Raw genomic sequence first — 72,089 nt, forward strand, 5'->3', positions numbered from 1 at the left:
ACTGGCTCATTACTGTCCTCTAGAGGAGGAGAGAGGAAGAACCGGCTCATTACTGTCCTCTAGTGGAGGAGAGAGGACGAACCGGCTCATTACTGACCCTGAGTGGAGGAGAGAGGAATTACGGGATCATTACTGTCCTATAGTGGAGGAGAGAGGAAGAAACGGCTTATTACAGTCCTCTCGTAAAGGAGAGAAAGAATCGGCTTATTACTGACCTCTTGTGGAGGAGAGACGAAGAATATGCTCATTACTGTCCTCTTGTGGAGGAGAGAGGAAGAACCGACTCAATACTGACCTCTAGGGAATGAAAGAGGAAGAAGCGGCTCAATACTCACCTCTAGTGGAGGAGAGAGGAAGAACCGGCTCATTACTGTCCTTTAGAGGAGAGAGGAAGCATCGGCTCATTGCTGAACTCTAGTGGAAGAGAGAGGAAGAACCGGCTCATTACTGTCCTCTAGTGGAGGAGAGAAGAAGAATCGGCTCATTACTGACCTCTAGTGGAGGAGAGAGGAAGAAGCGGCTTATTACTGTCCTCCAGTGGGGCGAGAGGTAGCACCGGCTCATTAATGACCTCTAGTGGAGGAGAGAGGAAGAACCGGCTCATTACTGTCATCTAGTGGGGCGAGAGGAAGAACCGGCTCACTACTGTCCTCTAGTGGAGGAAAGAGGAAGAACCGGCTCACTACTCACCTCTAGTGGAGGAGAGAGGAAGCGGCTCAATACTGACCTTTAGTGGAGGAGAGAGGAAGAACCGGCTCATTACTGTCCTCTAGTGGAGGAGAGAGGAAGAACCGGCTCATTACTGACCGCTAGTAAAGGAGAGAGGAAAAATCGGCTCATTGCTGACCTCTAGTGGAGGAGAAAGGAAGATCCGGCTCATTATTGTCCTCTAGTGGAGGAGAGAGGAAGAATCGGCTCATTACTGACCTCTAGTGGAGGAGAGAGGAAATACCGGCTCATTACTGTCCTGTAGTGGAAGAGAGAGGAAGAATCGGCTCATTACTGACCGCTAGTGGAGTAGAGAGGAAGAACTGGCTCATTACTGTCCTCTAGAGGAGGAGAGAGGAAGAACCGGCTCATTACTGTCCTCTAGTGGAGGAGAGAGGAAGAACCGGCTCATTACTGACCTCTAGTGGAGGAGAGAGGAAGTACCGGATCATTACTGTCCTATAGTGGAGGAGAGAGGAAGAAACGGCTTCTTACAGTCCTCTAGTAAAGAAGAGAAAGAATAGGCTTATTACTGTTCTCTAGTGGAGGAGAGAGAAAAAAACGGCTCACTTCTGTCCTCTAGTGGAATAGAGAGGAAGTACCAGCTATTTACTCTCCTCTAGTAAAGGAGAGAAAGCATCAGCTTATTACTGTCCTCTAGTAGAGGAGAGAGGAAAAACCGTTTCACTACTGTCCTCTAGTGGAAGAGAGAGGAATTACCGGCTTATTACTGTCCTCTAGTAAAGGGGAGAAAGAATCGGCTTATTACTGTCCCCTAGTGGAGGAGATGGGAAAAAACAGCTCACTACAGTCCTCTACTGGAAGAGAGAGGAAGTACCGGCTTATTACTGTCCTCTAGTAAAGGGGAGAAAGAGCAGGCTTATTACTGTCCTCTAGAGGAGGATAGAGGAAGAACCGGCACAATACTGACCTCTAGTGGAAGAGAGAGGAAGTACCAGCTTATTACTGACCTCTTGTGGAGGAGAGACGAAGAATATGCTCATTACTGTCCTCTTGTGGAGGAGAGAGGAAGAACCGACTCAATACTGACCTCTAGGGAATGGAAGAGGAAGAAGAAGCTCAATACTCACCTCTAGTGGAGGAGAGAGGAAGAACCGGCTCATTACTGTCCTTTAGTGGAGGAGAGAGGAAGCATCGACTCATTGCTGACCTCTAGTGGAAGAGAGAGGAAGAATCAGCTCATTACTGTCCTCTAGTGGAGGAGAGAAGAAGAATCGGCTCATTACTGACCTCTAGTGGAGGAGAGAGGAAGTATCGGCACACTACTGTCCTCTAGTGGAGGAGAGAGGAAGAAGCGGCTTATTACTGTCCTCCAGTGGGGTGAGAGGTAGCACCGGCTCATTAATGACCTCTAGTGGAGGAGAGAGGAAGAAGGGGCACATTACTGTCATCTAGTGGGGTGAGAGGTAGCACCGGCTCATTAATGACCTCTAGTGGAGGAGAGAGGAAGAAACGGCTCATTACTGTCATCTAGTGGGGCGAGAGGAAGAACCGGCTCACTACTGTCCTCTAGTGGAGGAGAGAGGAAGAACCGGCTCACTACTCACCTCTAGTGGAGGAGAGAGGAAGAAGCGGCTCAATACTGACCTTTAGTGGAGGAGAGAGGAAGAACCGGCTCATTACTGTCCTCTAGTGGAGGAGAGAGGAAGAACCGGCTCATTACTGACCACTAGTAAAGGAGAGAGGAAAAACCGGCTCATTGCTGACCTCTAGTGGAGGAGAAAGGAAGATCCGGCTCATTTTTGTCCTCTAGTGGAGGAGAGAGGAAGAACCGGCTCATTACTGACCTCTAGTGGAGGAGAGAGGAAATACCGGCTCATTACTGTCCTGTAGTGGAAGAGAGAGGAAGAATCGGCTCATTACTGACCCCTAGTGGAGGAGAGAGGAAGAACTGGCTCATTACTGTCCTCTAGAGGAGGAGAGAGGAAGAACCGGCTCATTACTGTCCTCTAGTGGAGGATAGAGGAAGAACCGGCTCATTACTGACCTCTAGTGGAGGAGAGAGGAAGTACCGGATCATTACTGTCCTCTAGTAAAGGAGAGAAAGAATCGGCTTATTACTGTTCTCTAGTGGAGGAGAGAGAAAAAAACGGCTCACTTCTGTCCTCTAGTGGAATAGAGAGGAAGTACCAGCTATTTACTCTCCTCTAGTAAAGGGGAGAAAAACCGGCTTATTACTGTCCCCTAGTGGAGGAGATAGGAAAAAACAGCTCACTACAGTCCTCTTCTGGAAGAGAGAGGAAGTACCGGCTTATTACTGTCCTCTAGTAAAGGGGAGAAAGAGCAGGCTTATTACTGTCCTCTAGTGGAGGATAGAGGAAGAACCGGCACAATACTGACCTCTAGTGGAAGAGAGAGGAAGTACCGGCTTAATACTGACCTCTTGTGGAGGAGAGACGAAGAATATGCTCATTACTGTCCTCTTGTGGAGGAGAGAGGAAGAACCGACTCAATACTGACCTCTAGGGAATGGAAGAGGAAGAAGAAGCTCAATACTCACCTCTAGTGGAGGAGAGAGGAAGAACAGGCTCATTACTGTCCTTTAGTGGAGGAGAGAGGAAGCATCGGCTCATTGCTGACCTCTAGTGGAAGAGAGAGGAAGAACCGGCTCATTACTGTCCTCTAGTGGAGGAGAGAAGAAGAATCGGCTCATTACTGACCTCTAGTGGAGGAGAGAGGAAGTACCGGCACACTACTGTCCTCTAGTGGAGGAGAGAGGAAGAAACGGCTTATTACTGTCCTCCAGTGGGGCGAGAGGAAGCACCGGCTCATTAATGACCTCTAGTGGAGGAGAGAGGAAGAATCGGCTCATTACTGTCATTTAGTGGAAGAGAGAGGAAGAATCGGCTCATTACTGACCCCTAGTGGAGGAGAGAGGAAGAACTGGCTCATTACTGTCCACTAGAGGAGGAGAGAGGAAGAACCGGCTCATTACTGTCCTCTAGTGGAGGAGAGAGGAAGAACCGGCTCATTACTGACCTCTAGTGGAGGAGAGAGGAACTACCGGATCATTACTGTCCTATAGTGGAGGAGAGAGGAAGAAACGGCTTATTACAGTCCTCTAGTAAAGGAGAGAAAGAATCGGCTTATTACTGTCATCTAGTGGGGCGAGAGGAAGAACCGGCTCATTACTGTCCTCTAGTGGAGGAGAGAGGAAGAACCGGCTCATTACTGACCTCTAGTGGAGGAGAGAGGAACTACCGGATCATTACTGTCCTATAGTGGAGGAGAGAGAAAGTAACGGCTTATTACAGTCCTCTAGTAAAGGAGAGAAAGAATCGGCTTATTACTGTCATCTAGTGGGGCGAGAGGAAGAACCGGCTCAATACTGACCTCTTGTGGAGGAGAGACGAAGAATATGCTCATTACTGTCCTCTTGTGGAGGAGAGAGGAAGAACCGACTCAATACTGACCTCTAGGGAATGGAAGAGGAAGAAGCGGCTCAATACTCACCTCTAGTGGAGGAGAGAGGAAGAACCGGCTCATTACTGTCCTTTAGAGGAGGAGAGAGGAAGCATCGGCTCATTGCTGACCTCTAGTGGAAGAGAGAGGAAGAACCGGCTCATTACTGTCCTCTAGTGGAGGAGAGAAGAAGAATCGGCTCATTACTGACCTCTAGTGGAGGAGAGAGGAAGTACCGGCACACTACTGTCCTCTAGTGGAGGAGAGAGGAAGAAGCAGCTTATTACTGTCCTCCAGTGGGGCGAGAGGTAGCACCGGCTCATTAATGACCTCTAGTGGAGGAGAGAGGAAGAACCGGCTCATTACTGTCATCTAGTGGGGCGAGAGGAAGATCCGGCTCACTACTGTCCTCTAGTGGAGGAGAGAGGAAGAACCGGCTCAATACTCACCTCTAGTGGAGGAGAGAGGAAGAACCGGCTCATTACTGACCTCTAGTGGAGGAGAGAGGAAAAATCGGCTCATTATTGTCCTCAAGTGGAGGAGAGACGAAGAACCAGCTCATTATTGTCCTCTAGTTGAGGAGAGAGGAAGAACTGGCTCATTACTGACCTCTAGTGGAGGAGAGAGGAAGAACCAGCTCATTACTATCCTCTAGTGGAGGAGAGAGGAAGAACCGGCTCATTGCTGACCTCTAGTGGAAGAGAGTGGAAGAACCGGCTCATTACTGTCCTCTAGTGGAGGAGAGAGGAAGAATCGGCTCATTACTGACCTCTAGTGGAGGAGAGAGGAAGTACCGGCTCACTACTGTCCTCTAGTGGAGGAGAGAGGAAGAACCGTCTAATTAATGATCTCTAGTGGAGGAGAGAGGAAGAACTGGCTCATTACTGACCACTAGTGGAGGAGAGAGGAAGAACCGGCTCATGACTGCCATCTAGTGGGGCGAGAGGAAGAACCGGCTTATTACTGTCCTCTAATGGAGGAGAGAGGAAGAACCGGCTCATTACTGTCATCTAGTGGAGGAGAGAGGAAGAACCGGCTCATTACTGTCATCTAGTGGAGGAGAGAGGAAGATCCGGCTCACTACTGTCCTCTAGTTGAGGAGAGAGGAAGAACTGGCTCATTACTGTCCTCTAGTGGAGGAGAGAGGATGAACCGGCTCATTATTGTCCTCTAGTGGAGGAGAGAGGAAGTACCGGCTCATTACTGACCTCTTGTGGAGGAGAGACAAAGAATATGCTCATTACTGTCCTCTTGTGGAGGAGAGAGGAAGAACCGACCCAATACTGACCTCTAGGGAAGGGAAGAGGAAGAAGCGGCTCAATACTGACCTCTAGTGGAGGAGAGAGGAAGAACCGGCTCAATACTGTCCTCTAGTGGAGAAGAGAGGAAGAACCGACTCAATACTGACCTCTAGGGAAGGGAAGAGGAAGAATCGGCTCATTACGGACCTCTAGTGGAGGAGAGAGGAAGAACCGGCTCATTACTGTCCTCTAGTGGAGGAGAGAGGAAGAACTGGCTCACTACTGACCTCTAGTGGAAGAGAGAGGAAGTACCGTCTTATTACTGATCTCTTGTGGAGGAGAGACGAAGAATATGCTCATTACTGTCCTCTTCTGGAGGAGAGAGGAAGAACCGACTCAATACTGACCTCTAGGGAAGGGAAGAGGAAGAACCGGCTCAATACTCACCTCTAGTGGAGGAGAGAGGAAGAACCGGCTCATTACTGTTCTCTAGTGGAGGAAAGAGGAAGAACCGGCTCATTGCTGACCTGTAGTGGAAGAGAGAGGAAGAACCGGCACATTACTGTCCTCTAGTGGAGGAGAGAGGAAGAATCGGCTCATTACTGACCTCTAGTGGAGGAGAGAGGAAGTAGCGGCTCACTACTGTCCTCTAGTGGAGGAGAGAGGGAGAAGCGTCTCATTAATGATCTCTAGTGGAGGAGAGAGGAAGAACTGGCTCATTACTGACCTCTAGTGGAGGAGAGAGGAAGAAGCGGCTTATTACTGTCCTCCAGTGGGGCGAGAGGAAGCACCGGCTCATTAATGACCTCTAGTGGAGGAGAGAGGAAGAACCGGCTCATTACTGTCATCTAGTGGGGCGAGAAGATTAACCGGCTTATTACTGTCCTCTAGTGGAGGAGAGAGGAAGAACTGGCTCATTACTGTCCTTTAGTGGAGGAGAGAGGAAGAACTGGCTCATTACTGTCCTCTAGTGGAGGAGAGAGGAAGAACCGGCTCATTACTGACCTCTAGTGGAGGAGAGAGGAAATACCGGCTCATTACTGTCCTGTAGTGGATGAGAGAGGAAGAATCGGCTCATTACTGTCCTCTAGAGGAGGAGAGAGGAAGAACCGGCTCATTACTGTCCTCTAGTGGAGGAGAGAGGAAGAACCGGCTCATTACTGACCTGTAGTGGAGGAGAGAGGAAGTACCGGATCATTACTGTCCTATAGTGGAGGAGCGAGGAAGAAACGGCTTCTTACAGTCCTCTAGTAAAGGAGAGAAAGAATCGGCTTATTACTGTTCTCTAGTGGAGGAGAGAGAAAAAAACGGCTCACTTCTGTCCTCTAGTGGAATAGAGAGGAAGTACCAGCTATTTACTCTCCTCTAGTAAAGGAGAGAAAGCACCGGCTTATTACTGTCCTCTAGTAGAGGAGAGAGGAAAAACCGTCTCACTACTGTCCTCTAGTGGAAGAGAGAGGAATTACCGGCTTATTACTGTCCTCTAGTAAAGGGGAGAAAGAACCGGCTTATTACTGTCCCCTAGTGGAGGAGATAGGAAAAAACAGCTCACTACAGTCCTCTACTGGAAGAGAGAGGAAGTACCGGCTTATTACTGTCCTCTAGTAAAGGGGAGAAAGAGCAGGCTTATTACTGTCCTCTAGAGGAGGATAGAGGAAGAACCGGCACAATACTGACCTCTAGTGGAAGAGAGAGGAAGTACCGGCTTATTACTGACCTCTTGTGGAGGAGAGACGAAGAATATGCTCATTACTGTCCTCTTGTGGAGGAGAGAGGAAGAACCGACTCAATACTGACCTCTAGGGAATGGAAGAGGAAGAAGAAGCTCAATACTCACCTCTAGTGGAGGAGAGAGGAAGAACCGGCTCATTACTGTCCTTTAGTGGAGGAGAGAGGAAGCATCAGCTCATTGCTGACCTCTAGTGGAAGAGAGAGGAAGAACCGGCTCATTACTGTCCTCTAGTGGAGGAGAAAAGAAGAATCGGCTCATTACTGACCTCTAGTGGAGGAGAGAGGAAGTATCGGCACACTACTGTCCTCTAGTGGAGGAGAGAGGAAGAAGCGGCTTATTACTGTCCCCCAGTGGGGCGAGAGGTAGCACCGGCTCATTAATGACCTCTAGTGGAGGAGAGAGGAAGAAACGGCTCATTACTGTCATCTAGTGGGGCGAGAGGAAGAACCGGCTCACTACTGTCCTCTAGTGGAGGAGAGAGGAAGAACCGGCTCACTACTCACCTCTAGTGGAGGAGAGAGGAAGAAGTGGCTCAATACTGACCTTTAGTGGAGGAGAGAGGAAGAACCGGCTCATTACTGTCCTCTAGTGGAGGAGAGAGGAAGAACCGGCTCATTACTGACCGCTAGTAAAGGAGAGAGGAAAAACCGGCTCATTGCTGACCTCTAGTGGAGGAGAAAGGAAGATCCGGCTCATTATTGTCCTCTAGTGGAGGAGAGAGGAAGAACCGGCTCATTACTGACCTCTAGTGGAGGAGAGAGGAAATACCGGCTCATTACTGTCCTGTAGTGGAAGAGAGAGGAAGAATCGGCTCATTACTGACGCCTAGTGGAGGAGAGAGGAAGAACCGACTCAATACTGACCTCTAGGGAATGGAAGAGGAAGAAGAAGCTCAATACTCACCTCTAGTGGAGGAGAGAGGAAGAACCGGCTCATTACTGTCCTTTAGTGGAGGAGAGAGGAAGCATCGGCTCATTGCTGACCTCTAGTGGAAGAGAGAGGAAGAACCGGCTCATTACTGTCCTCTAGTGGAGGAGAGAAGAAGAATCGGCTCATTACTGACCTCTAGTGGAGGAGAGAGGAAGTACCGGCACACTACTGTCCTCTAGTGAAGGAGAGAGGAAGAAGCGGCTTATTACTGTCCTCCAGTGGGGCGAGAGGAAGCACCAGCTCATTAATGACCTCTAGTGGAGGAGAGAGGAAGAATCGGCTCATTACTGTCATCTAGTGGAAGAGAGAGGAAGAATCGGCTCATTACTGACCCCTAGTGGAGGAGAGAGGAAGAACTGGCTCAATACTGTCCTCTAGAGGAGGAGAGAGGAAGAACCGGCTCATTACTGTCCTCTAGTGGAGGAGAGAGGAAGAACCGGCTCATTACTGACCTCTAGTTGAGGAGAGAGGAATTACCGGATCATTACTGTCCTATAGTGGAGGAGAGAGGAAGAAACGGCTTATTACAGTCCTCTAGTAAAGGAGAGAAAGAATCGGCTTATTACTGACCTCTTGTGGAGGAGAGACGAAGAATATGCTCATTACTGTCCTCTTGTGGAGGAGAGAGGAAGAACCGACTCAATACTGACCTCTAGGGAATGGAAGAGGAAGAAGCGGCTCAATACTCACCTCTAGTGGAGGAGAGAGGAAGAATCGGCTCATTACTGTCCTTTAGAGGAGGAGAGAGGAAGCATTGGCTCATTGCTGACCTCTAGTGGAAGAGAGAGGAAGAACCGGCTCATTACTGTCATCTAGTGGGGCGAGAGGAAGAACCGGCTCACTACTGTCCTCTAGTGGAGGAGAGAGGAAGAACCAGCTCATTACTGACCTCTAGTGTAGGAGAGAGGAAGCATCGGCTCATTGCTGACCTCTAGTGGAAGAGAGAGGAAGAACCGGCTCATTACTGTCATCTAGTGGGGCGAGAGGAAGAACCGGCTCACTACTGTCCTCTAGTGGAGGAGAGAGGAAGAACCGGCTCACTACTCACCTCTAGTGGAGGAGAGAGGAAGAACCGGCTCATTACTGACCTCTAGTGGAGGAGAGAGGAAGAATCGGCTCATTATTGTCCTCAGGTGGAGGAGAGACGAAGAACCAGCTCATTATTGTCCTCTAGTTGAGGAGAGAGGAAGAACCGGCTCATTACTGACCTCTAGTGGAGGAGAGAGGAAGAACCAGCTCATTACTATCCTCTAGTGGAGGAGAGAGGAAGAACCGGCTCATTGCTGACCTCTAGTGGAAGAGAGTGGAAGAACCGGCTCATTACTGTCCTCTAGTGGAGGAGAGAGGAAGAATCGGCTCATTACTGACCTCTAGTGGAGGAGAGAGGAAGTACCGGCTCACTACTGTCCTCTAGTGGAGGAGAGAGGAAGAACCGTCTAATTAATGATCTCTAGTGGAGGAGAGAGGAAGAACTGGCTCATTACTGACCACTAGTGGAGGAGAGAGGAAGAAGCGGCTTATTACTGTCCTCCAGTGGGGCGAGAGGAAGCACCGGCTCATTAATGACCTCTAGTGGAGGAGAAAGGAAGAACCGGCTCATGACTGCCATCTAGTGGGGCGAGAGGAAGAACCGGCTTATTACTGTCCTCTAATGGAGGAGAGAGGAAGAACCGGCTCATTACTGTCATCTAGTGGAGGAGAGAGGAAGAACCGGTTCATTACTGTCATCTAGTGGAGGAGAGAGGAAGATCCGGCTCATTACTGTCCTCTAGTGGAGGAGAGAGGAAGAACCGGCTCACTACTCACCTCTAGTGGAGTAGAGAGGAAGAACCGGCTCATTACTGACCTCTAGTGGAGGAGAGAGGAAGAATCGGCTCATTATTGTCCTCAAGTGGAGGAGAGACGAAGAACCAGCTCATTATTGTCCTCTAGTTGAGGAGAGAGGAAGAACCGGCTCATTACTGACCTCTAGTGGAGGAGAGAGGAAGAACCAGCTCATTACTATCCTCTAGTGGAGGAGAGAGGAAGAACCGGCTCATTGCTGACCTCTAGTGGAAGAGAGTGGAAGAACCGGCTCATTACTGTCCTCTAGTGGAGGAGAGAGGAAGAATCGGCTCATTACTGACCTCTAGTGGAGGAGAGAGGAAGTACCGGCTCACTACTGTCCTCTAGTGGAGGAGAGAGGAAGAACCGTCTAATTAATGATCTCTAGTGGAGGAGAGAGGAAGAACTGGCTCATTACTGACCACTAGTGGAGGAGAGAGGAAGAAGCGGCTTATTACTGTCCTCCAGTGGGGCGAGAGGAAGCACCGGCTCATTAATGACCTCTAGTGGAGGAGAGAGGAAGAACCGGCTCATGACTGCCATCTAGTGGGGCGAGAGGAAGAACCGGCTTATTACTGTCCTCTAATGGAGGAGAGAGGAAGAACCGGCTCATTACTGTCATCTAGTGGAGGAGAGAGGAAGAACCGGTTCATTACTGTCATCTAGTGGAGGAGAGAGGAAGATCCGGCTCATTACTGTCCTCTAGTGGAGGAGAGAGGAAGAACTGGCTCATTACTGACCTCTAGTGGAAGAGAGAGGAAGTACCGGCTTATTACTGATCTCTTGTGGAGGAGAGACGAAGAATATGCTCATTACTGTCCTCTTCTGGAGGAGAGAGGAAGAACCGACTCAATACTGACCTCTAGGGAAGGGAAGAGGAAGAAGTGGCTCAATACTCACCTCTAGTGGAGGAGAGAGGAAGAACCGGCTCATTACTGTCCTCTAGTGGAGGAAAGAGGAAGAACCGGCTCATTGCTGACCTGTAGTGGAAGAGAGAGGAAGAACTGGCTCATTACTGTCCTCTAGTGGAGGAGAGAGGAAGAATCGGCTCATTACTGACCTCTAGTGGAGGAGAGAGGAAGTACCGGCTTACTACAGTCCTCTAGAGGAGGAGAGAGGAAGAAGCGGCTCATTACTGACCTCTAGTCGAGGAGAGAGGAAGAACCGGCTCATTACTGTCCTCTAGTGGAGGATAGAGGAAGAACCGGCTCACTACTGTCCTTAAGTGGGGCAAGTGGAAGAACAGGCTTATTACTATTCTCTAGTGGAGGAGAGAGGAAGAATCGGCAGTAGCGGCCACTAGTGGTCAAACTGTAGAAGTCAATAGAATTCCAGAAAAAAGGGAGCTCCCCCTACTGGTGACTGCAGACAGAATCTTATCATGTATCTGCATACAGGGAGCTCCCCCTAGTGGTGGCTGCAGACAGGATCTTAACATGTATCTCTGTATACAGGGAGCTCCCCCTAGTGGTGGCTGCGGACAGGATCTTATCATGCATCTCTGTATGCAGGGAGCTTCCCCTTGTGGTGGTTGCAGAGAGGATCTTAACATGTATCTCTGTATACAGGGAGCTCCCCCTAGTGGTGACTGCAGACAGAATCTTATCATGTATCTCTGTATACAGAGAGCTCCCTCTAGTGGTGACTGCAGACAGGATCTTATCATGTATCTCTGTACACAGGGAGCTCCCCCTAGTGGTGACTGCAGACAGGTTCTTATCTTGTATCTCTGTATACAGGGAGATCCCCCTAGTGGTGGCTGCGGACAGGATCTTATCATGCATCTCTGTATGCAGGGAGCTTCCCCTTGTGGTGGCTGCAGAGAGGATCTTAACATGTATCTCTGTATACAGGGAGCTCCCCCTAGTGGTGGATGCAGACAGGATCTTATCATGTATCTCTGTATACAGGGAGCTCCCCCTAGTGGTGACTGCAGACAGGATCTTATCATGTATATCTGTATACAGGGAGCTCCCCCTAGTGGTGGCTGCAGACAGGATCTTATCATGTATCTCTGTACAAGAAGCTCCATCTAGTGGTGTCTGCAGACAGGATATTATCTTGTATCTCTGTATACAGGGAGCTCCTCCTAGTGGTGACTGCAGACAGGATTTTATCTTGTATCTCTGTATACAGGGAGCTCCTCCTAGTGGTGGCTGCAGACAGGATCTTATCATGTATCTCTGTATACAGGGATCTCCCCCTAGTGGTGACTGCAGACAGGATCTTATCTTGTATCTCTGTATACAGGGAGCTCCTCCTAGTGGTGACTGCAGACAGGATCTTATCTTGTATCTCTGTATACAGGTAGCTCCTCCTAGTGGTGGCTGCAGACAGGATCTTATCATGTATCACTGTATACAGGGAGCTCCCCCTAGTGGTGACTGAAAACAGGATCTTATCTTGTATCTCTGTATACAGGGAGCTCCTCCTAGTGGTGGCTGCAGACAGGATCTTATCATGTATCTCTGTACACAGGGAGCTCCCCCTAGTGGTGACTGCAGACAGAATCTTTTCATGTATCTCTATATACAGGGAGCACCCCGTAGTGGTGACTGCAGACAGGATCTTATGTATCTCTATATACAGGTAGCTCCCCCTAGTGGTGACTGCAGACAGAATCTTATCATGTATCTCTGTATACAGGGAGCTCCCCCTAGAGGCGACTGCAGACAGAATCTTATCATGTATCTCTGTTTACAGGGAGCTCCCCCTAGTGGTGGCTGCATACAGAATCTTATCATGTATCTCTGTATATTGAGAGCTCCTCCTAGTGGTGACTGTAGACAGAATATTATCATGTATCTCTGTATAGAGGGAGATCCCCCTAGTGGTGGCTGCAGACAGGATCTTATCATGTATCTCTGTATATAGTGCGCTCCCCCTAGTGGTGGCTGCAGACAGAATCATATCATGTATCTCTGTATACAGGGAGTTCCCCCTTGTGGTGACTGCAGACAGGATCTTGTCATGTATCTTTGTATACAGAGAGCTCCCCCTAGTGGTGACTGCAGACAGGATCTTATCATGTATCTCTGTATACAGGGAGCTCCCCCTAGTGGTGACTGCAGACAGGATCTTATCTTGTATCTCTGTATACAGGGAGTTCCCCCTAGTGGTGAATGCAGACAGGATCTTATCATGTATCTCTGTATACAGGGAGCTCCCCCTAGTGGTGACTGCAGACAGGATCTTATCATGTATCTCTGTATATAGGGAGCTCCCCCTAGTGGTGGCTGCGGACAGGATCTTATCATGTATCTCTGTACAGGAAGCTCCACCTAGTGGTGACTGCAGACAGGATCTTATCTTGTATCTCTGTATAAAGGGTGCTCCTCCTAGTGGTGGCTGCAGACAGGATCTTATCATGTATCTCTGTATATAGTGCGCTCCCCCTAGTGGTGGTTGCAGACAGAATCTTATCATGTATCTCTGTATACAGGGAGCTCCCCCTAGTGGTGACTGCAGACAAGATCTTATCATATATCTCTCTATACAGGGAGCTCCCCTTAGTGGTGGCTGCGGACAGGATCTTATCATGTATCTCTGTATACAGGGAGCTCCCCCTAGTGGTGGCTGCGGACAAGATCTTATCATGTATCTCTGTATACAGGGAGCTCCCCCTAGTGGTGGCTGCAGACAGGATCCTATCATGTATCTCTGTAAACAGTGAGCTCCCCCTAGTGGTGGCTGCAGACAGAATATTATCATGTATCTCTCTATACAGGGAGCTTCCCCTAGTGGTGGCTGCAGACAGAATCTTATCATGTATCTCTGTATACAGGGAGCTCCCCCTAGTGGTGGCTGCAGACAGAATCTTATCATGTATCTCTGTATACAGGGAGCTCCCCCTAGTGGTGGCTGCAGACAGAATCTTATCATGTATCTCTCTATAGAGGGAGCTCCTCCTAGTGGTGGCTGCAGACAGGATCTTATGTATCTCTGTATACAGGGAGCTCCTCCTAGTGGTGGCTGCAGACAGGATCTTATCATGTATCTCTGTACAGGGAGCTCCACCTAGTGGTGACTGCAGACAGGATCTTATCATGTATCTCTGTATACAGGGAGCTCCCCCTAGTGGTGGCTGCAGACAGGATCTTATCATGTATCTCTGTACAGGAAGCTCCACCTAGTGGTGACTGCAGACAGGATCTTATCATGTATCTTTGTATACAGGGAGCTCCCCCTAGTGGTGGCTGAAGACAGAATCTTATCATGTATCTCTGTATACAGGGAGCTCCCCCTAGTGGTGACTGCAGACAAGATCTTATCATGTATCTCTGTATACAGGGAGCTCCCCCTAGTGGTGACTGCAGACAGGATCTTATCATGTATCTCTGTATACAGGGAGCTCCTCCTAGTGGTGGCAGCAGACAGAATCTTATCATGTATCTCTGTATACAGTGAGCTCCCCCTAGTGAGACAGACAGAATCTTATCATGTATCTCTGTATACAGGGAGCTCCTCTTAGTGGTGGCTGCGGACAGGATCTTATCATGTATCTCTGTATACAGGGAGCTCCCCCTAGTGGTGGCTGCGGACAAGATCTGATCATGTATCTCTGTATACAGGGAGCTCCCCCTAGTGGTGGCTGCAGACAGGATCCTATCATGTATCTCTGTATACAGTGAGCTCCCCCTAGTGAGACAGACAGAATCTTATCATGTATCTCTGTATACAGGGAGCTCCCCCTAGTGGTGGCTGCAGACAGGATCTTATGTATCTCTGTATACAGGGAGCTCCCCCTAGTGGTGGCTACAGACAGAATCTTATCATGCATCTCTGTATACATGGTGCGCCCCCTAGTGGTGGCTGCAGACAGGATCTTATCCTGCATCTCTGTATACAGGGAGCTCCCCCTAGTGGTGGCTGCAAACAGGATCTTATCATGTATCTCTGTATACAGGGAGCTCCCCCTAGTGGTGACTGCAGACTGAATATTATTCTGTATCACTGTATACAGGGAGCTCCTCCTAGTGGAGGCTGCAGACAGGATCTTATCATGTATCTCTGTATACAGGGAGCTCCCCCTAGTGGTGGCTGCACACAGGATCTTATCATGTATCTCTGTATACAGGGAGCTACCCCTAGTGGTGGCTGCAGACAGGATCTTATGTATCTCTGTAAATATTGAGCTCCCCCTAGTGGTGGCTGCAGACATTATCTCATCATGTATCTCTGTATACAGGGAGCTCCCCATAGTGGTGGTTGCAGACAGAATCTTATCGTGTATCTCTGTATACAGAGAGCTCCCCCTAGTGGTGACTGCAGACAGGATCTTATCATGTATCTCTGTATACAGGGAGCTTCCCCTAGTGGTGGCTGCAGACAGAATCTTATCATGTATCTCTATATACAGGGAGCTCCCCCTAGTGATGACTGCAGACAGGATCTTATGTGTATCTGTATACAGGGAGCTCCCCCTAGTGGTGGCTGCAGACAGGATCTTATGTATCTCTGTATACAGGGAGCTCCCCCTAGTGGTGGCTGCAGACAGGATCTTATGTATCTCTGTATACAGGGAGCTCCCCCTAGTGGTGGCTGCAGACAGGATCTTATTTATCTCTGTATACAGGGAGCTCCCCCTAGTGGTGGCTGCAGACAGGATCTTATGTATCTCTGTATACAGGGAGCTCGCCCTAGTGGTGGGTGCAGACAGAATCTTATCATGTATCTCTGTATACAGGGAGCTCCCCACGAGTGATGACTGCAGACAGGATCTTATGTGTATCTGCATACAGGGAGCTCCCTCTAGTGGCGGCTGCAGACAGGATCTTATCATGTATCTCTGTATACAGGGAGCTCCCTCTAGTGGCGGCTGCAGACAGGATCTTATCATGTATCTCTGTATACAGGGAGCTCCCCTTAGTGGTGGCTACAGACAGAATCTTATCATGTATCTCTGTATACAGGGAGCTCCCCCTAGTGGTGGCTGCAGACAGGATCTTATGTATGTCTGTATATAGGGAGCTCACTCTAATGGTGGCTGCGGACAGGATCTTATGTATGTCTGTATACAGGGAGCTCCCCCTAGTGGTGGCTGCAGACAGGATCTTATCATGTATCTCTGTATACAGGGAGTTCCCCCTAGTGGTGGCTGCAGACAGGATCTTATCATGTATCTCTGTATACAGCGAGCTCCCCTAGTGGTGGCTGCGGACAGGATCTTATGTATCTCTGTATACTGGGAGCTCCCCCTAGTGGTGGCTGCGGACAGGATCTTATGTATCTCTGTATACAGGGAGCTCCCCCTAGTGGTGGCTGCAGACAGGATCTTATCATGTATCTCTGTATACAGGGAGCTCCCCCTAGTGGTGGCTGCAGACAGGATCTTATCATGTATCTCTGTATACAGGGAGCTCGCCCTAGTGGTGGCTACAGACAGGATCTTATCATGTATCTCTGTATACAGGGAGCTCGCCCTAGTGGTGGCTGCAGACAGAATCTTATCATGTATCTCTGTATACAGGGAGCTCCCCCTAGTGGTGGCTGCGGACAGGATCTTATCATGTATCTCTGTATACAGGGAGCTCCCCCTAGTGGTGACTGCAGACAGGATCTTATCATGTATCTCTGTATACAGGGAGCTCCCCCTAGTGGTGGCTGCAGACAGGATCTTATCATGTATCTCTGTATACAGGGAGCTCGCCCTAGTGGTGGCTGCAGACAGGATCTTATCATGTATCTCTGTATACAGGGAGCTCGCCCTAGTGGTGGCTGCAGACAGGATCTTATGTATCTCTGTATACAGGGAGCTCCCCCTAGTGGTGGCTGCAGACAGGATCTTATCATGTATCTCTGTATACAGGGAGCTCCCCCTAGTGATGACTGCAGACAGGATCTTATGTGTATCTGTATACAGGGAGCTCCCCCTAGTGGTGGCTGCAGACAGGATCTTATGTATCTCTGTATACAGGGAGCTCCCCCTAGTGGTGGCTGCAGACAGGATCTTATGTATCTCTGTATACAGGGAGCTCCCCCTAGTGGTGGGTGCAGACAGGATCTTATCATGTATCTCTGTATACAGGGAGCTCCCCCTAGTGGTGGGTGCAGACAGGATCTTATGTATCTCTGTATACAGGGAGCTCCCCCTAGTGGTGGCTGCAGACAGAATCTTATCATGTATCTCTGTATACAGGGAGCCCCCCCCCTAGTGGTGGGTGCAGACAGGATCTTATCATGTATCTCTGTATACAGGGGGCTCCTCCTAGTGGAGGCTGCAGACAGGATCTTATCATGTATCTCTGTATATAGGGAGCTCACTCTAATGTTGGCTGCAGACAGGATCTTATGTATCTCTGTATACAGGGAGCTACCCCTAGTGGAGGCTGCAGACAGGATCTTATGTATCTCTGTATACAGGGAGCTCCCCCTAATGGTGGCTGCAGACAGGATCTCATCATGAATCTCTGTATACAGGAAGCTCCCCCTAGTGGTGGCTGCAGACAGGATCTTATGTATCTGTGTATACAGGGACTTCCCCCTAGTGGTGGCTGCAGACAGGATGTTATTTATCTCTGTACACAGGGAACTCCCCCTAGTGGTGGGTGCAGACAGGATCTTATGTATCTCTGTATACAGGGAGCTCCCCCTAGTGGTGGCTGCAGACAAAATCTTATCATGTATCTCTGTATACAGGGAGCCCCCCCCCTAGTGGTGGGTGCAGACAGGATCTTATCATGTATCTCTGTATACAGGGGGCTCCTCCTAGTGGAGGCTGCAGACAGGATCTTATCATGTATCTCTGTATATAGGGAGCTCACTCTAATGTTGGCTGCAGACAGGATCTTATGTATCTCTGTATACAGGGAGCTACCCCTAGTGGAGGCTGCAGACAGGATCTTATGTATCTCTGTATACAGGGAGCTCCCCCTAATGGTGGCTGCAGACAGGATCTCATCATGTATCTCTGTATACAGGGAGTTCCCCCTAGTGGTGGCTGCAGACAGGATCTTATCATGTATCTCTGTATACAGCGAGCTCCCCTAGTGGTGGCTGCGGACAGGATCTTATGTATCTCTGTACACTGGGAGCTCCCCCTAGTGGTGGCTGCGGACAGGATCTTATGTATCTCTGTATATAGTGCGCTCCCCCTAGTGGTGGTTGCAGACAGAATCTTATCATGTATCTCTGTATACAGGGAGCTCCCCCTAGTGGTGACTGCAGACAAGATCTTATCATATATCTCTGTATACAGGGAGCTCCCCTTAGTGGTGGCTGCGGACAGGATCTTATCATGTATCTCTGTATACAGGGAGCTCCCCCTAGTGGTGGCTGCGGACAAGATCTTATCATGTATCTCTGTATACAGGGAGCTCCCCCTAGTGGTGGCTGCAGACAGGATCCTATCATGTATCTCTGTAAACAGTGAGCTCCCCCTAGTGGTGGCTGCAGACAGAATATTATCATGTATCTCTCTATACAGGGAGCTTCCCCTAGTGGTGGCTGCAGACAGAATCTTATCATGTATCTCTGTATACAGGGAGCTCCCCCTAGTGGTGGGTGCAGACAGAATCTTATGTATCTCTGTATACAGGGAGCTCCTCCTAGTGGTGGCTGCAGACAGGATCTTATCATGTATCTCTGTACAGGGAGCTCCACCTAGTGGTGACTGCAGACAGGATCTTATCATGTATCTCTGTATACAGGGAGCTCCCCCTAGTGGTGGCTGCAGACAGGATCTTATCATGTATCTCTGTACAGGAAGCTCCACCTAGTGGTGACTGCAGACAGGATCTTATCATGTATCTTTGTATACAGGGAGCTCCCCCTAGTGGTGGCTGAAGACAGAATCTTATCATGTATCTCTGTATACATGGAGCTCCCCCTAGTGGTGACTGCAGACAAGATCTTATCATGTATCTCTGTATACAGGGAGCTCCCCCTAGTGGTGACTGCAGACAGGATCTTATCATGTATCTCTGTATACAGGGAGCTCCTCCTAGTGGTGGCAGCAGACAGAATCTTATCATGTATCTCTGTATACAGTGAGCTCCCCCTAGTGAGACAGACAGAATCTTATCATGTATCTCTGTATACAGGGAGCTCCTCTTAGTGGTGGCTGCGGACAGGATCTTATCATGTATCTCTGTATACAGGGAGCTCCCCCTAGTGGTGGCTGCGGACAAGATCTGATCATGTATCTCTGTATACAGGGAGCTCCCCCTAGTGGTGGCTGCAGACAGGATCCTATCATGTATCTCTGTATACAGTGAGCTCCCCCTAGTGAGACAGACAGAATCTTATCATGTATCTCTGTATACAGGGAGCTCCCCCTAGTGGTGGCTGCAGACAGGATCTTATGTATCTCTGTATACAGGGAGCTCCCCCTAGTGGTGGCTACAGACAGAATCTTATCATGCATCTCTGTATACATGGTGCGCCCCCTAGTGGTGGCTGCAGACAGGATCTTATCCTGCATCTCTGTATACAGGGAGCTCCCCCTAGTGGTGGCTGCAAACAGGATCTTATCATGTATCTCTGTATACAGGGAGCTCCCCCTAGTGGTGACTGCAGACTGAATATTATTCTGTATCACTGTATACAGGGAGCTCCTCCTAGTGGAGGCTGCAGACAGGATCTTATCATGTATCTCTGTATACAGGGAGCTCCCCCTAGTGGTGGCTGCACACAGGATCTTATCATGTATCTCTGTATACAGGGAGCTACCCCTAGTGGTGGCTGCAGACAGGATCTTATGTATCTCTGTAAATATTGAGCTCCCCCTAGTGGTGGCTGCAGACATTATCTCATCATGTATCTCTGTATACAGGGAGCTCCCCATAGTGGTGGTTGCAGACAGAATCTTATCGTGTATCTCTGTATACAGAGAGCTCCCCCTAGTGGTGACTGCAGACAGGATCTTATCATGTATCTCTGTATACAGGGAGCTTCCCCTAGTGGTGGCTGCAGACAGAATCTTATCATGTATCTCTATATACAGGGAGCTCCCCCTAGTGATGACTGCAGACAGGATCTTATGTGTATCTGTATACAGGGAGCTCCCCCTAGTGGTGGCTGCAGACAGGATCTTATGTATCTCTGTATACAGGGAGCTCCCCCTAGTGGTGGCTGCAGACAGGATCTTATGTATCTCTGTATACAGGGAGCTCCCCCTAGTGGTGGCTGCAGACAGGATCTTATTTATCTCTGTATACAGGGAGCTCCCCCTAGTGGTGGCTGCAGACAGGATCTTATGTATCTCTGTATACAGGGAGCTCGCCCTAGTGGTGGGTGCAGACAGAATCTTATCATGTATCTCTGTATACAGGGAGCTCCCCCCTAGTGATGACTGCAGACAGGATCTTATGTGTATCTGCATACAGGGAGCTCCCTCTAGTGGCGGCTGCAGACAGGATCTTATCATGTATCTCTGTATACAGGGAGCTCCCTCTAGTGGCGGCTGCAGACAGGATCTTATCATGTATCTCTGTATACAGGGAGCTCCCCTTAGTGGTGGCTACAGACAGAATCTTATCATGTATCTCTGTATACAGGGAGCTCCCCCTAGTGGTGGCTGCAGACAGGATCTTATGTATGTCTGTATATAGGGAGCTCACTCTAATGGTGGCTGCGGACAGGATCTTATGTATGTCTGTATACAGGGAGCTCCCCCTAGTGGTGGCTGCAGACAGGATCTTATCATGTATCTCTGTATACAGGGAGTTCCCCCTAGTGGTGGCTGCAGACAGGATCTTATCATGTATCTCTGTATACAGCGAGCTCCCCTAGTGGTGGCTGCGGACAGGATCTTATGTATCTCTGCATACTGGGAGCTCCCCCTAGTGGTGGCTGCGGACAGGATCTTATGTATCTCTGTATACAGGGAGCTCCCCCTAGTGGTGGCTGCAGACAGGATCTTATCATGTATCTCTGTATACAGGGAGCTCCCCCTAGTGGTGGCTGCAGACAGGATCTTATCATGTATCTCTGTATACAGGGAGCTCGCCCTAGTGGTGGCTACAGACAGGATCTTATCATGTATCTCTGTATACAGGGAGCTCGCCCTAGTGGTGGCTGCAGACAGAATCTTATCATGTATCTCTGTATACAGGGAGCTCCCCCTAGTGGTGGCTGCGGACAGGATCTTATCATGTATCTCTGTATACAGGGAGCTCCCCCTAGTGGTGACTGCAGACAGGATCTTATCATGTATCTCTGTATACAGGGAGCTCCCCCTAGTGGTGGCTGCAGACAGGATCTTATCATGTATCTCTGTATACAGGGAGCTCGCCCTAGTGGTGGCTGCAGACAGGATCTTATCATGTATCTCTGTATACAGGGAGCTCGCCCTAGTGGTGGCTGCAGACAGGATCTTATGTATCTCTGTATACAGGGAGCTCCCCCTAGTGGTGGCTGCAGACAGGATCTTATCATGTATCTCTGTATACAGGGAGCTCCCCCTAGTGATGACTGCAGACAGGATCTTATGTGTATCTGTATACAGGGAGCTCCCCCTAGTGGTGGCTGCAGACAGGATCTTATGTATCTCTGTATACAGGGAGCTCCCCCTAGTGGTGGCTGCAGACAGGATCTTATGTATCTCTGTATACAGGGAGCTCCCCCTAGTGGTGGGTGCAGACAGGATCTTATCATGTATCTCTGTATACAGGGAGCTCCCCCTAGTGGTGGGTGCAGACAGGATCTTATGTATCTCTGTATACAGGGAGCTCCCCCTAGTGGTGGCTGCAGACAGAATCTTATCATGTATCTCTGTATACAGGGAGCCCCCCCCCCTAGTGGTGGGTGCAGACAGGATCTTATCATGTATCTCTGTATACAGGGGGCTCCTCCTAGTGGAGGCTGCAGACAGGATCTTATCATGTATCTCTGTATATAGGGAGCTCACTCTAATGTTGGCTGCAGACAGGATCTTATGTATCTCTGTATACAGGGAGCTACCCCTAGTGGAGGCTGCAGACAGGATCTTATGTATCTCTGTATACAGGGAGCTCCCCCTAATGGTGGCTGCAGACAGGATCTCATCATGTATCTCTGTATACAGGAAGCTCCCCCTAGTGGTGGCTGCAGACAGGATCTTATGTATCTGTGTATACAGGGAGTTCCCCCTAGTGGTGGCTGCAGACAGGATGTTATTTATCTCTGTACACAGGGAACTCCCCCTAGTGGTGGGTGCAGACAGGATCTTATGTATCTCTGTATACAGGGAGCTCCCCCTAGTGGTGGCTGCAGACAGAATCTTATCATGTATCTCTGTATACAGGGAGCCCCCCCCCTAGTGGTGGGTGCAGACAGGATCTTATCATGTATCTCTGTATACAGGGGGCTCCTCCTAGTGGAGGCTGCAGACAGGATCTTATCATGTATCTCTGTATATAGGGAGCTCACTCTAATGTTGGCTGCAGACAGGATCTTATGTATCTCTGTATACAGGGAGCTACCCCTAGTGGAGGCTGCAGACAGGATCTTATGTATCTCTGTATACAGGGAGCTCCCCCTAATGGTGGCTGCAGACAGGATCTCATCATGTATCTCTGTATACAGGGAGTTCCCCCTAGTGGTGGCTGCAGACAGGATCTTATCATGTATCTCTGTATACAGCGAGCTCCCCTAGTGGTGGCTGCGGACAGGATCTTATGTATCTCTGTATACTGGGAGCTCCCCCTAGTGGTGGCTGCGGACAGGATCTTATGTATCTCTGTATACAGGGAGCTCCCCCTAGTGGTGGCTGCAGACAGGATCTTATCATGTATCTCTGTATACAGGGAGCTCCCCCTAGTGGTGGCTGCAGACAGGATCTTATCATGTATCTCTGTATACAGGGAGCTCGCCCTAGTGGTGGCTACAGACAGGATCTTATCATGTATCTCTGTATACAGGGAGCTCGCCCTAGTGGTGGCTGCAGACAGAATCTTATCATGTATCTCTGTATACAGGGAGCTCCCCCTAGTGGTGGCTGCGGACAGGATCTTATCATGTATCTCTGTATACAGGGAGCTCCCCCTAGTGGTGACTGCAGACAGGATCTTATCATGTATCTCTGTATACAGGGAGCTCCCCCTAGTGGTGGCTGCAGACAGGATCTTATCATGTATCTCTGTATACAGGGAGCTCGCCCTAGTGGTGGCTGCAGACAGGATCTTATCATGTATCTCTGTATACAGGGAGCTCGCCCTAGTGGTGGCTGCAGACAGGATCTTATGTATCTCTGTATACAGGGAGCTCCCCCTAGTGGTGGCTGCAGACAGGATCTTATCATGTATCTCTGTATACAGGGAGCTCCCCCTAGTGATGACTGCAGACAGGATCTTATGTGTATCTGTATACAGGGAGCTCCCCCTAGTGGTGGCTGCAGACAGGATCTTATGTATCTCTGTATACAGGGAGCTCCCCCTAGTGGTGGCTGCAGACAGGATCTTATGTATCTCTGTATACAGGGAGCTCCCCCTAGTGGTGGGTGCAGACAGGATCTTATCATGTATCTCTGTATACAGGGAGCTCCCCCTAGTGGTGGGTGCAGACAGGATCTTATGTATCTCTGTATACAGGGAGCTCCCCCTAGTGGTGGCTGCAGACAGAATCTTATCATGTATCTCTGTATACAGGGAGCCCCCCCCCTAGTGGTGGGTGCAGACAGGATCTTATCATGTATCTCTGTATACAGGGGGCTCCTCCTAGTGGAGGCTGCAGACAGGATCTTATCATGTATCTCTGTATATAGGGAGCTCACTCTAATGTTGGCTGCAGACAGGATCTTATGTATCTCTGTATACAGGGAGCTACCCCTAGTGGAGGCTGCAGACAGGATCTTATGTATCTCTGTATACAGGGAGCTCCCCCTAATGGTGGCTGCAGACAGGATCTCATCATGTATCTCTGTATACAGGAAGCTCCCCCTAGTGGTGGCTGCAGACAGGATCTTATGTATCTGTGTATACAGGGAGTTCCCCCTAGTGGTGGCTGCAGACAGGATGTTATTTATCTCTGTACACAGGGAACTCCCCCTAGTGGTGGCTGCAGACAGGATCTTATGTATCTCTGTATACAGGGAGCTCCCCCTAATGGTGGCTGCGGACAGGATGTTATATATCTCTGTATATAGGAAGCTCCCCCTAGTGGTGGCTGCAGAATCCTATGTACATGTATGTATATGTAGCGCCCTGTAGTGGTGGCTGCAGGCAGCACTCGGTGCTCCTGTGTAGAGTGCCACCTGTTCAGCACTAAATCGTGTGCGTCCAGTATAAATGTTTCAGCGGCTTCGGAGACCACGACAGAGGGTGCACAGCCCCAGAGAGCAGATAAAACGGACCATAGTCGCCGCACAAAAAATTACTGGCCTGAGAGCACCCTCCGATGGTTGCACTTACTCACCTAGTCATCCCTGTAGCGGCCCCTGCCCCGGTAAACACCCCACGGGGGGAACTTGCGCTCACAATCCACCACACAGAAGGTTTCAAATAATTCTCTTTATACAAGAAAGTCTACAATTAAAAACCAGCCCCCCGGGTGTCCCCATGTAGGCACCACCCCTGAAAAAAAGGGGTGGAGGGGCGTAGAGTCTGTGGCATCACTCTTCCCCCGCGATCCGTGTCCTAGAGGTAGAGAGGAGGGAGCTCTGCACGGCCCATCCTCATTACTGGGGTGTACAGTCTCTGTCTGCAGCCGGAGGGAGTAAGGCAGAGGGGGAGGCGATGAGGGGGCACAGGACCATCAGCAGAGGGGGTCACGGGGGCTCGTCGTCACCACAGCCGGTGCTGGTGAAGATTGCGACTTAGAACCGAGCGGACGTCAGCTGTGAACCTGGCGGGAAAAAAAAGAGGCGTCAGGCTGACCTCCCCCCACCACACGTTACAGGTCACAGCCCCCACCGCACGTCACAGCCCACCCCCATGTGCCACGCGTCACGCCCCCCCCCCCCACCACGCCACGCCCCCCCCTCCCCCACGCGTCACGGCCCCCCCCCTCCACCACACCAGGAGTCACAGTCCGGGCTGCGCCGCACTCACCTTAAGGCGTCCAGCATGGGAAGCAGATTCAGAAGAGCCGTGTCACTGGGATCACTGAACCACGACTTGATTGGAATCGCATTATCTACAACAGATGGAAGAATAATGGCTCAGTGGTCGGCAGCACATGAGGGGAGGCGACAGGACGCCAGCTCAGCGGTCAGCACCGGCACACGAGGGGAGGCGACAGGACGCAAGCTCAGTGGTCGGCAGCGCACGAGGGGAGGCGACAGGACGCAAGCTCAGCGGTCGGCACCGGCACATGAGGGGAGGCGACAGGACGCCAGCTCAGCGGTCGGCACCGGCACACGAGGGGAGGCGACAGGACGCCAGCTCAGCGGTCGGCACCGGCACACGAGGGGAGGCGACAGGACGCCAGCTCAGCGGTCGGCAGCGCACGAGGGGAGGCGACAGGACGCCAGCTCAGCGGTCAGCAGCGCACGAGGGGAGGCGACAGGACGCCAGCTCAGCATAGGCGCACGAGGGGAGGAGACAGGACAACAGCTCAGCATCGCCGCATGAGGGGAGGAGACAGGACAACAGCTCAGCATTGGCGCATGAGGGGAGGCGACAGGACAACAGCTCAGAGGTTGGCAGCGCACGAGGGGAGGCGACAGGACGCCAGCTCAGCATCGGCGCACGAGGGGAGGAGACAGGACAACAGCTCAGCATCGCCGCATGAGGGGAGGAGACAGGACAACAGCTCAGCATTGGCGCATGAGGGGAGGCGACAGGACAACAGCTCAGAGGTTGGCAGCGCACGAGGGGAGGCGACAGGACGCCAGCTCAGAGGTCGGCACCGGCGCAAGAGGGGAGGCGACAGGACAACAGCTCAGCATCGGCGCACGAGGGGAGGCGACAGGACAACAGCTCAGCATCGGCGCACAAGGGGAGGAGACAGGACAACAGCTCAGCGGTCGGCACCGGCGCACGAAGGGAGGCGACCGGACGCCAGCTCAGAGGTCGGCACCGGCGCAAGAGGGGAGGCGACAGGACAACAGCTCAGCGGTCAGTAGCGCACGAGGGGAGGTGACAGGACAACAGCTCAGCGGTCGGTAGCGCACGAGGGGAGGTGACAGGACAACAGCTCAGCACCGGCACACGAGGGGAGGCGACAGGACGCCAGCTCAGCGGTCGGCACCGGCACACGAGGGGAAGCGACAGGACGCAAGCTCAGCGGTCGGCAGCGCACGAGGGGAGGCGACAGGACGCAAGCTCAGCGGTCGGCAGCGCACGAGGGGAGGCGACAGGACGCCAGCTCAGCATCGGCGCACAAGGGGAGGAGACAGGACAACAGCTCAGCATCGCCGCATGAGGGGAGGAGACAGGACAACAGCTCAGCATTGGCGCATGAGGGGAGGCGACAGGACGCCAGCTCAGCATCGGCGCACGAGGGGAGGAGACAGGACAACAGCTCAGCATCGCCGCATGAGGGGAGGAGACAGGACAACAGCTCAGCATTGGCGCATGAGGGGAGGCGACAGGACAACAGCTCAGAGGTTGGCAGCGCACGGCACGAGGGGAGGCGACAGGACGCCAGCTCAGAGGTCGGCACCGGCGCAAGAGGGGAGGCGACAGGACAACAGCTCTGCATCGGCGCACGAGGGGAGGCGACAGGACAACAGCTCAGCATCGGCGCACAAGGGGAGGAGACAGGACAACAGCTCAGCGGTCGGTAGCGCACGAGGGGAGGTGACAGGACAACAGCTCAGCATCGGCGCATGAGGGGAGGCGACAGGACAACAGCTCAGCGGTCAGCAGCGCATGAGGGGAGGTGACAGGACAACAGCTCAGCATCGGCGCATGAGGGGAGGCGACAGGACAACAGCTCAACGGTCGGCACCGGCGCACGAGGGGAGGCGACCGGACGCCAGCTCAGCAGTCAGCAGCGTATCACAGGATGCAGACACTTGGGAACACATACTGATCTAGGTACCTGGATGACTGCGGTACGCTCCCGGAGAGTTGTCCAAAATAACAACACTGGAAAGATCACTGTGCACCACAGAGAGGTCTTTAATATAACTGCCCAGCTCCAGCGTGCAATGCTGAGGAGAGAGAGACACATTACTGATCGGCGAGAGAGGCCGAGGCGCGCGGCGCGAGAGAGGCCGAGGCGCGCGGCGCGAGAGAGGCCGAGGCGCGCGGCGCGAGAGAGGCCGAGGCGCGCGGCGCGAGAGAGGCCGAGGCGCGCGGCGCGAGAGAGGCCGAGGCGCGCGGCGCGAGAGAGGCCGAGGCGCGCGGCGCGAGAGAGGCCGAGGCGCGCGGCGCGAGAGAGGCCGAGGCGCGCGGCGCGAGAGAGGCCGAGGCGCGCGGCGCGAGAGAGGCCGAGGCGCGCGGCGCGAGAGAGGCCGGGACGCGCGGCGCGAGAGAGGCCGGGACGCGCGGCGCGAGAGAGGCCGGGACGCGCGCGCGGCGCGAGAGAGGCCGGGACGCGCGCGCGGCGCGAGAGAGGCCGGGACGCGCGCGCGGCGCGAGAGAGGCCGGGACGCGCGCGCGGCGCGAGAGAGGCCGGGACGCGCGCGCGGCGCGAGAGAGGCCGGGACGCGCGCGCGGCGCGAGAGAGGCCGGGACGCGCGCGCGGCGCGAGAGAGGCCGGGACGCGCGCGCGGCGCGAGAGAGGCCGGGACGCGCGCGCGGCGCGAGAGAGGCCGGGACGCGCGCGCGGCGCGAGAGAGGCCGGGACGCGCGCGCGGCGCGAGAGAGGCCGGGACGCGCGCGCGGCGCGAGAGAGGCCGGGACGCGCGCGCGGCGCGAGAGAGGCCGGGACGCGCGCGCGGCGCGAGAGAGGCCGGGACGCGCGCGCGGCGCGAGAGAGGCCGGGACGCGCGGCGCGAGAGAGGCCGGGACGCGCGCGCGGCGCGAGAGAGGCCGGGACGCGCGCGCGGCGCGAGAGAGGCCGGGACGCGCGCGCGGCGCGAGAGAGGCCGGGACGCGCGCGCGGCGCGAGAGAGGCCGGGACGCGCGCGCGGCGCGAGAGAGGCCGGGACGCGCGCGCGGCGCGAGAGAGGCCGGGACGCGCGCGCGGCGCGAGAGAGGCCGGGACGCGCGCGCGGCGCGAGAGAGGCCGGGACGCGCGCGCGGCGCGAGAGAGGCCGGGACGCGCGCGCGGCGCGAGAGAGGCCGAGACGCGCGCGCGGCGCGAGAGAGGCCGAGTTGGTCAGCTTGTGGCTCACCTGTCTGTAGAAGCGCCTCCTCAGGACGCCCCGGTTATTATCCAGTTTATCGGCCACTGCTGACCCGTAGATCTCCATACTGGCTGTGAACACCACAAGCTCGTACCACTGACTCACCTGCAGAGAAGTCACCATTACTACTGGCAGAGGGGCAGAAACCACCACAATGGGGTCTTCAGACTCTACTCACCACTTCCAGGAAGAAGTCCACGTGTGGCCGCTTATGTACAAAGAACCTCACTGGATGTTTATCTATAACGACCTGTGAAGAGAAGGAAACCGGTGAGGACTGAACGGACGGGTGAGGACCGAACGGACCGGCGAGGGCCGAGCTTCCACACGGGGGGCAGCATAACACTCACCTTTAGAATAAAATCAGGGGGAGTCCCTGGACGGACAGTCGGTCGCAATACCCCATCATGATGAGAGTGTATTAAGGTCTCGTCTAAGTCCAAAACCAGGACCTTCTTCTTCACCTGGTCTGAAACACAAAGGAGAGCAACTCAAACAAAGGCACTTCAGCACCCAGTATGTACTAAATGTGTAGTACATGCTGGGGTTTGTAGTGCAGCGAAGTCCCCACCAGGCCGTCCTCAGCAGAGCGCAGCTCGGATGGTGCAGATAAGGATCAATACTTACTGAGGCGGTTCCTGGAGGAAGGAGAAAGCGGGAGGACGTCATATCGGACTGTCTGATACTGGATGACCTGCGGGGGAGAAGAAGGAAGCGCGTGAGACAAAAAGTATCAGGACGGAGAACAGAGGAAAAAAGCCCCGAGAAACGACCGGCGCCCGGGAAAGAATCCGGACAATGTATTCATTATAGTGTAAGGAAAATAAGGTATAGAGGCGTAATCGTATAACATCACTGCTCACCGATCCGTACATACAAGGGGAGGACACTATATACAGTATATACCGTATAGAGGAGTAATCGTATAACATCACTGCTCACCGATCCGTACATACAAGGGGAGGACACTATATACTGTATATAGCGTAGAGAGGAGTAATCGTATAACATCACTACTCACCGCTCCGTACATACAAGGGGAGGACGCTATACACCGTATATAACATATAGAGGAGTAATCGTATAACATCACTGCTCACAGCTCAATACATACAAGGGAAGAACGCTATACACCGTATATAACGTAGAGAGGAGTCATCGTATAACGTCAGTACTCACCGCTCCGTACATACAAGGGGAGGACACTATATACTATATATAACGTATAGAGGAGTAATCGTATAACGTCAGTGCTCACCGCTCCATACATACAAGGGGAGGACGCTATATACCGTATATAACGTATAGAGGAGTAATCGTATAAAGTCACTGCTCACCGCTCCGTACATACAAGGGGAGGACACTATATACCGTATAGAGGAGTAATCGTATAACATCACTGCTCACAGCTCCGTACATACAAGGGGAGGACGCTATATACCGTATATAACGTATAGAGGAGTAATCGTATAAAGTCACTGCTCACCGCTCCGTACATACAAGGGGAGGACGCTATATACCGTAAATAATGTAGAGGAGCAATCGTATAACATCACTGCTCACCGCTCCGAACATACAAGGGGAGGACACTATATACCGTATATAAAGTACAGAGGAGTAATCGTATAAAGTCAGTGCTCACTGCTCAGTACATACAAGGGGAGGACACTATATACAGTATATACCGTATAGAGGAGTAATCGTATAACATCACTGCTCACCGCTCCGTACATACAAGGGGAGGACACTATATACCATATATAACGAATAGAGGAGTAATCGTATAACGTCACTACTCACCGCTCCGTACATACAAGGGGAGGACGCTATATACCGTATATAACGTACAGAGGAGTAATCGTATAACGTCAGTACTCACCGCTCCGTACATACAAGGGGAGGACACTATAAACCGTATAGAGGAGTAATCGTATAACGTCGCTGCTCACAGCTCCGTACATACAAGGGGAGGACGCTATATACCGTATATAACGTATAGAGGACTAATCGCACAACGTCATTACTCACCACTCCGTACATACAATGGGAGAACCCTATATACCGTATAGAGGAGTAATCATATAACGTCAGTACTCACCGCTCCGTACAGAAAAGGGGAGGACACTATATACCGTATATAACGTATAGAGGACTAATCGCACAACGTCATTACTCACCACTCCGTACATACAATGGGAGGACCCTATATACCGTATAGAGGAGTAATCGTATAAAGTCAGTGCTCAACGCTCCGTACATACAAGGGGAGGACGCTATATACTGTATATAACGTATAGAGGAGTAATGGTATAACGTCAGTGCTCACCCCTTTGTACATACAAGGGGAGGATGCTATATACAGTATAGAGGAGTAATCGTATAACGTCACTGCTCACCGCTCTGTACATACAAGGGGAGGACACTATATACCGTAAATAACGTATAGAGGAGTAATCGTATAACGTTAGTGCTCACCCATCCGTAAATACAAGGAGAGGACACTATATACCGTTTATAACGTATAGAAGAGTAATCGTATAACATCACTACTCACAGCTCCGTACATACAAGGGGAGGACACTATATACTGTCTATAGCGTATAGAGGAGTAATCGTACAAAGTCAGTGCTCAACGCTCCGTACATACAAGGGGAGGACACTATACACCGTATATAACGTACAGAGGAGTAATCGTATAACGTCACTGCTCACCGCTCCGTACATACAAGGGGAGGACACTATATACTGTATATAACGTATAGAGGAGTAATCGTATAACGTTAGTGCTCACCCATCCGTAAATACAAGGAGAGGACACTATATACCGTTTATAACGTATAGAAGAGTAATCGTATAACGTCACTACTCACAGCTCCATACATACAAGGGGAGTACACTATAAACCATAAATAACGTAAAGAGGAGTAATCGTTTAACGTCAGAGCTCAACGCTCCATACATACAAGGGGAGGACGCTATACACCGTATATAATGTACAGAGGAGTAATCGTATAAAGTCAGTACTCAAGGCTCCGTACATACAAGGGGAGGACACTATATACCGTATATAACGTACAGAGGAGTAATCGTATAACGTCAATACTCACCGCTCCGTAAATACAAGGGGAGGACATTATATACCGCATATAGAGGAGTAATCGTATAACGTCACTGCTCACCGCTCCGTACATACAAGGGGAGGACGCTATATACCGTAGAGAGGAGTATTCTTATGATGGCAGTACTCACCGCTCTGTACATACAAGGGGAGGACACTATATACCGTATAGAGGAGTAATTGTATAACATCAGTACTCACCGCTCCGTACATACAAGGGGAGGACACTATATACTGTATATAACATATAGAGGAGTAATCGTATAAGTTCAGTGCTCACCGCTCCGCACATACAAGGGGAGGACACTATATAACGTATATAGCGTATAGAGGAGTAATCGTATAAAGTCAGTGCTCACAGCTCCGCACATACAATGGGAGGACACTATAAACCGTATATAACGTTTAGAGGAGTAATCGTATAACGTCACTACTCACAGCTCCGTACATACAAGGGGAGGACACTATATACTGTATATAGCGTATAGAGGAGTAATAGTATAACGTCACTGCTCACAGCTCAATACATACAAGGGGAGGACACTATATACTGTATATAGCGCATAGAGGAGTAATCGTATAACGTCACTACTCACCGCTCCGTACATACAAGGGGAGGACACTATATACCGAATATAACGTACAGAGTAGTAATCGTATAACATCAGTACTCACCGCTCCGTACATACAAAGGGAGGACACTATATACTGTATATAACGTATAGAGGAGTAATCGTATAACGTCACTGCTCACCGCTCCGTACATACAAGGGGAGGAAACTATATAACGTATAGAGGACTATTCTTATGATGGCAGTACTCACCGCTCTGTACATAAAAGGGGAGGAAACTATATACCGTAAAGAGGAGTAATTGTATAACATCAGTACTCACCGCTCGGAACATACAAGGGGAGGACACTATATACTGTATATAACATATAGAGGAGTAATCGTATAACGTCAGTGCTCAACGCTCCGCACATACAAGGGGAGGACACTATATACTGTATATAGCGTATAGAGGAGTAATCGTATAGCGTCAGTGCTCACCGCTCCGCACATACAAGGGGAGGACACTATATACTGTATATAGCGTATAGAGGAGTAATAGTATAAAGTCACTGCTCACAGCTCAATACATACAAGGGGAGGACACTATATACTGTATATAGCGCATAGAGGAGTAATCGTATAACGTCACTACTCACAGCTCCGTACATACAAGGGGAGGACACTATATACTGTATATAGCGTATAGAGGAGTAATAGTATAACGTCACTGCTCACAGCTCAATACATACAAGGGGAGGACACTATATACTGTATATAGCGCATAGAGGAGTAATCGTATAACGTCACTACTCACCGCTCCGTACATACAAGGGGAGGACACTATATACCGTATATAACGTACAGAGTAGTAATCGTATAACATCACTACTCACCGCTCCGTACATACAAGGGGAGGACACTATATACCGTATATAACGTACAGAGGAGTAATCGTATAACGTCAGTGCTCACAGCTCCGTACATACAAGGGGAGGACACTATATACTGTATATAACATATAGAGGAGTAATCGAACAACATCACTGCTCACCACTCCGTACATACAAGGGGAGCACGCTATATACTGTATATAACGTATAGAGGAGTAATCGAATAACATCACTGCTCACAGCTCCGTACATACAAGGGAACGACACTATACACCGTATATAACGTACAGAGGAGTAATCGTATAACGTCAGTGCTCACAGCTCCGTACATACAAGGGGAGGACACTATATACTGTATATAACATATAGAGGAGTAATCGAACAACATCACTGCTCACCACTCCGTACATACAAGGGGAGCACGCTATATACTGTATATAACGTATAGAGGAGTAATCGAATAACATCACTGCTCACCGCTCCGTACATACAAGGGGAGGAAACTATATACCGTATAGGGGAGTATTCTTATGATGGTAGTACTCACCGCTCTGTACATACAAGGGGAGGACACTATATACAGTAAAGAGGAGTAATTGTATAACATCAGTACTCACCGCTCTGTACGTACAAGGGGAGGACACTATATACTGTATATAACATATAGAGGAGTAATCGTATAACGTCAGTGCTCACCGCTCCGCACATACAAGGGGAGGACACTATAAACCGTATATCACGTATAGAGGAGTAATAATATAACATCACTGCTCACCGCTCCGCACATACAAGGGGAGGACACTATAAGCCGTATATAACGTATAGAGGAGTAATCGTATAACGTCACTACTCACAGCTCCGTACACACAAGGGGAGGACACTATAAACCGTATATAACGTATAGAGGAGTAATCGTATAACGTCACTACTCACAGCTCCGTACATACAAGGGGAGGACACTATATACTGTATATAGCGTATAGAGGAGTAATCGTATAACGTCACTGCTCACAGCTCAATACATACAAGGGGAGGACACTATATACTGCATATAGCGCATAGAGGAGTAATCGTATAACGTCACTACTCACCGCTCCGTACATACAAGGGGAGGACACTATATACCGTATATAACGTACAGAGTAGTAATCGTATAACGTCAGTGCTCACAGCTCCGTACATACAAGGGGAGGACACTATATACTGTATATAACATATAGAGGAGTAATCGAATAACATCACTGCTCACCACTCCGTACATACAAGGGGAGGACGCTATACACCGTATATAACGTACAGAGGAGTAATCGTATAACGTCACTGCTACGTACATACAAGGGGAGGACACTATATACTGTATATAACGTTTAGAGGAGTAATCGAATAACATCACTGCTCACCACTCCGTAAATACAAGGAGAGGACACTATATACCGTATATAACGTCACTACTCACCGCTCCATACATACAAGGGGAGGACACTATATATTGTATATAACGTATAGAGGAGTAATCGTATAACGTCACTGCTCACCGCTCCGTACATATAAGGGGAGGACACCATATACTGTATATAAAGTATAGAGGAGTAATCGTATAACGTCACTGCTCACCGCTCCGTACATACAAGGGGAGGACACTATATACCGTATATAACGTACAGAGGAGTAATCGTATAACGTCAGTGCTCACAGCTCCGTACATACAAGGGGAGAACGCTATATACTGTATATAACGTATAGAGGAGTAATCGCATAACGCAAGTGCTCACAGCTCCGTACATACAAGGGGAGGACACTATTTACCGTATATAGGAGTAATCGTATAACGTCACTACTCACAGCTCCGTACATACAAGGGGAGGACGCTATATACTATATATAACGTATAGAGGAGTAATCGCATAATGTCACTACTCACCGATTCGTACATACAAGGGGAGGACACTATATACTGTCTATAGCGTATAAAGGAGTAATCATATAACGTCAGTGCTCACCGCTTCGTACATACAAGGAGAGGACACTATATACCGTATATAACGTACAGAGTAGTAATCGTATAACATCACTGCTCACCGCTCCGTACATACAAGGGGAGGACACCATATACTGTATATAAAGTATAGAGGAGTAATCGTATAACGTCACTGCTCACAGCTCCGTACATACAAGGGGAGGACACTATATACCGTATATAACGTACAGAGGAGTAATCGTATAACGTCAGTGCTCACAGCTCCGTACATACAAGGGGAGGACACTATATACCGTATATAGCGTATAGAGGAGTAATCGTATAAAGTCAGTGCTCACAGCTCCGTACATACAAGGGGAGGACACTATAAACCGTATATCACGTATAGAGGAGTAATCGTATAACGTCAGTGCTCACCGCTCCACACATACAATGGGAGGACACTATAAACCGTATATATCGTTTAGAGGAGTAATCGTATAACGTCACTACTCACAGCTCCGTACATACAAGGGGAGGATACTATATACTGTATATAGCGTATAGAGGAGTAATAGTATAACGTCACTGCTCACAGCTCAATACATACAAGGGGAGGACACTATATACCGTATATAGGAGTAATCGTATAACGTCACTACTCACAGCTCCGTACATACAAGGGGAGGACGCTATATACTATATATAACGTATAGAGGAGTAATCGCATAATGTCACTACTCACCGATTCGTACATACAAGGGGAGGACACTATATACTGTCTATAGCGTATAGAGGAGTAATAGGATAACGTCACTGCTCACAGCTCAATACATACAAGGGGAGGACACTATATACTGTATATAGCGCATAGAGGAGTAATCGTATAACGTCACTACTCACCGCTCCGTACATACAAGGGGAGGACACTATATACCGTATATAACGTACAGAGTAGTAATCGTATAACATCAGTACTCACCGCTCCGTACATACAAAGGGAGGACACTATATACTGCATATAACGTATAGAGGATTAATCGTATAACGTCACTGCTCACCGCTCCGTACATACAAGGGGAGGAAACGATATACCGTATAGGGGAGTATTCTTATGATGGCAGTACTCACCGCTCTGTACATACAAGGGGAGGACACTATATACTGTATATAACATATAGAGGAGTAATCGTATAACGTCAGTGCTCACCGCTCCGCACATACAAGGGGAGGACACTATATACCGTATATAGCGTATAGAGGAGTAATCGTATAAAGTCAGTGCTCACAGCTCCGTACATACAAGGGGAGGACACTATAAACCGTATATCACGTATAGAGGAGTAATCGTGTAACGTCACTACTCACAGCTCCGTACATACAAGGGGAGGACACTATATACTGTATATAGCGTATAGAAGAGTAATCGTATAACGTCAGTGCTCACAGCTCCGTACATACAAGGGGAGGACACTATATACTGTATATAGCGTATAGAGGAGTAATCGTATAACGTCACTACTCACAGCTCCGTACATACAAGGGGAGGACACTATAAACCGTATATAACGTATAGAGGAGTAATCGTATAACGTCACTACTCACAGCTCCGTACATACAAGGGGAGGACACTATATACTGTATATAGCGTATAGAGGAGTAATCGTATAACGTCACTGCTCACAGCTCAATACATACAAGTGGAGGACACTATATACTGTATATAGCGCATAGAGGAGTAATCGTATAACGTCACTACTCACCGCTCCGTACATACAAGGGGAGGACACTATATACCGTATATAACGTACAGAGTAGTAATCGTATAACGTCAGTGCTCACAGCTCCGTACATACAAGGGGAGGACACTATATACTGTATATAACATATAGAGGAGTAATCGAATAACATCACTGCTCACCACTCCGTACATACAAGGGGAGGACGCTATATTCTGTATATAAAGTATAGAGGAGTAATCGCATAACGTCAGTGCTCACAGCTCCGTACATACAAGGGGAGGACGCTATAAACCATATATAACGTATAGAGGAGTAATCGTATAACGTCAGTGCTCACCGCTCCATACATACAAGGGGAGGACGCTATACACCGTATATAACGTACAGAGGAGTAATCGTATAACGTCACTGCTCACCGCTCCGTACATACAAGGGGAGGACACTATATACCGTATATAACGTACAGAGGAGTAATCGTATAACGTCAGTGCTCACAGCTCCGTACATACAAGGGGAGGACACTATATACCGTATATAACGTATAGAGGAGTAATCGAATAACATCACTACTCACCGCTCCGTACATACAAGGGGAGGACACTATATACCGTATATAACGTATAGAGGAGTAATCGAATAACATCACTACTCACCACTCCGTACATACAATGGGAGGACGCTATATACTGTATATAACGTATAGCGGAGTAATCGCATAACGTCAGTGCTCACAGCTCCGTACATACAAGGGGAGGACACTATATACCGTATATAACGTACAGACGAATAATCGCATAACATCACTGCTCACAACTCCGTACATACAAGGGGATGACACTATATACTGTATATAACGTATAGAGGAGTAACCGTATAACGTCACTACTCACCGCTCCGTACATACAAGGGGAGGACGCTATATACCGTATATAGCGTATAGAGAAGTAATCGTATAACGTCAGTGCTCACCGCTCCGTACATGCAAGGGGAGGACAATATATACAATATATAGCATATAGAGGAGTAATCGTATGACGTCAATACTCAAAGCTCCGTACATACAAGGGGAGGACACTATATACCGTATATACAGTATAGAGGAGTAATCGTATAACGTCACTACTCACCACTCCGTACATACAAGGGGAGGACACTATATACCGTATATAACGTATAGAGGAGTAATCGTATAACGTCACTGCTCACCGCTCCGTACATACAAGGGGAGGATGCTATATACAGTATAGAGGAGTAATCGTATAACGTCACTACTCACAGTTCCGTACATACAAGGGGAGGACACTATATACTATATATAACGTATAGAGGAGTAATCGCATAATGTCACTACTCACCGATTCGTACATACAAGGGGAGCACACTATATACTGTCTATAGCGTCTAGAGGAGCAATCGTATAACGCCACTACTCACAGCTCCGTACATACAAGGGGAGGACACTATATACTATACATAACGTATAGAGGAGTAATCGTATAAAGTCACTACTCACCGATCCGTACATACAAGGGGAGGACGCTATATACCGTATATAACGTATAGAGGAGTAATCGTATAACATCAGTGCTCACCGCTATGTACATACAAGGGGAGGACGCTATAAACAGTATATAAAGTATAGAGGAGTAATCGTATAACGTCAGTGCTCACCCCTTTGTACATACAAGGGGAGGACACTATATACCGTATATAGCGTATAGGGGAGTAATCGTATAACGTCACTACTCACAGCTCCGTACATACAAGGGGAGGACACTATATACTGTATATAGCGTACAGAGGAGTAATCGTATAACGTCACTACTCACAGCTCCGTACATACAAGGGGAGGTTGTCAAAATTAGGCCTATTTACGTTGGAAAAGAGAAGGCTTAGGGGAGACCTCATAAACATGTATAAATACATCAGGGGGCAGTAGAGAGATCTCTCCCATGACCTGTTTATTCCAAGGATGGTGACAAAGACGAGGGGGCACACTATGCGTCTGGAGGAAAGGAGGTTCCTGCACCAGCATAGAAGGGGATTCTTTGGGGTCAGAGCCGTGAGACTCTGGAACTCTCTGGGAGAGGAAGTGGTGATGTCCAACTCACTAATGAGTTCAAGAGAGGCCTGGACGCCTTTCTGGAGAACAATAAAATTACATCTTATGCTTAGTTAATTAATCCAGGGATTTAATCTTGACTGCCAGATTGGTGTCGGGAAGTGAATTTTTCCTCAATGATGTAAATTGGCCTATACCGCATGAGGTTTTTTTTGCCTTCCCCTGGATCAACGCTGCGGAATAGCTGCAGTGCATAATTAATAGGCTGAACTGGATGGACGCTTGTCTTTTTTCGGCCTTATAAACTATGTAACTATATACTATATATAATGTACAGACGAGTAATCTTATAACGTCACTGCTCACCGCTCCGCACATACAAGGGGAGGACACTATATACCGTATAGAGGAGTAATCGTATAACGTGACTACTCACCGCTCTGTACATACAAGGGAAGGACACTACATAATGTATATAACATAGAGGAGTAATCGCATAACGTCAGTGCTCACCGCTCAGTACATACAACGGGAGGACGCTATATACCGTATAGAGGAGTAATCGTATAACATCAGTGCTAACCGCTCTGTACATACAAGGGGAGGACGCTATATACCGTATATAGCGTATAGAGGAGTAATCGTATAACATCACTGCTCACCGCTCCGTACATACAAGGGGAGGACACTATATACTGTATATAACGTATAGAGGAGTAATCGTACAACGTCACTACTCACCGCTCAGTACATACAAGGGGAGGACGCTATATACTATATATAACGTATAGAGGAGTCATCGTATAACGTCACTGCTCACCGCTCCGTACATACAAGGGGAGGACTCTATATACCGTACAGAGGAGTAATCGCATAACGTCAGTGCTCACCGCTCCGTACATACAAGGGGAGGACGCTAAATACCGTATAGAGGAGTAATCGTATAACGTCAGTGCTCACCGCTCCGCACATACAAGGGGAGGACACTATATACTGTATATAGCGTATAGAGGAGTAATAGTATAACGTCACTGCTCACAGCTCAATACATACAAGGGGAGGACACTATATACTGTATATAGCATATAGAGGAGTAATCGTATAACGTCACTACTCACCGCTCCGTACATACAAGGGGGAGGACAGCATATACTGTATATAAAGTATAGAGGAGTAATCGTATAACGTCACTGCTCATCGCTCCGTACATACAAGGGGAGGACACTATATACTGTTTATAACGTATAGAGGAGTAATCGAATAACATCACTGTTCACCGCTCCGTACATACAAGGGGAGGACACTATATACTGTTTATAACGTATAGAGGAGTAATTGAATAACATCACTGTTCACCGCTCCGTACATACAAGGGGAGGACACTATATACTGTATATAACGTACAGAGGAGTAATCGCATAACGTCACTGCTAAGCGTTCCGTACATACAAGGGGAGGACACTATATACTGTATATAACGTATAGAGGAGTAATGGTATAACGTCAGTGCTCACCATTCCGTACATACAAGGGGAGGACACTATATACCGTATATAACGTATAGAGGAGTAATCGTATAACGTCACTACTCACCGCTCTGTACATACAAGGGGAGGACACTATATACCGTATATAACGTATAGAGGAGTAACCGTATAACGTCAGTACTCACCGCTCCATACATACAAGGGGAGGACGCTATATACCGTATATAGCGTATAGAGGAGTAATCGTATAACGTCACTGCTCACCGCTCCGTACATACAAGGGGAGGATGCTATATACAGTATAGAGGAGTAATCGTATAACATCAGTGCTAACCGCTCTGTACATACAAGGGGAGGACACTATATACTGTATATAACGTACAGAGGAGTAATCGTATAACGTCACTACTCACAGCTCCGTACATACAAGGGGAGGACGCTATATACTATATATAACGTATAGAGGAGTCATCGTATAACGTCAGTGTTCACCGCTCCGCACATACAAGGGGAGGACACTGTATACGGTATATAACGTATAGAGGAGTAATCGCATAACGTCAGTGCTCACCGCTCCATACATACAAGGGGAGGACACTGTATACGGTATATAACGTATAGAGGAGTAATCGCATAACGTCAGTGCTCACAGCTCCGTACATACAAGGGGAGGACACTATATACCGTATATAATGTATAGAGGAGTCATCGTATAACGTCAGTGCTCACCGCTCCGTACATACAAGGGGAGGACACTATATACCGTATATAATGTATAGAGGAGTAATCGTATAAAGTCAGTGCTCACCGCTCCATACATACAAGGGGAGGACACTATATACCGTATATAACGTATAGAGGAGTAATCGTATAAAGTCAGTGCTCACAGCTCCATACATACAAGGGGAGGACACTATATACCGTATATAACGTATAGAGGAGTAATCGTATAAAGTCAGTGCTCACCGCTCCATACATACAAGGGGAGGACGCTATACACCGTATATAACGTATAGAGGAGTAATCGTATAACGTTAGTACTCACCGCCTCTTACATACAAGGGAAGGACACTATATACTGTATATAGCGTATAGAGGAGTAATTGTATAACGTCAGTGCTCACCGCTCCGTACATACAAGGGGAGGACACTATATACATTATATAGCATATAGAGGAGTAATCGTATGACGTCAGTACTCAAAGCTCCGTACGTACAAGGGGAGGACACTACACACCGTATAGAGGAGTAATAGTATAACTTCAGTGCTAACCGCTCCGTACATACAAGGGGAGGACACTATATACCGTATAGAGGAGTAATCGTATAACGTCACTGCTCACCGCTCCGTACATACAAGGGGAGGACATTATATACCGTATATAACGTATAGAGGAGTAATCGTATAACGTCAGTGCTCACCGCTCCGCACATACAAGGGGAGGACACTATATACCGTATATAACGTATAGAGGAGTAATCGCATAACGTCAGTGCTCACCGCTCCATACATACAAGGGGAGGACACTGTATACGGTATATAACTTATAGAGGAGTAATCGCATAAAGTCAGTGCTCACCGCTCCATACATACAAGGGGAGGACACTGTATACGGTATATAACGTATAGAGGAGTAATCGTATAACGTCACTGCTCACCGCTCCGTACATACAAGAGGAGGATGCTATATACAGTATAGAGGAGTAATCGTATAACATCAGTGCTAACCGCTCTGTACATACAAGGGGAGGACACTATATACAGTAGAGGAGTAATCGTATAACGTCACTACTCACATCTCCGTACATACAAGGGGAGGACACTATATACCGTATATAGAGGAGTAATCGTAAAGCGTCACTACTCACCGATCCGTACATACAAGGGGAGGACGCTATATACCGTATATAACGTATAGAGGAGTCATCGTATAACGTCAGTGCTTACCGCTCCGTACATACAAGGGGAGGACACTATAAACCGTATATAACGTATAGAGGAGTAATCGTATAACGTCAGTGCTCACCGCCTCTTACATACAAGGGAAGGACACTATATACTGTATATAGCGTATAAGGGAGTAATCGTATAACGTCACTACTCACAGCTCCGTACATACAAGGGGAGGACGCTATATACCGTATATAGAGGAGTAATCGTATAACGTCACTGCTCACAGCTCCGTACATACAAAGGGAGGACGCTATATACTATATATAACGTATAGAGGAGTAATCGCATAATGTCACTACTCACCGATTCGTACATACAAGGGGAGGACACTATATACTGTCTATAGCGTATAGAGGAGTAATCGTATAAAGTCACTACTCACAGCTCCGTACATACAAGGGGAGGACGCTATATACTATATATAACGTATAGAGGAGTAATCGTATAAAGTCACTACTCACAGATCCGTACATACAAGGGGAGGACGCTATATACCGTATATAAAGTATAGAGGAGTAATCGTATAACGTCAGTGCTCACCCCTTTGTACATACAAGGGGAGGACACTATATACCGTATATAACGTATAGAGGAGTAATCGTATAACGTCAGTGCTCACCCCTTTGTACATACAAGGGGAGGACACTGTATACGGTATATAACGCATAGAGGAGTAATCGCATAACGTCAGTGCTCAGAGCTCCGTACATACAAGGGGAGGACACTATATACCGTATATAACGTACAGACGAATAATTGCATAAAGTCAGTGCTCACAGCTCCGTACATACAAGGGGAGGACGCTATACACCGTATATAACGTATAGAGGAGTAATAGTATAACATTAGTACTCACCGCCTCTTACATACAAGGGAAGGACAATATATACTGTATATAGCGTACAGAGGAGTAATCGTATAACGTCACTGCTCACAGCTCCGTACATACAAGGGGAGGTTGTCAAAATTAGGCCTATGTACGTTGGAAAAGAGAAGGCTTAGGGGAGACCTCATAAACATGTATAAATACATCAGGGGGCAGTACAGAGATCTCTCCCATGACCTGTTTATACCAAGGATGGTGACAAAGACGAGGGGGCACACTATGCGTCTGGAGGAAAGGAGGTTCCTGCACCAGCATAGAAGGGGATTCTTTACGGTCAGAGCTGTGAGACTCTGGAACTCTCTGGGAGAGGAAGTGGTGATGTCCAACTCACTTAATGAGTTCAAGAGAGGCCTGGACGCCTTTCTTGAGAACAATAAAATTACATCTTATGCTTAGTTAATTAATCCAGGGATTTAATCTGACTGCCAGATTGGTGTCGGGAAGTGAATTTTTCCTCAATGATGTAAATTGGCCCATACCGCATGAGGTTTTTGTTGCCTTCCCCTGGATCAACGCTGCGGAATAGCTGCAGTGCACAAGAAATAGGATGAACTGGATGGACGCTTGTCTTTTTTCGGCCTTATAAACTATGTAACTATATACTATATATAATGTACAGACGAGTAATCGCATAACGTCAGTGCTCACCGCTCCGCACATACAAGGGGAGGACGCTATATACCGTATATAACGTACAGAGGAGTAATCGTATAACGTCAGTGCTCACAGCTCCGTACATACAAGGGGAGGACACTATATACTGTATATACCGTATAGAGGAGTAATCGTATAACGTCACTGCTCACAGCTCCGTACATACAAGGGGAGGACACTATATACTGTATATACCGTATAGAGGAGTAATCGTATAACATCACTACTCACCGCTCCGTACATACAAGGGGAGGACCCTATATATACCGTATATAACGTATAGAGGAGTAATCGCATAATGTCACTACTCACCGATTCGTACATACAAGGGGAGGACACTATATACTGTCTATAGCGTATAGAGGAGTAATCGTATAAAGTCACTACTCACCGATCCGTACATACAAGGGGAGGACGCTATATACCGTATATAACGTATAGAGGAGTAATCGTATAACGTCAGTGCTCACCCCTTTGTACATACAAGGGGAGGACACTATATACCGTATATAACGTATAGAGGAGTAATCGTATAACGTCAGTGCTCACCCCTTTGTACATACAAGGGGAGGACACTGTATACGGTATATAACGTATAGAGGAGTAATCGCATAACGTCAGTGCTCACAGCTCCGTACATACAAGGGGAGGACACTATATACCGTATAGAGGAGTAATCGTATAACATCAGTGCTAACCGCTCCGTACATACAAGGGGAGGACATTATATATCGTATATAGCGTACAGGGGAGAAATCGTATAAAGTCACTGCTCACCGCTCCGTACATACAAGGGGAGGACGCTATATACCGTATAGAGGAGTAATCGTACGTCAATGCTCACCGCTCCGTACATACAAGGGGAGGATGCTATATACAGTATAGAGGAGTAATCGTATAACATCAGTGCTAACCGCTCTGTACATACAAGGGGAGGACACTATATACTGTATATAACGTACAGAGGAGTAATCGTATAACGTCACTACTCACAGCTCCGTACATACAAGGGGAGGACGCTATATACTATATATAACGTATAGAGGAGTAATCGCATAATGTCACTACTCACCGATTCGTACATACAAGGGGAGGACACTATATACTGTCTATAGCGTATAGAGGAGTAATCGCATAACGTCAGTGCTCACAGCTCCGTACATACAAGGGGAGGACACTATATACCGTATATAATGTATAGAGGAGTCATCGTATAACGTCACTGCTCACCGCTCCGTACATACAAGGGGAGGACACTATATACCGTATATAATGTATAGAGGAGTAATCGTATAAAGTCAGTGCTCACCGCTCCATACATACAAGGGGAGGACGCTATACACCGTATATAACGTATAGAGGAGTAATCGTATAACGTTAGTACTCACCGCCTCTTACATACAAGGGAAGGACACTATATACTGTATATAGCGTAAAGGGGAGTAATCGTATAATGTCACTACTCACAGCTCCGTACATACAAGGGGAGGACGCTATATACCGTATATAGAGGAGTAATCGTAAAACGTCACTGCTCACAGCTCCATACATACAAGGGGAGGACGCTATATACCGTATATAACGTATAGAGGAGTAATCGCATAATGTCACTACTCACCGATTCGTACATACAAGGGGAGGACACTATATACTGTCTATAGCGTATAGAGGAGTAATCGTATAAAGTCACTACTCACCGATCCGTACATACAAGGGGAGGACGCTATATGCCGTATATAACGTATAGAGGAGTAATCGTATAACGTCAGTGCTCACCCCTTTGTACATACAAGGGGAGGACACTATATACCGTATATAACGTATAGAGGAGTAATCGTATAACGTCAGTGCTCACCCCTTTGTACATACAAGGGGAGGACACTGTATACGGTATATAACGTATAGAGGAGTAATCGCATAACGTCAGTGCTCACAGCTCCGTACATACAAGGGGAGGACACTATATATCGTATATAACGTACAGACGAATAATTGCATAAAGTCACTGCTCACAGCTCCGTACATACAAGGGGAGGACGCTATACACCGTATATAACGTATAGAGGAGTAATCGTATAACGTTAGTACTCACCGCCTCTTACATACAAGGGAAGGACACTATATACTGTATATAGCGTATAGAGGAGTAATTGTATAACGTCAGTGCTCACCGCTCCGCACATACAAGGGGAGGACACTATACACCGTATAGAGGAGTAATAGTATAACTTCAGTGCTAACCGCTCCGTACATACAAGGGGAGGACACTATATACCGTATAGAGGAGTAATCGTGTAACGTCACTGCTCACCGCTCCGTACATACAAGGGGAGGACACTGTATACTGTATATAGCGAACAGAGGAGTAATCGTATAATGTCACTGCTCACAGCTCCGTACATACAAGGGGAGGTTGTCAAAATTAGGCCTATGTACGTTGGAAAAGAGAAGGCTTAGGGGAGACCTCATAAACATGTATAAATACATCAGGGGGCAGTACAGAGATCTCTCCCATGACCTGTTTATACCAAGGATGGTGACAAAGACGAGGGGGCACACTATGCGTCTGGAGGAAAGGAGGTTCCTGCACCAGCATAGAAGGGGATTCTTTACGGTCAGAGCTGTGAGACTCTGGAACTCTCTGGGAGAGGAAGTGGTGATGTCCAACTCACTTAATGAGTTCAAGAGAGGCCTGGACGCCTTTCTGGAGAACAATAAAATTACATCTTATGCTTAGTTAATTAATCCAGGGATTTAATCTGACTGCCAGATTGGTGTCGGGAAGTGAATTTTTCCTCAATGATGTAAATTGGCCTATACCGCATGAGGTTTTTGTTGCCTTCCCCTGGATCAACGCTGCGGAATAGCTGCAGTGCACAAGAAATAGGATGAACTGGATGGACGCTTGTCTTTTTTTGGCCTTATAAACTATGTAACTATATACTATATATAATGTACAGACGAGTAATGGTATAACGTCACTACTCACCGCTCCGTACATACAAGGGGAGGACACTATATAATGTATTTAACATAGAGGAGTAATCGCATAACGTCAGTGCTCACCGCTCCGTACATACTAGGGGAGGACGCTATATACCGTATAGAGGAGTAATCGTATAACATCACTACTCACCGCTCCGTACATACAAGGGGAGGACGCTATATACCGTATATAACGTACAGAGGAGTAATCGTATAACGTCAGTGCTCACAGCTCCGTACATACAAGGGGAGGACACTATATACTGTATATACCGTATAGAGGAGTAATCGTATAACGTCACTGCTCACCGCTCCGTACATACAAGGGGAGGACGCTATATACCGTATAGAGGAGTAATCGTATATCATCAATGCTAACCGCTCTGTACATACAAGGGGAGGACGCTATATACCGTATATAACGTATAGGGGAGAAATCGTATAACATCACTGCTCACCGCTCCGTACATACAAGGGGAGGACATTATACGATTTCTCCCCTATACGCTATATACGGTATATAATGTCCTCCCCTTGTATGTACGGAGCGGTGAGCAGTGATGTTATACGATTACTCCTCTATACGTTATATACGGTATATAGTGTCCTCCCCTTGTATGTACGGAGCGGTGAGTAGTGACGTTATACGATTACTCCTCTATACGTTATATACGGTATATAGTGTCCTCCCCTTGTATGTACGGAGCGGTGAGCAGTGACTTTATACGATTTCTCCCCTATACGCTATATAAAGTCACTGCTCACCGCTCCGTACATACAAGGGGAGGACACTATATACCGTATATAACGTATAGAGGAGTAATCGTATAACGTCACTACTCACCGCTCCGTACATACAAGGGGAGGACGCTATATACTGTATATAAAGTATAGAGGAGTAATCGAATAACATCACTGCTCACCGCTATGTACATACAAGGGGAGGACACTATATACAGTATATAAAGTACAGAGGAGTCATCGTATAACGTCACTACTCACCGCTCCGTACATACAAGGGGAGGACGCTATATACTGTATATAACGTATAGAGGAGTAATCGTATAACGTCACTACTCACAGCTCGGTACATACAAGGGGAGGACGCTATATACTGTCTATAGCGTATAGAGGAGTAATCGTATAACGTCACTACTCACAGCTCGGTACATACAAGGGGAGGACGCTATATACTGTATATAACGTATAGAGGAGTAATCGTACAACATCACTGCTCACCACTCCGTACATACAAGGGGAGGACGCTATATACAGTATATAACGTATAGAGGAGTAATCGTATAACGTCACTGCTCACCGCTCCGTACATACAAAGGGAGGACGCTATATACTGTCTATAGCGTATAGAGGAGTAATCGTATAACGTCACTACTCACAGCTCGGTACATACAAGGGGAGGACGCTATATACTGTCTATAGCGTATAGAGGAGTAATCGTATAACGTCACTACTCACAGCTCCGTACATACAAGGGGAGGACACTATATACTATATATAACGTATAGAGGAGTAATCGTATAAAGTCACTACTCACCGATCCGTACATACAAGGGGAGGACGCTATATACAGTATATAACGTACAGAGGAGTAATCGTATAACGTCAGTGCTCACCGCTCCGCACATACAAGGAGAGGACACTATATACAGTATATAACGTATAGAGGAGTAATCGTATAACGTCACTACTCACCGCTCTGTACATACAAGGGGAGGACACTATATACCGTATAGAGGAGTAATCGTATAACGTCACTACTCACCGCTCTGTACATACAAGGGGAGGACACTATATACTGTCTATAGCGTATAGAGGAGTAATCGTATAACGTCACTACTCACAGCTCCGTACATACAAGGGGAGGACGCTATATACTGTCTATAGCGTATAGAGGAGTAATCGTACAACATCACTGCTCACCGCTCCGTACATACAAAGGGAGGACGCTATATACTGTCTATAGCGTATAGAGGAGTAATCGTATAACGTCACTACTCACAGCTCGGTACATACAAGGGGAGGACACTATATACTGTCTATAGCGTATAGAGGAGTAATCGTATAACATCACTGCTCACCGATCCGTACATACAAGGGGAGGACACTATATACTGTCTATAGCGTATAGAGGAGTAATCGTATAACGTCACTAGTCACAGCTCCGTACATACAAGGGGAGGACACTATATATAACGTATAGAGGAGTAATCGTATAACGTCAGTGCTCACCGCTCCGCACATACAAGGAGAGGACACTATATACTGTATATAGCGTATAGAGGAGTAATCGTATAACGTCACTACTCACCGCTCTGTACATACAAGGGGAGGACACTATATACCGTATATAACGTATAGAGGAGTAATCGTATAAAGTCACTGCTCACCGCTATGTACCGTATATTCCGGCGTATAAGACGACTTTTGAAGACTGAAAAATCTTCTGTCTAGTCTGGGGTCGTCTTATACGCCGGTAATGTTTTTGAACTTTCAGAAATTGACATGCGGGGATACTCTGGGGGTGTTAATAAGCTGCCGTGGCCGTATCCCTGCCATGTGGGAGTTAATATAAGGTGGAGGGAGTTAAAATACGGCGGCGGTAGGTCCAGACAGTCAGCGCTTCTGTGCTGAAACTGACACATCGCTGCGCTGTGTCTTCTCAGGCCTGGGACACAGCGCAGCGTATTCCCAGCAGCGGAGACAGACAGAACCTAGCGAACTTTTCTGACACATCGCAGTGTCTTCCCAGCTCCGGACACAGCGCAGGGCTTCTGTGCCGACAGCTTTCACTTGTCACAGAAGCGCTGCGCTGTGTCCGGAGCTGGGAAGTTCGCATCGCTTCTGTGACAAGTAGTGTTGAGCATTCCGATACTGTAATATCGGGTATCGAATACCGGAATCGGAAGTTCCCATAATGCCTGCGCTCTGCAGTGTCTCTGAAGGATGACAAGCTGGATGGCAGCGCTCAGCTGAGATCCAGCCTGTCATCAGAATGCCATCCCAGCGTGGGAGAATTCTCCTGATTGTTTAAAAGCCGCCGGCTTTTAAACAATCACACAGCCCCATACTGCTTCCCCGCAGCCTCCCACCCCGATCCTCCGCCTCCCATCCCGATCGTAAGTTAGGACCGGGCGGGGAGTGCAGCACAAAGGAGCGGGGAGCGAAGGACCCGGGGGGGGGAACCCGGCAGTGAAAAGACTTCACCGCCGGCTTTCCCGTTCTGTGCTGCGCTTTCCCGCCGGTTATTTCAAATGAACCGCTGAGGTATCAGGTGATGCTGATCAGCTGTTCATTTGAAGTCGCCGCGGTGCCCTCAGAGGGTTCATGTGAGTTCATGCTTGACTGCATTGCATGAACTCACATGAACTTTCCCACGGTCTCACAGGTCAGCCTCACCTCCCAGACCCGTCATGATTAGTGTCTGCGAGAGTGTGCGCGCGGTGTCTGCGAGAGTGTGCGCGCGGTGTCTGCGCGCGGTGTCTGCGCGCGGTGTCTGCGCGCGGTGTCTGCGCGCGGTGTCTGCGAGAGTGTGCGCGCGGTGTCTGCGAGAGTGTGCGCGCGGTGTCTGCGAGAGTGTGCGCGCGGTGTCTGCGAGAGTGTGCGCGCGGTGTCTGCGAGAGTGTGCGCGCGGTGTCTGCGAGAGTGTGCGCGCGGTGTCTGCGAGAGTGTGCGCGCGGTGTCTGCGAGAGTGTGCGCGCGGTGTCTGCGAGAGTGTGCGCGCGGTGTCTGCGAGAGTGTGCGCGCGGTGTCTGCGAGAGTGTGCGCGCGGTGTCTGCGCGGCACCCCAGGGGTCTGGTCTCCACAGTAATAGCAATATTACATCTGAGAGCAGGTGGGAGGTCCTTTGGTCAGGGATCCTGTGCATGCCACACCTCCTGCCCAGTCCTGGGAGGGGAAGAACTTCCCCTATATAAAACTCGGGCTGAGGCAGGGTTAGTGAGTAGAGAAGAGTTGAGAAGAAGAGAAGCAGCATAGGAAAGAAAGACCAGGAGCTCTGTGGGAGCAGGCTAAAAGGAATCAGGGGCTGGCAGCTGAAGAGCTCGCCCTGATTGAAGAGTTACTACCGGACCCGGAGTCCGAGGCTGTGGGGATTAACCCAGACCCAGCAGCAGAAACCGCCCGGCAGGGGATTTCAGGTCCTCTGGCCAAGAAACCCGAAGGCACGGTCACACACGTGGGACCAGCACCGCCGTCGTGGAGCGGAAGCCACTAGAAGGCCCCGAGTCACCGGCCATACGGGTGAGCACCACACGGTACACTCAGGGACGTGGGCTACTTTTATCCGCCTCTAGCAAGGTAGCCAGAAGAGTACGATTAGTTGGGGAGGCCTACAACTCCGCCTGGCCAAGGGGGATCCCATCTGCTCAAGGACTGACCAGGCCCCGACCGCTAGCCAGTACTCCGGGAGGGTCTATCTTTGTCACCAGTAAAGACCCTGAACTACACCGCATCGTCTCTGAGTGGTTCCTGCTACCCCCATCATCCACGTCGGCTGCCCTGAGGCCATACCCCTCCCGTTGGGGGTTATACCATCTACGCTGCACTATCCTACCACCGGCCTCAGCGGTCTGCCCTGCAGCGGCAGCTCCATAGCTGCATTCAACGGGTGGCGTAGTCGTCCTACATCTACTGCTAATACTCAGCCACACAGTTTGACTCCCTGGGCACGGACCGGGTCACCGCCACGAGACTACTACCCCTATCAGATCCGGCTCCGGGTAGGCTCCCGCGTGCGCAACGCTACTCAGCACAGGCCCAGGGGCGCGTCATGTGCGTGCAGGCAGACATAGGCCGATGTGACACTACTACTCCCATCGGCCTATGTCTGTCCCCCGTCCACTCGTGCCAGCAGGATCAGCTCGATGGGAGCAGTAGTTCCCATCAGCCTGATCCTGCTATATAAATTGCCCTACTGTGTCCCCAATAAATTTTAAATACATGTCATTGGTGGCCAGTGGTTACCTACAATAAATTAGTTCATACATTACCTGTCTCCGCCGATCGCCACCTAAAATAAAGTAAAAAATAAAAAACTACACCTATACTCACCTAGACACCTAATTTCCCGAAGCCATCGATCTCCTGTAATAAAATATAAAATAATAAACCACAACCTTATCCTTACCCCTCCGTAGTAGTCCACGAGTGTCCCACGAAGATCTCCAGTTCAGAGCAGCCACATAGAATGTGGCCGCTCTGAACCGCTGCCGCCGCTAGAATGACGGGGCCGTAAAGCAGCCCCGTCACTGCATAAGCGGGTTCGCCGGAGTTCAGGCAGCGCTGCTCCGGTTAGCTCCCTTACGGCCCTGCTGTATCGTGAGAAATTCCCACGGTACAGCAGTGCCGTAAAGGAGGTCTCCGGAGCTGCGCTGCCTGAATGCACTCCAGTGACCTCAGTCAGGGGCTCCCGCTGCTGGGAGCGGACGTGTTCCCGGCAGCGTGAGCTTACAGCAGCCATGCACAGCTGTCACCATCTCCAGATGTGACAGCTGTGCATGGGAGATCAGCGCAGGAACGTGGACAGGGAACTATTTTTTTTTAGTAAACTAAGAATTAAATAAAATGGTGTGGTTTATTTCAAATAAATTATTTTTTTCTTGGTGTAGTGTGTGTTTTTTCTTTTAACACTTTGTAGGTTAGTAATGGGGGTGTCTTATAGACGCCCATCATTACTAACCTGGGCTTCATGGCAGCTGGCGCTGACATGAACCCCACCACTATTACCCCCTGCCACCGCACCAGGGCAGCGTGGAAGAGCGAGGCTAAGTGCCAGAATTGGCACATCCTATGGATGCGCCATTTCTGGGGCGGCTGACGGCTGGTGTTTCTAGCCTGGGAGGGGGCCAATATTCATGGGACCCTTCCTGGGCTATTAATATCAGCCCCCAGCTCTCTGCCTAGCCTTTGCTAGCTATTAAAATAGGGGGGACCCCACATCATTTTTTTGGGGGTCCCCCATTTTAATAGCGAGTAAAGGCTAGGTATTCAGCTGGGGGCTGATATTAGTAGCCTGGGAAGCTCTGTGGGTATTACCCCCTTCCCAGGCTTCAAACATCTGCCCCAGCTGTCTGCTTAACCTCCGCTAGAGACTAAAATTACGGGGAACCCCACGCCAATTTTTTTTTAATAAATCCTTTATTTTAACACTAAATGACAAGTACAGTAACCAACACTGTCACTGTACTTAATATATATGTGACTGACATATTTCTATCTATCTAATCTATGTGTGAAGCTCTATCCTTTCTGTTGTAAATTGTCGGGTACCGGTGTATGCCGCTGATGAAAATGGATGATAGTAATGTTGTTGTTGTATGCCTTATGTTTATGAGTGACAGTTTTCCTGCTATATACCTGCATGTCATAAGAATTTAAATTAAAAAAGGACCATGTTATATTCAAATCTGTTTTTTTTAAATTTTTACCGGTGTTTGGTATGCGTTGGAAAAGGGGTAGTCTTATACGGTGAATATATCCTAAACTCTATATTTTAACAGGAAAGTAGGGGGGTCGTCTTATACACCAGGTCTTATACGCCGGAATATACGGTACATACAAGGGGAGGACGCTATATACAGTATATAAAGTATAGAGGAGTAATCGTATAATGTCAGTGCTCACCGCTCCGTACATACAAGGGGAGGACACTATATACTGTATATAACGTATAGAGGAGTAATCGAATAACGTCACTAGTCACAGCTCCGTACATACAAGGGGAGGACACTATATACAGTATATAAAGTATAGAGGAGTAATCGTATAACGTCACTGCTCACCGCTCCGTACATACAAGGGGAGGACACTATATACAGTATATAAAGTATAGAGGAGTAATCGCATAACGTCACTGCTCACCGTCCCCCCTGGTCATTATACACTATAAACAAACTCGGTCCTTACCCCCCGGCAGTGGCGGACCCTCCCCCTGTCCTTACCCCCCGGCAGTGGCGGACCCTCCCCCGGTCCTTACCCCCCGGCAGTGGCGGACCCTCCCCCGGTCCTTACCCCCCGGCAGTGGCGGACCCTCCCCCGGTCCTTACCCCCCGGCAGTGGCGGACCCTCCCCCGGTCCTTACCCCCCGGCAGTGGCGGACCCTCCCCCGGTCCTTACCCCCCGGCAGTGGCGGACCCTCCCCCGGTCCTTACCCCCCGGCAGTGGCGGACCTTCCCCCAGTCCTTACCCCCCGGCAGTGGCGGACCTTCCCCCGGTCCTTACCCCCCGGCAGTGGCGGACCCTCCCCCGGTCCTTACCCCCCGGCAGTGGCGGACCCTCCCCCGGTCCTTACCCCCGGCAGTGGCTGATACTCACGGTGCGGACCTGTCTCCTCAGCAGATACAGCAGGAAGCTCCACAGTTTGGCGGTGAACGCCAGGAATCCTCGCAGGCCGAGCAGTCCCGGAGTCCGCATCATCCCGGGCGCGCAGGTGAGGGGTCCAGCTGGGCAGCGGGCGGGTTCAGGCGGAGGGAGGCGGCGTCCTCCTCTCACATTGCGACCACGGATCCGCCGCGGAGCCGTCTGACAGCCGCCATGGCTGAGCGCCCGCGTCACTTCCGCTCCTATACCTCGCCACTGCGCCTGCGCGAAATCACGGCCGGCTTCTCATTGCGTCTGCGCGAATTCACTGCCGGCTTCTCATTGCGCCTGCGCAAAATACACTACACGGCCTGTACGGAGCATGCTCTCCAGGGTGCGTAATGCGCATGCGTCCCAGTGTGGTCGTTGCCTCCCGTTTAGCACGCATGCGCCCTGCCTGTCACCTGACTCCTCCACCTATAGAAAGAGGATTTGCAGTAGGGAGATAATGTGTGATGGTGGCGGCTCCTGCTGAGAATGGTGGCGAGTGCCGCCCCTGCTAAAGCCACGCCCCTGCTGAAGCCACGCCCCTGCTGAAGCATCGCCCCTAGTGAGGGCCCGCCCCTGGTGAAGTCCCCCGTCCGTCCCCCCTGGTGAAACCGCCCCTGGTGAAGCACCGCCCCTTGTGAAGTCCCCCGTCCGTCCCCCCTGGTGAAACCGCCCCTGGTGAAGCACCGCCCCTTGTGAAGTCCCCCGTCCGTCCTCCCTGGTGAAACCGCCCCAGGTGAAGCACCGCCCCTGGTGAAGCCGCCCCTGCTGAAGTCCCGCCCCTGGTGAAGCCCTGCCCCTGGTGAAGCTGCCCCTGGTGAAACCGCCCCTGGTGAAGCCCCGCCCCTGGTGAAGCTGCCCCTGGTGAAACCGCCCCTGCTGAAGTCCCGCCCCTGGTGAAGCCCCGCCCCTGGTGAAGCTGCCCCTGGTGAAACCGCCCCTGGTGAAGCCCCGCCCCTGGTGAAGCTGCCCCTGGTGAAACCGCCCCTGCTGAAGTCCCGCCCCTGGTGAAGCCCCGCCCCTGGTGAAGCTGCCCCTGGTGAAACCGCCCCTGGTGAAGCACCGCCCCTTGTGAAGTCCCCCGTCCGTCCCCCCTGGTGAAACCGCCCCAGGTGAAGCCCAGCCCCTGGTGAAACCGCCCCTGCTGAAGTCCCGCCCCTGGTGAAGCCCCGCCCCTGGTGAAGATGCCCCTGGTGAAACCCTGCCCCTGGTGAAGCACCGCCCCTGGTGAAGCCCCGCCCCTGGTGAAACCGCCCCTGCTGAAGTCCCGCCCCTGGTGAAGCCCCACCCCTGGTGAAGCTGCCCCTGGTGAAACAGCCCCTGCTGAAGTCCCGCGCCTGGTGAAACCCTGCCCCTGGTGAAGCACCGCCCCTGGTGAAGCCCAGCCCCTGGTGAAACCGCTCCTGCTGAAGTCCCGCCCCTGGTGAAACCCTGCCCCTGGTGAAGCACCGCCCCTGGTGAAGCCCAGCCCCTGGTGAAACCGCCCCTGGTAAAGTCCCGCCCCTGGTGAAGCCCCGCCCCTGGTGAAGCTGCCCCTGCTGAAGTCCCGCCCCTGCTGAAACCCTGCCCCTGGTGAAGCCCCACCCCTGGTGAAGCCGCCCCTGGTGAAGCCCCGCCCCTGGTGAAGCCGCCCCTGGTGAAGCCCCGCCCCTGGTGAAGCCGACCCTGGTGAAGCACCGCCCCTGGTGAAACTGCCCCTGCTGAAGTCCCGCCCCTGGTGAAGCCCCGCCCCTGGTGAAGCCGCCCCTGGTGAAACCGCCCCTGCTGAAGTCCCGCCCCTGGTGAAACCCTGCCCCTTGTGAAGCCCCGCCCCTTGTGAAGCCCCGCCCCTGGTTAAGCCCCGCCCCTGGTGATGCCGCCCCTGGGTAGCAGGGATAACTAGGACACCCCTAGCATTAGGGACAGGGTCGGAGCGCCCTACGACAGTAGGGTGACGGGCAGAGGTTTCAGGATGGTGGAGTCCGGCCGGTGCAGCCTTCTTCTGTTCCAGCCCGCATCCCGCCTGACATCACTCCTTTTATTGCGGAGGTCGATGCCTCGCGGGTAGGAGCTGTATGGTTACAGGGTCGGAGCGCCTGGTCCCGGGTTATCAGACGACAGTAGGGTGACGGGCAGACGTTTCAGGGTGGTTGAGTCCGGCCGGTGCAGCCTTCTTCTGTTCCAGCCCCTGGTGAAGCTGCCCCTGGTGAAACCGCCCCTGCTGAAGTCCCACCCCTGGTGAAGCCCCGCCCCTGGTGAAGCTGCCCCTGGTGAAACCGCCCCTGCTGAAACCCTGCCCTTGGTGAAGCCCCACCCCTGGTGAAGCTGCCCCTGGTGAATCCCCACCCCTGGTGAAGCCGCCCCTGGTGAAGCCCCGCCCCTGGTGAAGCCGCCCCTGGTGAAGCACCGCCCCTGGTGAAACTGCCCCTGCTGAAGTCCCGCCCCTGGTGAAGCCCCGCCCCTGGTGAAGCCGCCCCTGGTGAAACAGCCCCTGCTGAAGTCCCGCCCCTGGTGAAACCCTGCCCCTTGTGAAGCCCCGCCCCTGGTGAAGCCGCCCCTGGTGAAGCCCCGCCCCTGGTGAAGCCGCCCCTGGTGAAGCCGCCCCTGGGTAGCAGGGATAACTAGGACACCCCTAGCATTAGGGACAGGGTCGGAGCGCCCTACGACAGTAGGGTGATGGGCAGAGGTTTCAGGATGGTGGAGTCCGGCCGGTGCAGCCTTCTTCTGTTCCAGCCCTCACACCGCCTGACATCACTCAGCCGTTTATAGCGGAGGTCAATGCCTCTCGGGTAGGGGCTGTATGGTTACAGGGTCGGAGCGCCTGGTCCCGGGTTATCAGACGACAGTAGGGTGACGGGCAGACGTTTCAGGGTGGTTGAGTCCGGCCGGTGCAGCCTTCTTCTGTTCCAGCCCTCGTACGGCCTGACATCACTCAGCCGTTTATAGCGGAGGTCGATGCCTCGCGGGTAGGGGCTGTATGGTTACAGGGTTGGAGCGCCTGGTCCCGGATTATCAGACGACAGTAGGGTGACGGGCAGAGGTTTCAGGATGGTGGAGTCCGGCCGGTGCAGCCTTCTTCTGTTCCAGCCCTCACACCGCCTGACATCACTCAGCCGTTTATAGCGGAGGTCGATGCCTCTCGGGTAGGGGCTGTATGGTTACAGGGTCGGAGCGCCTGGTCCCGGGTTATCAGACGACAGTAGGGTGACGGGCAGACGTTTCAGGGTGGTTGAGTCCGGCCGGTGCAGCCTTCTTCTGTTCCAGCCCTCGTACCGCCTGACATCACTCAGCCGTTTATAGCTGAGGTCGATGCCTCGCGGGTAGGGGCTGTATTGGTACAGGGTCGGAGCGCCTGGTCCCGGGTTATCAGACGACAGTAGGGTGACGGGCAGAGGTTTCAGGATGGTGGAGTCCGGCCGGTGCAGCCTTCTTCTGTTCCAGCCCTCACACCGCCTGACATCACTCAGCCGTTTATAGCGGAGGTCGATGCCTCGCAGGTAGGGGCTGTATGGTTACAGGGTCGGAGCGCCTGGTCCCGGGTTATCAGACGACAGTAGGGTGACGGGCAGAGGTTTCAGGATGGTGGAGTCCAGCTGGTGCAGCCTTCTTCTGTTCCAGCCCTCACACCGCCTGACATCACTCAGCCTTTTATAGCGGAGGTCGATGCCTCGCAGGTAGGGGCTGTATGGTTACAGGGTCGGAGCGCCTGGTCCCGGGTTATCAGACGACAGTAGGGTGACGGGCAGACGTTTCAGGGTGGTTGAGTCCGGCCGGTGCAGCCTTCTTCTGTTCCAGCCCTCGTACCGCCTGACATCACTCAGCCGTTTATAGCTGAGGTCGATGCCTCGCGGGTAGGGGCTGTATGGTTACAGGGTCGGAGCGCCTGGTCCCGGGTTATCAGACGACAGTAGGGTGACGGGCAGAGGTTTCAGGATGGTGGAGTCCGGCCGGTGCAGCCTTCTTCTGTTCCAGCCCTCACACCGCCTGACATCACTCAGCCGTTTATAGCGGAGGTCGATGCCTCGCAGGTAGGGGCTGTATGGTTACAGGGTCGGAGCGCCTGGTCCCGGGTTATCAGACGACAGTAGGGTGACGGGCAGAGGTTTCAGGATGGTGGAGTCCGGCCGGTGCAGCCTTCTTCTGTTCCAGCCCTCACACCGCCTGACATCACTCAGCCGTTTATAGCGGAGGTCGATGCCTCGCAGGTAGGGGCTGTGTTATGCACACGCCCGGACTGACTGGCGTGTGCGGGAGAAGTGGTTCCACTGGACCATGAACCGGAGAGTGCCTGGAGGGGCGTGACTAAGTATCTGGCCGATCCGACCAAGATGGCACGATGGCATACGACGCCAGTGCACCAGGGAGAAACCGGGCAGAGGGACCAGGTGCTACTCCAGGTCAAACTCCGGACACGGGGGTTGACCCACACAGGGATTACTGGAACAGGCAGGTTAGGCTGGCACAGACTGGTGGATATAAGCGAACACGGCAGGTATGCAGACGGGTGGATACAGGCGAATATGCAGGCAGGGAGGTACTGGCCGAAAGGATGGGCTGGAGCACAGAGAGGACAAGACCCAGTACAGACTGGGTCACAGAAACAGAACCGCAGATGCGGTAGCCAAACACAGCAGAGAGGGAACGCCCGAAGCGGTGGGCAAGAGCAGAGCAGGACGGGACTGCCGGAGCAGCGAGCACAAGCAGAGCAGGACAGGACTGCCGGAGCAGCGAGCAGATGCAGAGCAGGACGGGGCTGCCGGAGCAGCGAGCAGAAGCAGAGCAGGACAGGACTGCCGGAGCAGCGAGCAGATGCAGAGCAGAAACCGCAGGAGCGGCAAGCAAGGCAAGAGCAGAGTGGAAACCGCAAGAGCGGTAAACAAGGCAGGAGCAGAGCGGAAACCGCAGAGCGGCAAACAAGGCAGGAGCAGAGCGGAAACCGCAGAGCGGTAAACAAGGCAGGAGCAGAGCGGAAACCGCAGAGCGGTAAACAAGGCAGGAGCAGAGCGGAAACCGCAGAGCGGTAAACAAGGCAGGAGCAGAGCGGAAACCGCAGAGCGGTAAACAAGGCAGGAGCAGAGCGGAAACCGCAGAGCGGTAAACAAGGCAGGAGCAGAGCGGAAACTGCAGAGCGGTAAACAAGGCAGGAGCAGAGCGGAAACCGCAGAGCGGTAAACAAGGCAGGAGCAGAGCGGAAACCGCAGGAGCGGCAAGCAAGGCAAGAGCAGAGCAGAAACCGCAAGAGCGGCAAGCTAAGCAGGAGCAGAGCGGAAACCGCAGAGCGGCTAAGAAGGCAGGAGCAGAGCGGAAACCGCAGAGCGGCGAACAAGGCAGGAGCAGAGCGGAAACCGCAGAGCAGCAGACAAGGCAGGAGCAGAGCGGAAACCGCAGAGCGGCAGACAAGGCAGGGGGATAGGACTCTGTTCACAAAGAACAGACGGAGAAGGAAAGGCAGAACCAGAAGCACACACAGTACTTACAAAGAAGTAGCGAGCGTACACTAAATTCACAACAGAGGTACAGAGACGACGAGAAGGAATTTAGGAGCAAGTTCAGACTCTGCAGAAAGACGCAGAAAACAGACAAAGAGGGAAAAGGGAGAAAAGGCAAAAGTAGAAACGAGGCACAGACAACTAGGAACCGAGGAACGGGAACAAATACAGCAAGGCTGGGACACGAACAGGACTATGTTCAGACGGGAACAGATACCGCAAGGCACAGACAGGCAGATCTAGGAATACAGCCCCTAGAAGGCGAAAGAACAGGCTAGAAGCGTGTTCACAAGAACAGACCACAATTCAGACACAGAACTGGAGAACAGGCAGGAAAACAGGATAGGACCTGGCACGTCAGAGACAAAAAGCCGACTGACAGGACACAATGCTCAGGCGCCATCTTGAGGAAGAAGGTGGTATAAATACCCAAAGATGGACAGCAATAGGCTGAAGGCGCAACAGGGGCGTGTCCGCAGCAGGTACAAGAAACAGGAAGTTCAGCGGGCGTCGCCCTATGCAGCCAAAACAGACAAACAGACAGCAAGGAGGGAAGCCAGAGAGACATTCTGGACTGGAGATCAAGTGCGCGCTCTTGCACAGTGGGAGATGGACCACCATGCAAGGACGCCGCCAGGTATGTTACAGTACCCCCCCCCCCCTTACGCCCCCTCTTCTTCAGGCCTGCCAGAATCTTCCGCAGGGAATTCGAGGACCAGTCGTTCACTTCAAGGAGATCACTTCCACTGTCCATAGGAAAAATTGATCTCATCTGGTTAGCTAGGATGCTACCTCCTATCCAGCCATCCTTAGCAACAGACGAAACGGGTGGAGTACCAGGAACAGCACACAAGGAAGTCTCTCTCCACATATTTTCAGGTGGCACCCCAGAGGGTACAGGAGACAACTGGAAGTCCTTCACCGGGTTGGAGGGGAACAGAGACTTGGGGGTAATCTCTGCTTCGAGGTACATCTTGTCAAGCTCACAGGAAGAAATAGACGGGTTATCAGGTACATAATGAGGAAAAGTCACTGTCTCTTTGTTATCTGGTGGTACCCTGGAGAATTCAGGAAACAACTGGAGTTCCTCCGCCGGGTCAGAAGAGTGCAGAGGCTCAGAGAAAACATCTGCTTCAGAGTACACTAGGTCGGACTCACTGGAGGAAGCAGGCGAGGTATCGGGTACCGAGTATAGGAAAGTCTCTGTCCATTCACCACCAGGTGGCACCCCGAAGGGTTCTGGAGACAACTGGAGGTCCTCCGCCTGGTCAGAGGGGTGTAGAGACTCAAGGGTAACCTCTGCTTCAGAGTACACAAGGTCGGACTCACTGGACGAAGCAAGCGAGGTATCAGATCCAGGATATAGGTGTTATGTTCTGCTACCAGAGCTAAGGAAAGAGAGGAGATCTGTCCCTACGATAGAACTCAGCTGAATCCCTACGATGTAACAGGGAACCTGATCCTGCGATCAGACCTGCTAAAGTCCTAAGCTAGTCTGTACGGAGACCTATAGATGTGGGGAAGGAATCCCTACAAGTACTAGGGACTGGGAGGAAAATGGGACACCTCCTAACAGAAATAGTAGCAGACAGACGAACAAACAAAATATATAGAACATAGAGGTCAATAGACCAAGCAAACTAACAGAGCAAGACACAGAGCACAGGCTAGCTAGAAAGTAGATATACAATGAAGTCCAGCAAAGCCAGAAGGGCGGAGCAGGATTAAATAGGCCAACAAGGTCATGTGACCAGCAAAGGAAAAAAAACTAAGAGCAAGGTTCTAACAGTACCCCCCTTTCTAAGAGGATCCTCCGGATCCCCTAGGACCAGGCTTATCAGGAAATCTCCTGTGAAACGCTCTGATAAGTCTGGACGCGGAAACATCATCCGACCTCACCCAAGAGTTATCCTCGGGACCGAAACCTTTCCAGGCCACAAGATACTGCAAACTACCTCTATACCGTCTAGAGTTAAGGATGCGAGAAATTTCATATTCCCCGTCCTCCACCACCGGAGGAACAGAGGCAGAGGCGTCACAATCCGATACAACAGCTTTTTTCAACAGAGAGACATGAAATACCGGATTAATTCTCCAGGAGGTAGGAACCTCCAACCTAACAGCAGATTGGTTGACAACCTGAAGCACCTTAAAGGGCCCTACAAACTTGGGACCCAATTTCTTTGAAGGAATCCTCAACCGCAGATTCCTGGAGGACAACCAAACCATGTCACCAACAGCGAACAAAACCTCCTGTCGTTTCCTATCAAAGTAGTCTTTAGATTTTCTGTTGGCCTCCTGAAGATTACCACGCACATCCGTCCAAACTCTCTCCAAATCACCGGAAAAATTCTCCTCCTCAGGCACGGCAGATCCCAACTTGGAGAACGACCCAAACGACGGATGTCTCCCAGAACAACAAAAAAAAGGCGAACAACCAGCAGAAGAAGATGTATGATTGTTCAGAGCAAATTCAGCAAGTGGCAGAAACTCAGACCACCCCTCTTGATTGTCTGCCACAAAACAACGCAAGAACTGCTCAACATCCTGGTTTTTCCTTTCTGTCTGGCCATTAGATTCAGGATGATATCCGGACGAGAACGACAAATGAACTCCCAACCTATCACAAAAGGCACGCCAAAAACGAGCCACGAACTGAGGACCCCTATCAGAAACAATGTCAGTAGGAACGCCATGAAGTCTGACAATTTCCTTGACAAAGGCCTTAGCGAGAGTTTTAGCGCAGGGCAGTTTGACGAAAGGAACCAAGTGACACATCTTGCTAAAACGGTCCACGACCACCCAGATAACAGTAAAACCCTCAGAGGGGGGAAGGTCAGTTATAAAGTCCATAGCCAAATGTGTCCAAGGAGCACTGGGAACCTCCAAAGGACAAAGCAACCCCGCAGCAGGAGTATGTGAGGGCTTAGATCTAGCACATATAGTACATTGACGCACCCACTTAATGACTTCCTTCTGCCATCCAGGCCACCAAAAACTGCGACCCACCAGTCTCTTGGTCTCAGAGATTCCGGGATGACCTGCCAACTGAGATTCGTGACACTCAACAAACAAATCTCTCCTAAAGGTCCCAGGCACAAACAACCTCCCATGAGGAGTGTTAGATGGGGCATTCTCCTGTGCTTTAAGAATCTCATTTTCCAAAACGGAGTCCAAAGCAGCTATCACAACACCTTCTTGTAAAATGTTCTCCTCTTTCTCAGCACCGACTATGGGAGAAAAACTGCGAGACAAGGCATCCGCCTTAACATTCTTAGTACCAGGGATGTAAGTAACGGAGAAATTAAACCGCGAGAAAAACAGTGCCCACCTAGCCTGACGGGCATTCAGGCGCTTGGCAGCATCAAGATATATCAGATTTTTATGATCCGTAAGAACCTGAACGGGAAATTCCGCACCTTCCAAGAAGTGGCGCCAGTGTTCAAATGCGAGTTTAATAGCCAATAATTCCCGATTACCAATATCGTAATTCAGTTCAGTCTCCGAAAATTTTTTTGAAAAAAAGGCACAGGGATGTAATCCATCCCCGTTATCCTGAGACAATACTGCGCCAACCCCCACAGAGGAAGCATCAACCTCAACCAAAAACGGCCTAGTAACATCAGGCTGCATAAGGATGGGAGCAGAGGTGAACCTCTCCTTGAGATACACAAAAGCTTCAATGGCCTCAGAAGACCACTGAACCGCATCAGCACCTTTCCTGGTGAGATCAGTCAGAGGTTTGACAATACTAGAAAAAAATTTTATGAATTTTCTATAGTAATTGGCGAAACCCAAAAACCTCTGTATCGATTTCAAACCAATAGGTCTAGGCCATTCCTGCACAGCCTGAACCTTAACCGGATCCATCTCAAAACCTTTGCTGGAGATAATGTAGCCCAAAAAACTAATTCTCTGTACAGCGAACTCACATTTCTCCAGCTTAGCAAAAAGCGAATTGTCCATTAATAACTGTAATACCTCACGCATGCTCCGCCAATGAGACTCCAGATCCGGCGAATAAATCAAAATGTCATCCAAATACACAACCACATTTTTACCGATCAAAGGTCTAAGGATGTCATTAATCAGATTCTGAAAAAATGCAGGAGCATTAGTGAGACCAAAAGGCATAACCAGATTCTCAAAATGACCCACAGGAGTGTTAAAAGCAGTCTTCCATTCGTCACCCTCCTTCATGCGCAACAGATTGTATGCCCCCTTAAGGTCAATTTTAGAGAACCACTTGGCCCCCATTAACTGGTTAAACAGATCAGGAATCAATGGCAGTGGGTAAGGATTGCGTACAGTAATTTTGTTAATCTCACGAAAATCCAGACAAGGACGTAAACCGCCGTCCTTTTTTTTTACAAAAAAAAATCCAACCGCCACAGGAGACTTAGAGGGCCTAATGTGACCGGCGGCCAAACTTGTCTGTATGTATTCCTCCAAAGCCTTCCTCTCAGGAATAGTAAGGTTAAATAAACGACTTTTAGGAAGAGTCGCTCCAGGGACAAATTCAATAGAACAATCATAGTCTCTATGGGGAGGCAAAACCTGCGATTCCTTCTCAGAAAAAACTCTCCAAAAATCCTGAATAGGAACAGGCAATTCTCCCCTATCCAAAGCTGCAATACGCCCGTTACAACACTTGTCATAACATTTATGGCTCCAGGATTTAATTTCACTGGTAGACCAATCCAGTACAGGATTGTGAAATTTTAACCAGGGCAATCCCAATATTACTGGAGAAGGCAAGTTATTCAACACTACCAAATCCAATTTCTCATGGTGAACACCATTAATAGTGAGAGGAAATTCACAGACCTTGAGAGTAATAATCTTCAAAGGGGAACCATCCACAGAAACCACAGCAATGGGGGATGATAAAGGTTCGGGTTTTAAATTGAGTCTTTCCACGAATCCCCCATCAATTACATTCAGTGTAGACCCGCAATCAACAAACACCCGAAATTCCATTAATTTTTTCTGAGCAATCGTGGAAGCAGCTAAAAATACACCCTTGGAATTTAAACAGGCAATACGGGCATGACTGACCATTTTTTTTTCTTTCTTCATACGAAGCTCACAGCCTTTAATCAAATGACCAGATTTTCCGCAATAGAAACACAAGCCTTCAAAAAATCGACGGTCTTTTTCTTGAGAGCGAGGTGCCATCGCTCCAATCTCCATCGGTTCACCACTGTTAGTACACACATTCTCATAACCAGAAACTGACATAGCAGAGGATTTGCTCTCATTAACCCTTGCACGCAGTCTTCTATCCACCCGTATAGCTAATTGCATAGCCTGTTGCAAATCTTCAGGTGTAGGATAAGCAATTAGCAGGTCTTTAACCCTTTCACTGAGCCCAGCAAGAAATGGACTTTTCAGAGCAGAATCGTTCCACCCTGTTTGAGTAGACCAACGACGGAAATGAGTACAATATTTTTCCACATTACCTGATCCTTGTTTTAAACGTCTCAACTCAGTCTCAGCTGATGCGACACGGTCAGGATCATCATATAATAGTCCCAAAGCAGAAAAAAAACTATCCACTGATCTGAAGCATGTATCACTAGGTTGCAAAGAAAAGGCCCACTCCTGAGGCTCTTTGCGCAAAAGTGACATTATGAACCCTACGCGCTGGGATTCATCCCCAGAGGACTTAGGTCTCAAACGAAAATACAATAAGCAAGCATTTTTGAATGAAAAAAATTCTCGGTGTTCACCAAAAAATAAATCCGGCAAACATACCTTAGGCTCCAAGAAATGTGCTCCAGGACAGTTACTCACGTGCTGACGGAGCTCGGCCACCTCCAGAGAGAGTCCCTGCAGGCGATGAACCAAATCCTGAACCGACACCATGATGGAACAGAAAAATCTTTCCTTAGAGAATTTGCTGGCTGGACTTACTGTTATGTTCTGCTACCAGAGCTAAGGAAAGAGAGGAGATCTGTCCCTACGATAGAACTCAGCTTAATCCCTACGATGTAACAGGGAACCTGATCCTGCGATCAGACCTGATAAAGTCCTAAGCTAGTCTGTACGGAGACCTATAGATGTGAGGAAGGAATCCCTACAAGTACTAAGGACTGGGAGGAATATGGGACACCTCCTAACAGAAATAGTAGCAGACAGACGAACAAACAAAATATATAGAACATAGAGGTCAATAGACCAAGCAAACTAACAGAGCAAGACACAGAGCACAGGCTAGCTAGAAAGTAGATATACAATGAAGTCCAGCAAAGCCAGAAGGGCGGAGCAGGATTAAATAGGCCAACAAGGTCATGTGACCAGCAAAGGAAAAAAAACTAAGAGCAAGGTTCTAACAATAGGAAAGTCTCTGTCCATTCACCACCAGGTGGCACCCCGAAGGGTTCTGGAGACAACTGGAGGTCCTCCGCCTGGTCGGAGGGGTGTAGAGACTCGGGAGTAACCTCTGCTTCGGAGTACACTAGGTTGGACTCACTGGATGAAGCGAGCGAGGTATCAGGTACAGAGTATAGGAGAGTCTCTGTCCTTTCGCTACCAGGTAGCACCCCGTAGGGTTCTGGAGACAACTGGAGGTCCTCCGCCTGGTCGGAGGGGTGTAGAGACTCGGGAGTAACCTCTGCTTCAGAGTACACTAGGTTGGACTCACTGGACGAAGCGAGCGAGGTATCAGGTACAGAGTATAGGAGAGTCTCTGTCCTTTCGCTACCAGGTAGCACCCCGAAGGGTTCTGGAGACAACTGGAGGTCCTCCGCCTGGTCGGAGGGGTGTAGAGACTCGGGGGTAACTACCACTTTGGGGTACCCATTGTCAGGCTCACAGGACGAAGCGGACAAAGTATCGAGTACCGAGTGTAGAGAAGTCTCTCTCCATTTGTCATCGAGTGGTATCCCGGAGGATTCAGGAGGCAACAGGGGGTCCTCCGCCAGGTAGTAGAGGTGCACAGACTCAGAGGTAACCACAGCTTTGGAGCATCCTTGGACATGCACACCGGTTAAAGTGGGTGAAGCATCTGATGCCGGGTGCAGGAAGTTCTCCTGTGTGGAGTCTGGATGGGCAGAAGTCTCTTCGGGCAGGAGAACCGGAGCACTACCCACGCACATTACCCGTTGGGGCTTCTCCGGGATACAGGGAGATGAAGCTTCAGTAGGGACTTCAAGGTTGGGGTCAGGAGGTCTCAGGGAGGACAGACCCTGGCGTGACGGCTTGCCTCTACGTCTAGCACGTCTGGACTGCCTCTTGAGGTTGGGAGAAGTATTCCGGAAAGCGTAGTCACCCTGTGAGGATTCTGGGTGGGCAGTAGTCTCATTGGGCTGGAGGACTATTGCGCTACCCACACACATTACCCATCGGGGCTGCTCCGGGATATTGGGAGGTGAAGCTTCAGCAGGAGCCTCCGGGTTAGGATCATCGAAGACCATTAGAAAGGCCACCAGGAAGGCCATTAGGTCCAGGAGGATCGGATCCTGTGTTTCATATAGGGGGTTGATCCATTCCAAGGCATCACCCGCCAGGTAAGACATAATGAATGCCACCTTAACCCGATCGGTGGGAAAACATAGAGGGTAGAACTTGAAGTGTAGCATGCATTGCTCCACAAATGCGCGACTTTGTCTTGGATCCCCATAGTAACGTGGCGGATCCGCAGGAACGAGAGCAGATAGATCCATCTGGACGGGTGCGTAATTCGCCTGGAACTCAGCTGAGAAAAAAAAAAATTATTTATTTATTTTTAATGCATGTATTCGCTGGAAAACTTCTCAGAGAGCGAAGGCCGTGGGGCTCAACGGGAACCATGGCCTGAGCATGCTGTTATGCACACGCCCGGACTGACTGGCGTGTGCGGGAGAGGTGGTTCCACTGGACCATGAATCGGAGAGTGCCTGGAGGGGCGTGACTAAGTATCTGGCCGATCCGACCAAGATGGCACGATGGCATACGACGCCAGTGCACCAGGGAGAAACCGGGCAGAGGGACCAGGTGCTACTCCAGGTCAAACTCCGGACACGGGGGTTGACCCACACAGGGATTACTGGAACAGGCAGGTTAGGCTGGCACAGACTGGTGGATATAAGCGAACACGGCAGGTATGCAGACGGGTGGATACAGGCGAATATGCAGGCAGGGAGGTACTGGCCGAAAGGATGGGCTGGAGCACAGAGAGGACAAGACCCAGTACAGACTGGGTCACAGAAACAGAACCGCAGATGCGGTAGCCAAACACAGCAGAGAGGGAACGCCCGAAGCGGTGGGCAAGAGCAGAGCAGGACGGGACTGCCGGAGCAGCGAGCACAAGCAGAGCAGGACAGGACTGCTGGAGCAGCGAGCAGATGCAGAGCAGGACGGGGCTGCCGGAGCAGCGAGCAGAAGCAGAGCAGGACAGGACTGGCGGAGCAGCGAGCAGATGCAGAGCAGAAACTGCAGGAGCGGCAAGCAAGGCAAGAGCAGAGTGGAAACCGCAAGAGCGGTAAACAAGGCAGGAGCAGAGTGGAAACCGCAGAGCGGCTAAGAAGGCCGCAGCAGAGCGGAAACCGCAGAGCGGCAAACAAGGCAGGAGCAGAGCGGAAACCGCAGAGCGGTAAACAAGGCCGCAGCAGAGCGGAAACCGCAGAGCGGCAAACAAGGCAGGAGCAGAGCGGAAACCGCAGAGCGGTAAACAAGGCAGGAGCAGAGCGGAAACCGCAGAGCGGTAAACAAGGCAGGAGCAGAGTGGAAACCGCAGAGCGGTAAACAAGGCAGGAGCAGAGCGGAAACCGCAGAGCGGTAAACAAGGCAGGAGCAGAGCGGAAACCGCAGAGCGGTAAACAAGGCAGGAGCAGAGCGGAAACCGCAGGAGCGGCAAGCAAGGCAAGAGCAGAGCGGAAACCGCAAGAGCGGCAAGCTAAGCAGGAGCAGAGCGGAAACCACAGAGCGGCAAACAAGGCAGGAGCAGAGCGGAAACCGCAGAGCGGCAAACAAGGCAGGAGCAGAGCGGAAACCGCAGAGCGGCGAACAAGGCAGGAGCAGAGCGGAAACCGCAGAGCAGCAGACAAGGCAGGAGCAGAGCGGAAACCGCAGAGCGGCAGACAAGGCAGGGGGATAGGACTCTGTTCACAAAGAACAGACGGAGAAGGAAAGGCAGAACCAGAAGCACACACAGTACTTACAAAGAAGTAGCGAGCGTACACTAAATTCACAACAGAGGTACAGAGACGACGAGAAGGAATTTAGGAGCAAGTTCAGACTCTGCAGAAAGACGCAGAAAACAGACAAAGAGGGAAAAGGGAGAAAAGGCAAAAGTAGAAACGAGGCACAGGCAACTAGGAACCGAGGAACGGGAACAAATACAGCAAGGCTGGGACACAAACAGGACTCTGTTCAGACGGGAACAGATACCGCAAGGCACAGACAGGCAGATCTAGGAATACAGCCCCTAGAAGGCGAAAGAACAGGCTAGAAGCGTGTTCACAAGAACAGACCACAGTTCAGACACAGAACTGGAGAACAGGCAGGAAAACAGGATAGGACCTGGCATGTCAGAGACAAAAAAAAGCCGACTGACAGGACACAATGCTCAGGCGCCATCGTGAGGAAGAAGGTGGTATAAATACCCAAAGATGGACAGCAATAGGCTGAAGGCGCAACAGGGGCGTGTCCGCAGCAGGTACAAGAAACAGGAAGTTCAGCGGGCGTCGCCCTATGCAGCCAAAACAGACAAACAGACAGCAAGGAGGGAAGCCAGAGAGACATTCTGGACTGGAGATCAAGTGCGCGCTCTTGCACAGTGGGAGATGGACCACCATGCAAGGACGCCGCCAGGTATGTTACAGGCTGTATGGTTACAGGGTTCATCACCAAGTAAATGGCCTCCGTCTGCCTTTTCTCTAAATAATTGTCACCCCCCAAAAGAAATGATGATGTCGGTAATTGCGAACTCAGCAATAAAGTTGTATTTTGAGGAATGGTGTCATTTTTTGGAGGGGGCCGTTCATCTGATCATGGTCATCACGGATCATAACAGTGTATTATATCTGGAATCGGCTAAGCGACTTACTCCTAGACAGGCAAGGTGGTCTTTGTTTTTCACCAGATTGAACTTTTTTGTGACTTATCGCCCGGGGATAAAGACGTTAAAGTGAATGCATAGTCCCGTTGTTTTCCGGGGGGAGGTAGGGGTGGGGAGCTTGTGCCAATTTTGCAGAGAGGAGTCTTCATTGCTACAATATGTTCGGATCTACAGAAGGAGGTTGTAGAAGCCCAGGGGGACTCCCCGGCCCCTTGTCCTCCAGGTAAACTGTCCCTGTGAACATCATGATTGGGTTCTTGCAGGTCACCCTGGTAATAAAATTGCCACGGATCTACTTTCTCGTCTTTTTTGGTGGTCAGGGTTGCACCAGGATGTTCGACATTTATGTCTCATCTTGCAGTACGTGTGTGCGTTCCAAGACCCCCCATACTCGTCCATCCCGGGTTCTGCCAGCTTTGGTTATTCCTTGTAGACCATGGACTCATCTTTCGGTGGATTTTATCATTGATTGCCCGTGTCCGCAGGTAACACTGTAATATTAGTGGTGGTGGATAGATTTAGCAAAATGGCTCATTTCATAATGGACTGGGTGGTGGAACCACTGTGCCGTGATGCGAGGAGAGCTTGGAGGGGCATAACGAGGTGCATGGGGGCTAATGATACTGTGAACCGAGGAGAGACGAGGGAGGTGGGACCAGGTGCTACACAAGAACTAACCTTGGGTGAATGGCAGCTGACCCCCAAGGGACGGGAGGCAGGAACGGTAGACTTGGCAAGTACTGACTGGCACAGCTGATATAGTGACTGGCACAACAGACACACAGGCAGGTATTGGAGGGCACAACTGGTATCCGTGCAGGCAGGCAACGCTGATATACAGGCAGGCTGGTGCAGACTGGCACGGCTGATCTACAGGTAGGTGGGCACGGCTGATATACAGGCAGGCTGGTGCAGACTGGCACGGCTGATATACAGGCAGGTGGGCACGGCTGATATACAGGCAGGCTGGTGCAGACTGGCACGGCTGATATACAGGTAGGTGGGCACGGCTGATATACAGGCAGGTGGGCACGGCTGATATACAGGCAGGCTGGTGCAGACTGGCACGGCTGATATACAGGTAGGTGGGCACGGCTGATATACAGGCAGGTGGGCACGGCTGATATACAGGCAGGCTGGTGCAGACTGGCACAGCTGATATACAGGCAGGTGGGCACGGCTGATATACAGGCAGGCTGGTGCAGACTGGCACAGCTGATATACAGGCTGGTGGGCACAGCTGATATACAGGCAGGCTGGTGCAGACTGGCACAGCTGATATACAGGTAGGTGGGCACGGCTGATATATAGGCAGGCTGGTGCAGACTGGCAGGGCTGATATACAGGCAGGTGGGCACGGCTGATATACAGGCAGGCTGGTGCAGACTGGCACGGCTGATATACAGGTAGGTGGGCACGGCTGATATACAGGTAGGCTGGTGCAGACTGGCACAGCTGATATACAGGTAGGTGGGCACGGCTGATATACAGGCAGGCTGGTGCAGACTGGCACAGCTGATATACCGGCAGGTGGGCACAGCTGATATACAGGCAGGCTGGTGCAGACTGGCACAGCTGATATACAGGCAGGTGGACACAGCTGATATACAGGCAGGCTGGTGCAGACTGGCACAGCTAATATGCAGGTGGGTGCAACCAATACACAGATAGACAGGAGCTGGCGGGCACAGCTGGTATACAGGCAGGTGGGCACGGCTGATATACAGGCAGGTGGGCACGGCTGATATACAGGCAGGCTGGTGCAGACGGGCACGGCTAATATGCCGGTGGGTGCAACCAATACACAGATAGGCAGGTGCTGGTGGGCACGGCTGATATACAGGCAGGTAGGCATGGCTGATATACAGGCAGGTGGGCACGGCTGATATACAGGCAGGCGGGCACGACTGATATACAGGCAGGCTGGTGCAGACTGGCACGGCTAATATGCAGGTGGGTGCAACCAATACACAGATAGGCAGGTGCTGGCGGGCATGGCTGGTATACAGACAGGTGGGCACGGGTGATATACAGGCAGGTGGGCACGGTTGATATACAGGCAGGCTGGTGCAGGTGGGTGCAACCAATACATAGATAGGCAGGTGCTGACGGGCACGGCTGATATACAGGCAGGTGGGCACGGCTGATATACAGGCAGGTGGGCACGACTGATAAGCAAGACTGGAACTAGCAGGCTTGTTTAGAAACACACTAACAACATTGCACAGACACCGCCATGCAGGTGAAGGTGCTTTAAATAGTAATTGTATCCCAGCCATTGGCTGAGGACACTTTAGGACGGCATGCACGCGGCCCCTTTAGGAAGGAGGGCGCATGCGCGCGCCATAAGCACCGTGCCCGGGGATCTGCATGCAGTGCGCATACGCCGGACATCAGCAGCAGGAGAGGAGGAAGAAAGTGCGGGAGCACGGCGGTGAGTGAGCCGGCGTCTCTGCCGGGGGGAGGGAGGCAGCGTGCACAGGCGCCGGCCCTGGCACAAGATTTCATTAATGAGATTGTGAAACTTCATGGGCTCCTCTCTGATATTGTTTCTGATCGTGGGACCCAATTTATATTGAAGTTTTGGAAGGCATTTTGTGCTCGGTTCGGGGTTCATCTCTCATTTTCGTCCACCTTTCATCCACAATCTAATGGACAGATTGATCGGGTGAATCAGGATCTTGAGACGTACCTAAGGTGTTTTGTTTCCGAGAATCAGGAGGATTGGGTCTTTTTTTACCTCTAGCTGAGTTTGCTGTGATTAGCCGTCGTCATGAATCTACTGGCGAGCCCCCGTTTTCTGGGAATATGGTTTTCATCCTCAATTCTGCACCTTTAATGGAAATCATTCTTCAGGAGTGCCTGGGGAGGAGCGGTTTTCCTAATCTATTACCTCTGTGTGGCGGGGGGGTT

General features: G+C 50.4%; 1 protein-coding gene across 1 annotated transcript; it reads right to left on the reverse strand.

The window, feature by feature from the left end:
- Positions 1-24,269: 24,269 nt before the first annotated feature.
- CTDNEP1 (CTD nuclear envelope phosphatase 1) lies at positions 24,270-53,915 on the reverse strand. The gene is made up of 8 exons (XM_073651090.1): positions 53,634-53,915; positions 28,640-28,706; positions 28,363-28,481; positions 28,191-28,262; positions 28,001-28,117; positions 26,761-26,872; positions 24,825-24,909; positions 24,270-24,618 (listed from the first exon to the last, which is right to left on the reverse strand). The coding sequence occupies exons 1-8, from the start codon at positions 53,733-53,735 to the stop codon at positions 24,558-24,560; spliced, it is 735 nt and encodes a 244-aa protein (XP_073507191.1). The 5' UTR covers positions 53,736-53,915; the 3' UTR covers positions 24,270-24,557.
- Positions 53,916-72,089: the final 18,174 nt, after the last annotated feature.

Source organism: Phyllobates terribilis, unplaced genomic scaffold, assembly GCF_046119375.1.
Source record: "Phyllobates terribilis strain yellow unplaced genomic scaffold, ASM4611937v1 Scaffold_11__3_contigs__length_659146591, whole genome shotgun sequence".
In the NCBI taxonomy this organism is placed as follows: domain Eukaryota; kingdom Metazoa; phylum Chordata; class Amphibia; order Anura; family Dendrobatidae; genus Phyllobates; species Phyllobates terribilis.

Bases quoted from the DNA above. Each gene is read 5' to 3' on its own strand.
- CTDNEP1 (XM_073651090.1), bottom strand. From the start codon at position 53,735: ATGATGCGGACTCCGGGACTGCTCGGCCTGCGAGGATTCCTGGCGTTC. The intron at 28,482-28,639 runs GTAAGTATTGAT...TTTGTGTTTCAG, and splicing joins TTCCTCCAGGAACCGCCTCA to ACCAGGTGAAGAAGAAGGTC. The intron at 28,118-28,190 runs GTGAGTAGAGTC...ACTTCTCTGCAG, and splicing joins TGGACTTCTTCCTGGAAGTG to GTGAGTCAGTGGTACGAGCT.